The 71,721-nt window shown below is 35.9% G+C and overlaps 9 protein-coding genes across 14 annotated transcripts; 7 read left to right on the top strand and 2 right to left on the bottom strand.

The window, feature by feature from the left end:
- The first annotated feature begins 7,826 nt into the window (after positions 1 to 7,826).
- LOC146746106 (uncharacterized) lies at positions 7,827 to 13,315 on the top strand. Its single transcript, XM_085498975.1, has 6 exons — positions 7,827 to 8,039; positions 11,051 to 11,095; positions 11,192 to 11,295; positions 11,428 to 11,565; positions 12,207 to 13,256; positions 13,298 to 13,315. The coding sequence occupies exons 1-6, from the start codon at positions 7,913 to 7,915 to the stop codon at positions 13,313 to 13,315; spliced, it is 1,482 nt and encodes a 493-aa protein (XP_085355101.1). The 5' UTR covers positions 7,827 to 7,912.
- On the top strand, positions 13,306 to 15,416 carry LOC146746105 (uncharacterized). 3 transcript variants are annotated; one of them, XM_085499362.1, is made up of 6 exons: positions 13,307 to 13,647; positions 13,801 to 13,932; positions 14,103 to 14,261; positions 14,613 to 14,882; positions 14,999 to 15,133; positions 15,349 to 15,416. In XM_085499362.1, exons 1-4 carry the CDS (start codon positions 13,332 to 13,334, stop codon positions 14,630 to 14,632), a joined length of 627 nt encoding a protein of 208 aa, XP_085355488.1. In that variant the 5' UTR covers positions 13,307 to 13,331; the 3' UTR covers positions 14,633 to 14,882; positions 14,999 to 15,133; positions 15,349 to 15,416. The 3 variants fall into 3 exon arrangements, with proteins under 3 accessions (XP_085355487.1, XP_085355488.1, XP_085355489.1); XM_085499363.1 differs by lacking the exon at positions 15,349 to 15,416 and having other exon boundaries at positions 14,999 to 15,316; XM_085499361.1 differs by lacking the exons at positions 14,613 to 14,882; positions 14,999 to 15,133; positions 15,349 to 15,416 and having other exon boundaries at positions 13,306 to 13,647; positions 14,103 to 14,336.
- On the top strand, positions 14,756 to 22,381 carry LOC146746104 (uncharacterized). Its single transcript, XM_085498974.1, has 4 exons — positions 14,756 to 14,882; positions 14,999 to 15,133; positions 15,941 to 21,619; positions 21,735 to 22,381. Exons 1-4 carry the CDS (start codon positions 14,756 to 14,758, stop codon positions 22,379 to 22,381), a joined length of 6,588 nt encoding a protein of 2,195 aa, XP_085355100.1.
- Positions 22,382 to 29,329: 6,948 nt separating this feature from the next.
- On the bottom strand, positions 29,330 to 39,405 carry LOC100372611 (arylsulfatase B-like). The gene is made up of 7 exons (XM_085498972.1): positions 39,163 to 39,405; positions 36,570 to 36,756; positions 36,159 to 36,322; positions 33,383 to 33,596; positions 30,233 to 30,482; positions 29,909 to 30,075; positions 29,330 to 29,745 (listed from the first exon to the last, which is right to left on the bottom strand). Exons 1-7 carry the CDS (start codon positions 39,403 to 39,405, stop codon positions 29,411 to 29,413), a joined length of 1,560 nt encoding a protein of 519 aa, XP_085355098.1. The 3' UTR covers positions 29,330 to 29,410.
- A 6,850-nt stretch (positions 39,406 to 46,255) lies between these two features.
- LOC146746103 (uncharacterized) lies at positions 46,256 to 48,464 on the top strand. The gene is made up of 2 exons (XM_085498971.1): positions 46,256 to 46,348; positions 46,623 to 48,464. The coding sequence occupies exon 2, from the start codon at positions 46,831 to 46,833 to the stop codon at positions 48,376 to 48,378; it is 1,548 nt and encodes a 515-aa protein (XP_085355097.1). The 5' UTR covers positions 46,256 to 46,348; positions 46,623 to 46,830; the 3' UTR covers positions 48,379 to 48,464.
- A 64-nt stretch (positions 48,465 to 48,528) lies between these two features.
- On the top strand, positions 48,529 to 49,743 carry LOC146746102 (uncharacterized). The gene has a single exon (XM_085498970.1). The coding sequence runs from the start codon at positions 48,529 to 48,531 to the stop codon at positions 49,741 to 49,743; it is 1,215 nt and encodes a 404-aa protein (XP_085355096.1).
- A 214-nt stretch (positions 49,744 to 49,957) lies between these two features.
- LOC144354686 (uncharacterized) lies at positions 49,958 to 53,518 on the top strand. Its single transcript, XM_085499689.1, has 2 exons — positions 49,958 to 53,113; positions 53,388 to 53,518. The coding sequence occupies exon 1, from the start codon at positions 50,038 to 50,040 to the stop codon at positions 51,856 to 51,858; it is 1,821 nt and encodes a 606-aa protein (XP_085355815.1). The 5' UTR covers positions 49,958 to 50,037; the 3' UTR covers positions 51,859 to 53,113; positions 53,388 to 53,518.
- LOC146746101 (uncharacterized) lies at positions 51,890 to 52,714 on the top strand. The gene has a single exon (XM_085498969.1). It carries the CDS (start codon positions 51,890 to 51,892, stop codon positions 52,712 to 52,714), a length of 825 nt encoding a protein of 274 aa, XP_085355095.1.
- Positions 53,519 to 56,368: 2,850 nt separating the features above from the next.
- On the bottom strand, positions 56,369 to 70,456 carry LOC100367798 (folylpolyglutamate synthase, mitochondrial-like). Of its 4 annotated transcripts, XM_085499686.1 has the most exons (13): positions 70,378 to 70,456; positions 67,576 to 67,636; positions 67,222 to 67,335; positions 66,456 to 66,574; positions 66,179 to 66,353; positions 65,794 to 65,877; positions 65,023 to 65,187; positions 64,662 to 64,739; positions 64,174 to 64,318; positions 59,821 to 59,916; positions 58,800 to 58,950; positions 58,127 to 58,278; positions 56,369 to 57,615 (listed from the first exon to the last, which is right to left on the bottom strand). In XM_085499686.1, the coding sequence occupies exons 2-13, from the start codon at positions 67,594 to 67,596 to the stop codon at positions 57,245 to 57,247; spliced, it is 1,671 nt and encodes a 556-aa protein (XP_085355812.1). In that variant the 5' UTR covers positions 67,597 to 67,636; positions 70,378 to 70,456; the 3' UTR covers positions 56,369 to 57,244. The 4 variants fall into 4 exon arrangements, with proteins under 4 accessions (XP_085355812.1, XP_002730447.3, XP_085355813.1 ...); XM_002730401.3 differs by lacking the exon at positions 65,794 to 65,877; XM_085499687.1 differs by lacking the exon at positions 67,576 to 67,636 and having other exon boundaries at positions 70,378 to 70,391.
- Positions 70,457 to 71,721: the final 1,265 nt, after the last annotated feature.

Below are 71,721 nucleotides of genomic sequence, written 5' to 3'. Positions count from 1 at the left end.
GATCTTTGTAAACGCGAGAAATATCTAAAAGAGTTTTTACACATCTGCTGCTGTTTGTCTCCCGTTATTCGTGTTGCAATGTTTGTTGAAGGTGCGAGGTTTTTAAACCCAGGGACCTTGAAAGACTTTTTACTTAAGTCTACTGGGGATGTACGTGGAGTTACTCATGAGGAAGTTATCAGAGAGGAGCAAGTGAGAAAATGCTTCACCGAGCTGCAGAAGCTTTCTTTTACAACTGTCATGTATATAAACCATGATACAACATATGACCGGATGGGAGCTTTCACGCTTCACCACCTCTTGCAACAGGTGCTGTTTAGCAAACGTGTATGTCCTGGCGGCAAAGTCCGGGCCCTGAATAACGCTATTTGTATGCTCAAAAACATCTTTCCTAAAATAGAAGAAGTTAAAGCTGATTCAGGTTACCCCGATGATGTTATTCATGAAAGGCATTCTATTTTAGCTTTCCATGTACTAGCTCTTGTACGACAGATGGAATTTTTAAGGGAAGACGACATAATGAAAATCAACGAAATTACCGAACTCTTTACAGCCGTTGGCACGTATCTTCGCAGACTTGGTAGAGTGCAAGACGTTGAGGTTCTCTACAAGTCGATGGTCCATATACAAAGACTGCGTAGACCATGCCAAGAATTGCTCTTAGCTCTTGGTAAGACATTCATTTTATTTTTGCCATAGATTTATATATTTGATTATTTGTATGCAGGCATACATGATGATGATATGCAGCACTGAACGTAACAATAGCAGTGCAGTAGGTATTTTTGATTCTTTAAATTCCGGTATATATTTTTATTTCAGACTTAAGGAGTCTGGGAAAGGTTTACTATGATCTTGATAAATTAGCAGAAGCAGAGAAGGTATTTCATGAAAGTTTGACACTGTATAAAAAGTTATTACCTGATGATGACTTCAAGTGCTGAAAGGTATATAAATGTTACATTATATGAACTCGAAAATGTTGACGTCATAGGTTGTAAATTCCATGATCATTTGCATAATGGTATAGAATGTAATTTTCTAATTATTTTCCATTCGTATTATTATATTTTAACTGTATGAAGTTTTATATTTTTGGTAAATCTATGTCTTACAGCTATGCAGTGCTTAGCAAGAGTTCAGCAACACACACCAAAATACATGGATAATGTGGAAAAGCGAGAAGAAGTAAAACAATTGTTGATCGATATTCTTGAGAAGAAAAAAAAATATTTTGAGCGGATTGGTGATCGTAATAACTACAGTGTTGCATATGGTAGGTGTTTTGGACACTACAATTGTGAACAAATGTATCGATTATAGATTGTGAAATATAGACTCAAAAACCGTACATGGTTATTTGTAGGTGTAAACCACCCATTTTGTTTTCATATTTTGATTTAGTATGGTTACTTTTAGTATGGTTAGTTTTACCACCATATATCTAACTCTGTAAATAGCATTGACTTAATTACAATAATGGTTTACCTACATATTGGCGAACCAATAACTGAAATAGATTTTATTTCACCTCTCTCATGAATACAAGTGAATGAACAACAGGTTAAATTGTATTGTATGTGCAAACAAATGGTCAACTAACAGGATATTGAACACATTGTCTTTAACAGCATTCACTCAGCTTGGTCGATTCTATCAAGACACTAAACAATACAAAGAAGCACAGGATCCTTTTGCTCAATCATTGGAAATTCATGAGGCATATGCAAAGGAAAAGTATGACACAACGGAAACAATTAATATTGCTGTCACCATGACTGCTTTGGCACGAAACTATCTCCTACAATCTCTGGAATCCGATATGCAATATACAGAGGAACTTCTTGTACATGCTTTTCAGATCAAGGAAAAGCAAATACCTAAAGCAACAGACTCCTACCAAATTGGTTAGTTTTACTGACATTTCTTATACTGTCAACTCTGGGAATTATTAGTTTTGTAAATCCTTTTCATGTTTTCCTGTATATTTGTACCAAAGGTGTATACTACTTAGCCATGCTGTATCGTTATCACAAAAAAGACATAGCCAAGTATCAAACATATTTCAATAAATTGGAACCTGGGGATTATAAAGACCGCTTGAAAACTGGAACAAGTGATGACCACAATAAAAGTACTTTGTTCATGTAAATTAACTAAGGAGGAGAGTGATATACTGTTGTATTTTTTCATATATTACATGCCAGGAATACATTAACATGGGTCCCAAGTTGTATTTGAAAGTCTTATTCAACACTAATTTGAATTTTCATGTTTGTTTATTTTTTTAGATTATCCGTTGGAAAAAAATTAAGTGGCTGTAAAACACCGGAATTGTGGATCTTGATAGAGCACATTTGTCTATACATAGATCTTAGTATAAGTCAATTACACCTCAATGTATTGATATTTTTGTATAAAACTAAATAACATTGTAATTTTTTGATTCACTAAATGTCAGTGCATGAATGTGCATAGATAGTTTATTTGGTATTACAGTGCACTTAAAAATGAAACTATGAGTTTCACATCATGAAAAACATTACCCAGACTTATGTATCAATATTTCCTATATTACCAATTACGAAACACTCACCGTAAATAATTACGGGAGTGGCAAGTGATCTCTTAACACAATTTCCTAAGCCAAGCCAATTTGGGTCTATTGAATGTTCCGAAAATGATATGATCATCTCAATGTTCCTCTTCACTTTCAAAGCGTCACAGTCAATATATTAGACTGCCATATTTTCAGAACATCGTGGAGTAGCGGGTCCCGATTTCTACTCTATTATTTTCGATATGCAATGGCGCTCATTTTGCAATGTTTGGTAGCAATTTCTGTGAAAGTGCATGAATATGATCATACAATAAAGCTAGCGCTTAATTGGAGTGAACACAGAACACCAGAAAAAGATGTAGATGTAGGGTGTCCAAACCTTCCCCAGCTGAACTGCTGGAGCATTGTGCACCTAAATGATGCTCTGTCTTGGGGAAATGTGTAAGCACTTGAAATGTGTTTTTTAATCACAGGTTTTCCCAGTTGTCTGCCCACTGTCTCAAGGCCATACATACCGCGAGAAGTACCTGTCTCTCTATCTCTCGCTGATCAAGTTTGAATTTGCTGATCATTGAATGGCTGCAGCTGACCAAAATTTAGTTTGATAACCTTTTACAGTCAATAACCGACGTTGTCTGAGTTATTTTACATGTGTTGACCACCTCACTCTGGACACTATACTATCTGATCAGGTCCCTTTTCTTTTGTTGTTGTTATTAAAAATTCGTCCGTTTTTTAGTTTAATGTAAGCTGACCTGGAACAATTTTTAACAACAGGATTATTGATATGGCCCCGCCTATCATGGCAATGAAACTGACTACTACATTATACTCATGTGTGTTTTGAGGTTTTCATTTTAATGGTTCTGAAGTTCAATGATATATTTCAATGTTGTTATCAATATCAGTAAAGACACTTTTAATATCGTCTCAATGTTTTTGCACGTGGTTCTCTCACATATGTATGAAATTTCGGAATATTTACTGCAATTCGCACATATGTTATAATAATAGAAAACAACAATTATGCTTAGGAATTACTTCAGAGCGTTACTTTGATGTGAGCTTATAATTATATAGTTTTATTATTCATTAGTATTATATATATCTAATTCTATACTATATCATTTGTATTATATATGATTGTTTTGTGGATGCATACTGTCCTACGTGTTAGGATTTATTATTAACGAAGGGTGTTTATAACATTGAAATACTGTGTTTTTTTATAATTAATATTAGAACTTATTATATATGCACATAGGATATCAAACAAGTGATTCTTGCTATATGATTTACTAAACAATATTCATACTGTTTTCGTTTTATATTTGTGGTATTTAGTTGTGTTTACCATTTATTGTCATTGTATTTTAGATTATAGTTGTGGTCATAGTTTTATAGTCTACAAGACACGTTATTTTCGTTACTTATAAGGTGTTGCCGATTAATTGATTATTCTTCAGTGTCATCTGATATTATCAGTTTCAAAAACAAACATTAATACGTTTGGATATCAGCATAGAAATAACAATTTCCTTTCAGCATGTTGTTATTAAATAGTTTACTCAACTATACTGACGAAGATGATGATAGGGAAACTAGTGAATACTTCTTATTATATTCAACTTTTTGTTCAACATTTTTACCTGGAGTGATTTCAATTTACCACAATTCACCTACGTTTGTTCGTGTCGTGCTAATCTTTAATTTTGGTTACAATTGTTGTACGTGGATCCCGAAGAAACCAACCACGAAGTGAAGTCAGATGCAAGAGAGCAAATATATGATATTTGCAATATGAAAAAAGCATTTAAGCATTATTGTGTTTCCCTTATTTTCTATATATATTGAATATATCACAATCATAGATAAACTAATTTCATTGTGTCTTTTTTTTCAGAAACGCATTGTTCATGAAAATAATTTTCAATTGATATTTCATATAATGGTAATGGTATGATTTCCATTTTAACCCTCAGTAGATATGTATAATATGAGGTTATTAAGCGGATACCTCAAAATATGCACGAAGACAGTACTTTGAGGTATCCTCAGAACTTCTTTGTATGGAGTACGGTCAAACTTAGGCGGTAGCCATGTTTGTTTTTATTATTAGAGGACGCTCACGTACCTAATCATTCCATATTTTAAATTTGCATTTCCTTATATGATAGGATGAAAATACCCCGTAAAATACCGCGAAATTACGGCACGCTGTAACTTATGGCGTTCCGCTGATAGATGTATTATATGTATTATTTATATCTAATTGTTCACAATACGGCAATGCCAATAATATCTCCAATAAGCAAAAACGAGTATATGGCTGCTGTAAAGAGTGTGCCCTCATTAATATCGGAGTGTTTGGGGATGGGCATGATGTAAACCCCCAACTTCATAAACCCGCCGGCCAGGATTTCATTCTCAAATCTTGTGTATATCCCATTTGTCTAACAATAAATGGTTTCTGACCACATAAAAAAAGTAATATTTCATGGAAACACTGCGTATTCCCCCAAGTTATTGCTAATACTGGTATATACTACAACGATTTCTCCTCGGCAGGTCAGCTGTATGTTGTCACGAGAACACTCTTGGAAGCCTTGTTAGTCGGCAAACCTGTAATTAAGCCACAGCTAAATTACAAATATTGTTTTATCTGAATATAAATACCCTCTATTGTCATCACAGAAACCACAACCAGGAGCTATATGACATGAATGCGAAACTGACGGACAAAAAACATTTATATAAATGCTTTCAGTGTCAATGTGTTTCAATAGTTTTCAACGAAATAGAACCGTCCACGTAGACGTGTTAATGCCTTTAGTCGGGACATTCTTTTGTTGCGATACTGACTCGCATTGTATATGTAATCTACAGTACATAACAATATAAAGTGTGGCTCAGAATGGTAAGCCCAGGACACTGCATTTTAAATTAATACAGCCACGAAAAAAAGTACTGAAATTGCGTGAAAAAATTCCCTAAAGTAGTTGCTGGTAATTTCACAGCAAACGAAACCAACCTATCGAGTTACAGTTACCGGTATATCGGCGTGGAAGTTTATTGCGTCTATGTATGTTAGTACAGTTAGGACGGGTTATCATGATCAGTTTTCTCCCACTATATCATACTATTCCGCATCACGTGTTGCCTAACACTGCCCACAACATATTATTGCATCATTAAATTCAGCTTTTTGGGTGAATTGGTTTTTACCAATGAGAGTTCTTGACTTTACTGCTAGGTGGTCAATAATTTATTTATCTAACAATAATATGTGTGTACGGCAAAGACAAAACACTCCTATTGTTAAGTTGGGAATTCGCGTCCAAAAGGTGTACGAACTCTTGTTGTGTACTCAGCGTAGAGAATAAGACGGCAAACATAGAGGCGCATACAATACGGATATGTCGCATTAATCTGTCACTATGTGAGTGTTTCCCAGTCTAATTTAAATAAGATTCTATTTTTGGCTTTTTTTGGATATTTATTATATTATATTTTATTTTGATCTAGAATTTATTTTTTGAAGTTTTGGTAATTGTGAACGGCGGAATTAAAAAAAATCACAAAATCAATAGCCACAATAATTAAAGTCTGTACACTACATCAGATTTTGATCAGATAGAGTGTTTGCAAACTGAATGAAAAAGAAATGAATATCATGTGATGTTGATACTAGTGTAATAGCTTGTCCTGTTAATTTTTAATATTAAAGCGGTGGAATCGTCATCTGCGCATGCGTCAGATGGCCATAGCGTGTTATTGTTTACAAACAATACACATGAGCCTAAGTTTGCGACACTTACTAGTAAAAGGCACCCTTCAGTGTGCAGTGCGTGTTTTTGTAAATATATAATTATTTACCAAGCTGGCCGACTACGCAAGAAAACTAACAAAGAATTGTAAGTTGTTAAAATAAAATAAATTTATAATAAATATATAAAAAAAATTCCCGTCGAATATACGTTTTACCGAATAATTCATCTATCTGATTGCACTATAACACAAATCCTTGTATTCAGGGACAGCAAGCGATGGGAATTTGGAGATATTGTACTTATGAGTGACACTGTTTGCACAATGATGTACTCTGAGCTTTATATACTGTCAAATTTATCGTTTTCTCATCTATTTGTAAGTTGGCGAAAATATAAATGTGCATCTGTATTGTATTTTAATCAACACTCTTATAAGGATACAAACGCAATACAGATTATGTTATCACAAAGTCACGTGACATGTTGTTTCAACGAATCAGCGTATGCGTTATATCCAACTCACAGCCAAAGTCCTGGAAATAATTCGCTTACAACTTACAATATGGAACGTACTATCTATGACTGTGACAATAAACATTTAATACTGAAGACATTGATCTATAAATGGATTTACACATGTGATCGATGACGGCGCTATATAATATTATCTCAGGACGCCGCATGGATAGTTCACATATGTCATTTGAAATAATAATATATTTAATATACACAATGACTTATATTTAATTGGTTCCTGACATGTGCGCCAATAACGGGTAATGCTGGACCTTGCACTATTTCAAATCGCCCTTTTTACTTGCAAATGAAATAATTTTAGCTAAAAAAGTAACTTAAAGCCGAGATGATTATTTTATCACACAATTTGCCACGAACATGGTAGGTATATACGTGAGTTGATAACATTTTAACATCATCGCTGCTAAATATTGACTCGTGTCATAGTAATCACCTCTCAATAACTACACTTTTAACAAAGGTGTTATACAGCATTATCCATTTCCCCTTGTTACGCTTTGCGCATGTGCAGTGACTGTTTGGTGAGAACCAGTTGTTCTTAACTGCAGATAAAATGCCGGCGTTATTCACTGTTGTTGTTAATAAATAAACATCTTTGTGTTTCTGTTAATATGACAAGTTATGGCAAAGTTGATAGTGAGCTAGCGCTGATCAATGAGCAACATTGCTTAACAAACAATCGCATTATGGTTGGCAAATATGTAAACATGTGACGTCACAGTTGGACGGTCCATGCCGACATCAACGAGGTACACTGTTGCTTTCTAGGTATGTTTGATTGATGATAGTCATTGAAAAACTATTTATGATGTTTAATGTTGTAATAATATGTTCTGCCTACTCCATGTGGCCACTTTGCTTGCATGTACCAATCATACGACAGAAAATGATCACGTGGATAACTTATTATTCTGTATCACGTGACTCATTTTAGTTATATTGACTGAGACACACATCTCGAATTCATTAATGCTTCTTGTCCTGTTTTAGTCTTGCATGAAACGTTTGGCTTCTACCACTGCACTTTCAAGACCCAGGCGTGAAGATGAGCGACGAACAAGTTCAACACACAGGTGACGATAATAGACCAAAAAGTTTTGATAGCGGAACTCCGCTTCCTGTTCAGGAAACAAAGGAAGGTTCATTTCCCGAAAGTCGCGCACTATCCAGACGTGAGTTATTTTCATTATAGTATTGCTTAAACATTATGTCGTCACATTCATTATTGTTTTACGCCCAGAACAAATCATGAATAGAGAATATCGTCATTGGCAACGTACCTAGCTAAACGAGTTTTATGAACTGTAACTGACCTTTCACTAGGATTGAAAGTGCATATGCCTGTCAACACCTGGTGTACATTACGGTCATAACCTGTTCTACACTACCGAAGCTGTCTATGAATGATAGTTCCCATTAAATAGACATTTATTAACAAGTTATGATAGAGCACGTCTGCTATGTCTTCATTGTTTGCGTTTAACCAGAATAACTGCGAATTCAACAATCGGGGTGCATTAGTGTGAATCAATTGTCGTTAAGGGTCAACCGTGTTGCTGCCCAAGTCTCTGTTTACATAATTACTTGCAATTATATATGCCTTGCGTGGGAGTGCATAATACGGGACAGTTCAAATGACGTGTTTATTGGCAACAGGGACATAAATTACTAGTAAATTCTATAGGCAGTTGCAAGTAAGCCATTTATTTTCTTTAAATATTCCCTGACGAATGAGAGCGTTATAATTCTCTGCACACCCAAACATCCTTGGATAATTTAACGACACTAATTTGAACTCTCAGCTCACAATAATTCATTCACAGGAACAGTTGCATATTATACGCGCCGTGAGAAAATACAATCATACACTGCTTTAAAATACTGTACAGTATAGATTATTAAATTTATATTTTTTTATAAGTCTAACACACATTACTATTGTGCCTAGATAGGGGTCACTACCATTTCACCTAAAGGAGGTAACACTACCATTTTTAGCCAAAACGTTTTGGAGTCGATACTTTTTAACTTACAAACAACCCAACATATATTATTCTATAATTTGCACACATAACAATTTGTGAATTCCCAACATTACTAAGCTAAAATTATATCTGCATAAGATGTTTTGGCCATGCTACAAACTAAATAGTTATTGGGTAAAATCATTCATGAGTTACAAATGCTCCGACTTATAGCATTTTTTCTACAATGGTAGGCAATCCGCCTGATTGATCAACACTATTTTATTTCAAGGGTCGTCGCGCAACGCATTAGCGAGATACGAGTCTTATATAAACAAAGATGGCGACTTTGACTGTTCTGCAGATCAACGGATACAAACTGAGACATTGCCATGCCTTAAGTAGTTATCTTTAGGTAGTTTAGGAAGTATCGAAAAGGATCACCGGTGGTAATTAGTCGTCTTGTCGAAACTCGTACTTGTGATTTCGATTAGAAGAGCATTGGATTGTGGAAACATCAATGGTTATCATCACAAATGTCGCACATACGCGGCGCGATGACCACCTCCCTTTAAGCGAATATTACTGATTACTTATTAGTAATATTACTTGGTATGGTTTGTAACAAGTTGATACAAATTGTTATAGCAACAATCATATTAACCGCCATGACTGATTAAGAACAGAACATTGTGCTAACAATAACCATGACAAATCACTAATATATCACCATATAGAAGATTATCATCGTTGTTTTGAAGAAGGCATCCAACATAAACAGTAGATCTATTCAAATTATGCGGTCGTTTATTTAGGGTGAATCATCAGAAACTTTAAAGGATAGAGATTCTGTGCAAATTATTTTTTCACTTCACCTAGTTTTAAGATGCGTGTATATGTGGTTGTTAACTGCTGACATCTCAGGAGGTGCAAATTGAATTCAATACAACTGCTGATGTGTGGCAATAATGCTAGAACTGATAAGATTTTCTCTCAATTTCTACTCAATGTCAGTCCATATATTCATGAATACATAATTGCAAAGCCCGATATCTGCAAACGTTCTGATATCTTCCGGGAAATAATATATAGAGAACAATATACCACTAGAGGGAGCTGATCAATTGACACAAATGACCAACTACCCCAGAATAAAATTGTAACCAAAGTCATGATTATACTAAAAAATGCACACTCTTAGTGCATATCAATTGGACAAGAACCTGAATCACTATTCAGGATGGCTAAAGATGAACAATTGAAATGCCCAATAAAATGTTCAGGGCAGATTGGATACAAATCTAGCCGACCTACCTTATCCTAAAATATGGTATATGTTTCTATCAATAAAAATAAAGATGTGCAGAATGCGTCAAACAAGATCGTTAGCAGGTTGGTGCTGATATTTATAGGTGCAATACTATAGTATGACAGGCGTGACATTGCTATATAAATTGATTACACAGTGACGCCTCAACACCCGATTAAAGGGTTCAGTGAAGAGCCATATTCGGACCTTACTCCCCCTAATGCAACCCAACTACTAACTAGTTATCATGAAGCTGGCATTTGATACTACTGTACAACGTTGATTTTTTTGCTGCTTGTGATATGATAATATGTATATTATTTACAGAGATTCACATAGTTTTATTGTGGTGGATGATGCCCTTTATTTAGTTGGTTAATCTGTGATTTTCAACATGTCATGACAAACATCCAAGTAATATCTAAAATAGCCAACCATTAATGCCTTCACCCTGACTCCCCATAGCAGTCCGGAAAACGCACAACAGGTAGCGGACTTTCTGACAGTAATGTTATATGTTTATCATAACTGCAGCAGAAAAAAAATGTTAAATATTTAAAACAAAATATCGTATCCATACAGTATATCGAAACCTGGCTCAATCCCTATATGTCTTTTCATGTACATATATAAATCCACATAATTATTGCTTGATATGTTTGGACTTTTTCGGGAGGAAAATGTGACCGTTGAGTGACCAGTGGTAGTGCACGACTGGTTAACTATGCACATAATAAGATACACTCAAAGAGCAAGTCATGGTGCCAGCATAAATGTATTTTATTTATGACCTTTTGTTTGGTAACTTATTATAACTTATATATATATATATATGCAAAAACAAAAAAAGCAAAAAGGTGTATTTCACGAAATAACACCAACTTATTTTTGTTTATTTACCTTTCTCCAGAACCCCAGTTTGATCATACTTGTGAAGAAGGTCTGGGAAACATAAGTACGTATTTATTATTCTCTACCACTTACTAATGTATTATGCTCCTATACACATTGCTTATTACCATAATTCATATATTACGTAAACAATTTTTAGGTGGAATGCGGCAGCCGTCGGATTGGTTTACGGGAATGGATCATGAACAATGCCTGCAAAATTTAGGAAAACGTGATTCAAACGATACTGGTGTAAACATTGAGGTCAGTACATGCTCACATTGATATATGTTCAAATGCACAACACATACACTTTCACAACAATGTCAAAACATTTAGTAACTAACAAAATGATATTATCCCTAGAAATAATTGTATATTATTTTTTAAATTTAGTTGATTTATGGAATGGGAGGCTGTGGTAAAACAGAGATTGTGACCAATTTTGTGCTGCGATACCTAAAGAAGTATTCAAACATTTATTTTCTCAGTGGCCATTCAGCAAGCTTATTAGATTTTACTCTCAATAAAATGGTATGTAGAAAAAACAGTTCAATTTGTACTTGATGTGTAATTTATTATAAAAACATAGCTCATCAGTATACTTGGCTATATTTTTCCTTCTAAATGACACAATAATCAGTGATATAACGATGATTTATATATATATTGTACCTGTCGTTAACTACGGCTATATTTTATTTCAAGTTCCCCCAAGTCTTTGCTATGATAACTATGTGGAAATTATTTAATTTTCGACGCATTTACAACAGTATATTCAGTCCAGTCTATGAGGTATACCCTTCTCAGCCCGTTTGCTCTACAAGGCTATGTAGTACATATGCAGAGTTTTATTCACTTTGCTATGGAAATTCCGATACAAAAAATGCCAAATCTGATGCGTGTTATTCATTAAGCATCAATTGATTTTCTTGTATATAATCATCACTTAATGCATTATGTAAGTCAATAACTAATGTGATATGTTGGGTTTGAAACATATCTCAGACTATGGCTGAATATTCAGAATAGATATTTTTTTCTGACCCGAGCTTATCAAAACTGCAATATAACGTCCATTTAGAACCGTTGTCGCATACTGAGATGTATCAATAACGAAACAAATGGATTTCGTGTATGCTCAATAATATATAAACATTTTTCTTTTTGAAAAGGTGCAGCCATGGAATCCCAATGTAAGCATGCATCCGGAAAGTATTAGAAAAATAGCTCGCAAGTGGTTATGCGAAAACAATAATTGGTTATTAGTAATTGAAGATGCTGACAATCCCGAAATAGTCAAGCAGTTTATACCTGACTACTCAGAACTTGGATCTGGGCATATTCTCATAACATCTAGAATGAAAGATGACTGGGAATATCTGGGATGGAAATTGAAAAAACATGAAGTCAATCTACTCTCTGATGAAGATTCGGCATTGCTCTTATTGATGCGAATCAAATCTAGTTCAGTGGAAGATGCCAAACGTGAGCTTGATCGCTTGCACCATGAAAATTCTCCTGAGTATGAGGCACTCATGTGGCTTGTTGGCGAGGAAGCACTACATCGTTTACCATTAGCCTTAGTCCAGGCCAGTATGTATATAGTTGAATACAAAATAACTTTTCTTATTTATAAACAACGCTACCTTAAAGGAAGTTTCCATGCTTTAGACATTCCTGAGTCTGACCCACTAACATACTGGATGAAGGAAAATGATGTGAAGAAATGCTACACAGATGGATTGCGAAGGGCTATTGGCAATGACATGATCAAACTTAAAGAGCTTCCTCAAGAAACACTTACCAGTGACCTGGTAAACATGACGGGTGATGATTTGAAAAAATTCCAGTGCGCGCAAATGCAAACTCCAGTACACTACTTGGCACGATTGTCCGACTTTAGCAGAAGAAACGTGCAGACAACCTGGGATTTAGCTTATGATGAGCTTTGTACTCGTGAAAAATTTGTAAAAGAATTTTTACACCTCTGCTGCTGTATGGCTCCTGTAATTCATGTAGAAGTGCTTGTTGAAGGTGCAAAGTTTTTGAACCCGGGGTCCTTAAAAGACTTTTTACTTGAGTCTACTGGGGATGTACGCGGAGTTACTCATGGGGAGGTTATTAGGGAGGAGAAAGTGAGAAAATGCTTCAACGAGCTGCAGAAGTTTTCTTTCGCAACTGTCATGTTTATAAAGCATGAGACAACGTATGGCCGGATGGGAGCATTTGCGCTTCATCACCTCTTGCAACAGGTTGTGTTTAGCAAACGTGTATGTCCTAATAGCAAAGTCCGGGCCATGAATAATGCTCTTTGCATGCTCAAAAACATTTTTCCTAAAGTAGAAGAAGTTAAAGCTGATTTTGGTTATCCCGATGATGTTATTCATCAAAGGCATTCTATTTTAGCATTCCATGTACTAGCTCTTGCACGACAGATGGATTATTTGAAGAAAGACGACATAATGAAAATCAACGAAATTACCGAACTCTTTACAGCAGTTGGCACGTATCTTCGCAGACTTGGTAGAGTTGAAGACGTTGAGGTTCTCTATAAGTCGATGGTCCATATACAAAGACTGCGTAGACCATGCCAAGAATTGCTCTTAGCTCTTGGTAAGTCATTCATTTTATTTTTGCCATAGATTGATATATTTGATTATTTGTATGCAGGCATACATGATGATGACGTGCAGCACTGAACCGTGACAATAACAGTGCTGTAGATATTTTTGATTCTTTAAATTCCGGTATATATTTTTATTTCAGACTTAAGGAGTCTGGGAAAGGTTTACTATGATCTTGATAAATTAGCAGAAGCAGAGAAGGTATTTCATGAAAGTTTGACACTGTATAAAAAGTTATTACCTGATGCTGATGATGACATTCAAGTGCTGAAAGGTATATAAATGTTACACTATATGAACTCGAAAATGTTGTCGTCATAGGTTGTAAATTTCATGATCATTTGCATAATGGTATAGAATGTAATTTTCTAATTATTTTTCATTCGTATTATTAGACTTTAACTGTATGAAGTTTTATATTTTCGGTAAATGTATGTCTTACAGCTATGCAGTGCTTAGCAAGAGTTCAGCAACACACACCAAAATACATGGATAATGTGGAAAAGCGAGAAGAAGTAAAACAATTGTTGATCGATATTCTTGAGAAGAAAAAAAAATATTTTGAGCGGATTGGTGATCGTAATAACTACAGTGTTGCATATGGTAGGTGTTTTGGACACTACAATTGTGAACAAATGTATCGATTATAGATTGTGAAATATAGACTCAAAAACCGTATATGGTTATTTGTAGGTGCAAACCACCCATTCTGTTTTCATATTTGGATTTAGTATGGTTACTTTTAGTATGGTTAGTTTTACCACCATATGTCTAACTCTGTAAATAACATTGACTTATATATAATTACAATACCTACGTATTGACAGAGCAAAAACTGAAATAGATTTTCTCGCATTTCTCATAAATACAAGTGAATAAAAAACAGGTTAAATTGTATTGTATGTGCAAACAAATTGTCAACTAACAGGATATTGAACATATTGTCTTTAACAGCATTCACTCAGCTTGGTTGATTCTATCAAGACACTAAACAATACAAGAAAGCACAGGACCCTCTTGCTCAATCATTGAAAATTCATGAGGCATATGCAAAGGAAAAGTATGACACAACGAAAACAATCAATATTGCTGTCACCATGACTATTTTGGCAAGAAACCATCTCCTACAATCTCTGGATATGAGATATACAGAGGAACTTCTTGTACGTGCTTTTCAGATCAAGGAAAAGCAAATACCCCAAGCAACAGACTCCTACCAAATTGGTTAGTTTTTGGTTACTTTACATTTATATTTCCCCTATTTTGCTGACATTTCTTATACTGTCAACTCTAAAAATAATCAGGTTTGTTAATCCTTTTCATGTATATTTGTACCAAAGGTATATACTACTTAGCCATGCTGTATCGTTATCACATAAAAGACGAAGCCAAGTATCAAACATATTTGAATAGATTAGAACCTGGCGATTATGAAGACCGCTTGAAAACTGGAAAAAGTGATGACCACAATAAAGGTACTTTAACTTTAATGTTGTACGTATAAGATAACTATTGTGCTGTTTCTGGATGGTAATAAAATCATCTAATTTCTTTCCTTGCTCTAAGAGTAACAGCACCATACATTACGCTACTGACTATTGTGACGAATACAAAAACACAGGTCTAAAGTTGATAAAGAGATTCTTATTCAACACTAATTCAAATTTTCGTGTGTGTTTTTTTTATTTAGATTATCCGCTCGAAAAACTAAAGTGGCTGTAAAACATCGGGATTGTTGATCATATTAGAGCACAGTTGCCCATACATGTATGTAAGTTGTGCAAACCTCCCCTCTGATTGGTTATTGATTACATAGTTAGATTCCTTTGTTTCACCTGTTTGACCTGTGGTGAACTCTGGGCTAGGCAGGCTATTGTCTTCAGTTCAGCATGTGCTTCTGAAGAGTGAAGACGTCTCTGTGTCTGCTCTGAATTGCCCTGCCGCATTGGGTTTTCTGAAACTTGCTAGGTTTGCTAACATTTGTACACCGGTCCGGGAAGGTGCCACTAAACGAGAACTATGTAGGCATCACAAGCTCCCACAGGTATTACAGTCTCTTACGCCACCAACTAGAAACGCATATTCTGGAGATGTACTAACTTGTTTTGATTCCGTAACGATTGACCATATGGAATAAATATATGATATAACCAGAGTTATAATCATAGTTCTCGTTTAACCTTCACTGAAGATCATAATTTTGTGTTGCCTTCATACCTTGTACATACTGGTAATACTGCGGTCAGTCAAGTGAATATCGTGCTGTGAATGTCATATCCAAGATCATAAACCCATGCAAGACAGGGAAATGAGTCTGAATCAAGGATATTCGCAAAATAGGGACACGTTATTCGACCTGGACCGAGCCAGTATGCAACTTGATAAGATACATCGTTTGAAGAAATCAACAGCTTCATATGGCGGTCATCTTACCAGAGTCTACACTGAGATAGACAGTATGATGTCCACAAAGGCAGCATACCATGAAGTAAGCAAGAAAAGATGTGCTCTTGAGAAAATATTCAACTCGTATAAAAAAACTTGTCGTGAATATATGCAGTGTCTACCTCCAATGGCAAGAGGTGCTGTCGAAAGTGAATACGAGGTTGAGCTTGAAAGAAAGGAGTATTTTGATCAGAGACACAGAGAATGGGTATTCCAAACAATGGAGTCTCCTGGCCCAAAGGAAAGGATTGACGACCAAATGGAAGACGCATTGGAACATGGATTTCTCTTAGAAAGGAAAGTCCACATGCCAACTCTAACCACAGAGCCAAATGCCTCGGTAGATTTTCACACTTCATCTTGGCCTCAACTCCCACAAGAAAACAAGACAAATCCATGGGATACTGGCAAGAAAGAATTTTTGGATGTGGATATTGAGGATGGTAGAATAGGTTCTAACTCCAATACAAAGACAAGTCGTGTGTCTAGGGAAGCAAGGAGGAAACTCGCTTTAGCCCGGTGTGAGTTAGACCAACTCAAAGTTGGAAAACAGATAAAGCAACGCATAAAAGAGTTGCAGCTTCGAGAAGAAACAGAAAAACGTCTGCTTCAGATGCGTCAAGAGAGGGAGCAGCAGGAAGCAGAAATGGAAATTATGCAAGCTCAAAATCGGGTAAGACAAGCCAAGGTAGAAGTAGACTTTATAGATGAAGAAATTGAATCTGACCAGAAGTCTGATATACTCCCTGGTTTGCAGAGGCAGACCCAACAAGTAATGATGAGCAATTATTTCCAATCGTATATACCGTCGTGCAGTCCAGCCAATAGTCAATTCAGGACTACAGGGGCGTCAAGTCCACAACATAAAAGCTTTGTTGATAATGCACATGGTACCAGTGAACAATATCGTGATGACAGAGGAGGGCCTATAGGGAAGCAGATGACCACTAAGAAGTCAGGTAATGGTGCTGCTTTCTCTGAAACGTTCCAATTACAGAAACTGTTAGAAAGTCAACAGAAGACAATGGAATGCATTGTGCAGAATCAGCTGGAGACTACCAAAGCATTAGCCATTAACTTGAGTCTACCAAAACACGAGTTTCATACCTTCGATGGTGACCCAGTCGCATATCCAACCTTTATCAAAAACTTTGAGGTGAACATAGAACAATTAGTCAAGGATGATACTGTCAAACTATCATATCTTATCCAACACTGTACTGGAGCTGCTAAGGAAGCAATCAGAAGCTGTGTAATTCTCCCTCCAGAGCGAGGATATACAGAAGCCCGGAAGATCCTTTCTACAAGCTTTGGTCAGAAACACGTCATAGTGCATGCTACAATTGACAAAGTGGTGAAAGGCCCTCAGATAAAGGCATATGAAGTGGATAAGCTTCAGAAATTGGCTCGTGATATGAAGAATTGCCACCTCAGTTCTGAGCAAATGAATTTCCATGCTGACATCAATTCAATGGATACCCTGGAAAAGGTGGTTAGGCGGTTACCATCATACTTGCAATCAGATTGGGCCAAGCAAGCTGGCAAGTTGATCAGTGTGGGCACTGAACCTGAATTCCTGCACCTTACCCACTTTCTGGAGAACAGATCAGCAATTGCAAATACAAGATTTGGTAAATTGGTAGGATCTAAGCCTGATGGAGAAAAAGATTCAAATGCCAGATCAAGACAAAAGCCAAGTAAAGCTACTACATTGGCTACACATGTAGCTGACACGCCTCCCATAAATCGTCCTTCCAAGTTTGCCTCCAATGATGTTGGTGCTGATGATACTTCCATGATCGAAGTTAATGGCAGGAGAGGTTGTCTGTTTTGCAGTGGTAGCCATGCATTTGAACATTGTCGAAAATTTACGTTCAAACCGTTCCAAGAGAGAAAAGACTTCATCAGGGAACACAGGCTCTGTGACTGTTGCCTAGAAGCAAGACCTCGTCACTTGGCTAGGAATTGTAGAAGTGGCCGTATTTGCCCTATCGTAGGCTGTGGTAAAAGACATCATCCTTTGCTTCATCCTGCAACATCAGACTCAGCATATCAAACATCTGCAACTCCCAAGACATTCAGCAATAGTAATCTGAAAGCTCCCGCCACAACTCAAAATGAGAGACATAGTAATGTCATTGGAAGCAAGGCGCAATGTAGTGCTACACAAACCAATCAACCACGCATAAGTTTGCAGGTGATTCCTGTTCGTGTCAGTGGGGTAGATGGAGGCCAAGAGATTGAAACCTATGCATTTCTCGACAGTGGTTCTGATTCGTCTATCTGCCTTTACAGCCTTGCTGATAAATTAGGTATTACAGGTAAACCTGTCAATTATACATTGTCCACACTGAATGCAGAGAGGCAGATTAATGGTCATGAATTACAGATGGATGTAAGAGGTCTGAATTTGGTCAATGGTGTGCGACTGGATAAAGTTTGGACAACGGATAGATTACCGATAGCAGCTGACAGTATTCCGACCAAGTTGGATATAAAAGGATGGTCTCACCTGAATGATATAGAATTGCCAGAGATAGAAGTTAAAGACGTTACTCTCCTCATTGGGAACGATGTCCCCGAGGCACATTGGGTTCTTGAGGAGCGTCGTGGTGAAAGGAAGCAACCATATGGTATTCGAACACTACTTGGTTGGACATTCATTGGACCAATGGGCAGAAAGAAGCGTGGAGGTAACAGCATCAATTTTATTAATGTTGACCAAGTCTTGGACTCTGATTCCCCAATTCAGTGTCTCGAACCTATAACTTCTCAGCTTCATCGCATGTACAATGCAGATTTCACAGAGTCCTTGTTTGATACCAAGGCATGTATGTCGCTGGAAGATAGAAGAGCAAAGGCGATCATGGACAGTTCAGTTTGTCTAATTGAGGGTCACTACCAGCTGGCTCTTCCTTGGCGATATGATGATCCCTGCTTACCCAACAACAAATGGTCTGCTCTAAAGAGGTTGAAGCTACTGAAGAGGCGTCTATTGAAAGATCCTGCACTTATGAAGAAATATAAAGACACATTGGATGGTTACATCTCCCAGGGTCATGCAAGAAGAATGCCCAATGTGGATTCATCAGCAACGAAGTCTGGCTCTACTTGGTATTTACCTCATCATCCAGTAATCCACTCGAATAAACCAGAGAAGGTGAGAGTTGTTTTTGACTGCGCTGCCAAATACCAAAGCACATCTCTTAATGATCAGCTTCTGCAAGGTCCTGATCTAAATAATACCCTTGTGGGAGTACTTCTTCAATTTCGAAAAGAGCCAGTTGTCATTGTCGCTGACATCAAGCAAATGTTCCATCAAGTTAAGGTGAAGAAGGCGGACTGCGATGCACTAAGATTCTTATGGTGGCCGGAAGGAGATTTATCTAAAGATCCAGCCGATCATCAAATGTTGGTGCATCCATTTGGTGCCACATCTTCACCAAGCTGTGCAGCATATGCTCTGAAGAGAACTGCAGATGACAACAGAAGTAATTATGACACTCATATTGTGGATACTGTTTATAGAAATTTCTATGTCGATGATTGTCTGAAGTCTGTTGCTAGTGTTGAAGAAGCCAAGGAACTGGTGAAACTGTTGCCTGAAATGTTAGGTAAAGGAGGTTTTCATCTAACAAAATGGATATCCAACTGTCGGGAAATCTTAGCACTGATCCCAGAAGCTGAGCGTGCTTCTTCAGTGATGAATCTAGATATGGAGAACTTGCCGATTGACAGGGCTCTTGGCATCCAATGGGATGTTGAAAAGGATGCCTTTAACTTCAGAATTGGCGACAGACTGAAAGAAGAGACACGCAGGGAGATGTTATCATTCGTGGCTTCAGTCTACGACCCACTTGGATTCGCTGCCCCCTTTGTTTTACCGGCAAAACGAATCTTACAAGAATTATGTCGTGTTGGATATGGATGGGATGAAAAGGTACCAGAAGATCAACTGTCGAATTGGAGAGAATGGAGGAAAAAACTACCTACTTTGATGACACTAGCTATACCTAGATGCTACAAACCAACTGGTTTCAGTCAAATACAAACAGTGGAACTCCATAATTTCTCTGATGCCTCCTTAGGAGGTTATGGGGTTGCATCTTACCTGAGGCTGATAGATACAAATGGTACAATTCATTGCAGTTTGCTGATGGGAAAGTCCAGGGTCGCTCCGCTCAAAGCCATGACAGTACCGAGGCTTGAACTAACAGCAGCTACAGTTGCAGTTAAGGTCAGCAGACAAATTCAAGATGAAATTCAACTCCCAATCCAGAGAACCCTATTTTGGACAGATTCAACAATAGTCATCCAATATATTCGCAACATGGCAACACGATTCCAAACCTTTGTCTCTAACCGCCTCCAGATTATTCACGATGCTTCATCTCCATCACAATGGTACCACGTCAGTTCGGAGTTCAATCCAGCAGACCATGCATCACGAGGAATAAAATTGAATGGTTCTAATGAGGCAGCAATAACCACATGGTTCCATGGTGCGGCATTTCTATGGCAACCTGAATCAGAATGGCCAGGCCAACCTACTGACCTACCAGAAATTGATCGTGACGACAAAGAGCTGAGAAGGAAGGTCCAAGCAACAACCATTACCCAGTGCAATACAATGGGTACAGATGTTTGCAGTCGTTTGCTCCATCAATACTTCTCTTGGTATAAATTACAAGTGAGTGTTGCATGGCTCATCCGGTTTAAGATATTCTTGAGAAGATCTGCCTTATTGAAAATAGGCCCGTTAACAGTTCATGAACTTTCCATTGCTACCACTGACATTTGCAGAATTGTCCAACGAAGTTCATTTCCAAGAGAGTTTGCTTCACCGCAAATGATTCTGAGTGAGAAACCCGATTCTGAAGGTTATGTCAGTCCACTGCGAAAGTTAAACCCTAAATTAGAAAATGGAGTCCTACACGTCGGAGGACGACTAGTGAACGCACCCATTAGTCAGCAAGCTAGACATCCAATTATATTACCTCGCAATCATCATGTGACTGAGTTGATCGTTCAACATTACCATGAACAACAAGGACATGTTGGCCCAAACCAAGTGTTGTCAGAGATACGACAGAAGTTCTGGATTGTTCATGGACTAGCTACTGTAAAGCGTGTGATTGGTAGGTGTATTAAGTGTCGTCGATGGAATGCACAACCCGGGAATCAAAAAATGGCTCCACTTCCTGCAGCTAGAGTGACACCAGGTGAGCCACCATTCTCCCATGTCGGGATAGATTATTTTGGACCACTGTATGTTAAGTACAGAAGAGGTACCATTAAACGATATGGATGCGTGTTCACCTGCCTGGCCATTCGGGCTGTTCATATCGAAGTGGCCCATGATTTATCCACAGATTCCTTTATACAATCTGTGTGGAGATTTATTAGTCGGCGTGGACCACCTACACATCTCTACAGTGATAATGGTACCAATTTCCGGGGAGCCGAGACTGAGCTGAAACAGATGCTTGCTAAATGGAACCAAGCTTTTATTAACGGTAAACTTAGCAGAAGAAATATTCAATGGCATTTTAATCCACCAGCAGCAAGTCATGCAGGTGGAGTCTGGGAACGGATGATTCGTTCGATAAGAGATTCTTCGATCTTTATTAGGGAACAGGTTAGTGGATGATGAAACGCTACTCACTTTCACTACAGAAGTGGAGAAGATTCTTAATAATCGACCACTAACACATTTATCTGATGATCCAGATGATCTTGAACCACTCACACCAAACCATTTACTTTTGCTACGCCCAAATCCTTGTACGTCGGTGAGTGAAATCATAGAAGAAAATGGTCATCACAGAAGAAGAACCGAAACTCAACATCTTGCAACTGAGTTTTGGAAACGGTGGGTACGTGAGTACTTGCCAACTCTACAAGAAAGGCAGAAATGGTGCAGGCCGAAAAGGAACCTATCCATTGGTGATTTGGTACTTGTTGTCAATGAAAATATTCCTCGAGGTGAATGGCCTTTGGGAAAAGTCGAACAGACCTTTGCTGATCGATTTGGTACAACTCGTCATGTTCTTGTGAAGACTTCCACTGGATGTTTACGGAGAGATGTGCGCAAGCTCTGTTTATTGGAAGGCAACATGGATCACAAGACTGTGATGGAAAGACAAGATGGAGTAACTAGAGCAGCAGAGATCGGTGCAGAAGACACCAAGGAAATACATGAACAAGTAGATGGATGTGATCATTCGATGCCACGTCGTAGTAAAAGACTACATCACAAGAAGAAAATAGAACAATGAACCTTTGTTGAACAGAACAATGATTTTTTTCTTTTCATGTACATGATTCATTTAGTTGTCGGTTCTGCAACTTTAAATTTAGAAAGGCTCCTCGTGACGTGCGCCTTTCGGGGGCGGTGTGTAAGTTGTGCAAACCTCCCCTCTGATTGGTTATTGATTACATAGTTAGATTCCTTTGTTTCACCTGTTTGACCTGTGGTGAACTCTGGGCTAGGCAGGCTATTGTCTTCAGTTCAGCATGTGCTTCTGAAGAGTGAAGACGTCTCTGTGTCTGCTCTGAATTGCCCTGCCGCATTGGGTTTTCTGAAACTTGCTAGGTTTGCTAACATTTGTACACCGGTCCGGGAAGGTGCCACTAAACGAGAACTATGTAGGCATCACAAGCTCCCACAGGTATTACAGTCTCTTACGCCACCAACTAGAAACGCATATTCTGGAGATGTACTAACTTGTTTTGATTCCGTAACGATTGACCATATGGAATAAATATATGATATAACCAGAGTACGCGTTTCTAGTTGGTGGCGTAAGAGACTGTAATACCTGTGGGAGCTTGTGATGCCTACAATGTATTTTATTTCAAACTAATTACAACCTAATATTTAAGTATAACAGTAAATAACACTGTATATGATTCACTAATCGTAGAATGTTTTCATTTGGTATTACAGTGCACTGGCAAAAATGAAATTCTTAGTTGCACATACTGAGAACCATTATCCAGACCTAAATCACATAATTTCCTATACTACCAACTAAGTAAATATTTTAATATTATGAATAATTCCAGAATTGTTATTTAATATTACGGGAGATGCAATGCCCTCCCCAACAGCGTATTCTAATCCAACCACATGAAGGTATTATAGTTCTATCGAATATCTTTCGAAAATGCTACTGTTATCTCTATGTGGCAAATCGACTTTCTGTGCTTCAGAGTCAAGTTATTAGACTGTCATAGCCCCAGAGCATTTTTGGGTAACAGGTTCCTGCCTTTACTCTATTATTTTGGATAATATGTGAAGTGTCATTATAGAATGAAAATTCACGGGGGTAGTACCCTAATTAATTGGCAATTACCATTAACCAGTATTCCCTCCCTGCTAATTGATGGTAATTCCCAGGTGTGCCACTATTCATTCCATTTCGATGTCGCTTCTGTGTGCTCATCTACACATTCAATGTTTGCTTGTAATTTCTCCAGTATATATTCTACCCCTGAAGTATTTTTCATTAGGCATAAGTTTCACTTTCCACAATGACTCCTCGCTGTCAAAACGTCCCACTGAGAGAAGTTTGTGTTCTTCTCGCTGACAACTTTAAATTTGCCTACTCAATGAATAAGTCTATGAACACCTATTCGCGCTACGTTGACTGCACCTGACCAACGACGATTTGTTTGACGAGCTTTTAGAATTAGTAACCGCCATTGTCTTTTTTTTAAATAACTTTACTTGTCGACCGACCGCCTTACTCTAGACACTGTAGTATCAGTTTAGGGCCCCTTTCAGTTTGATGATAATACAAGTTTTAAAGTAAAGATCAGCTGTCCTGTAACAGTTTTTAACAACAGAAATATGTGTAAACATTATACTCATGTGTGTTGTGAGGTTTTCATGTTTGTCCTGAGACCTTTAAGTGCTGTTATTTTAGTCAGTATTTTAGTTAAACAATTTTACTATTTAATGACGCTCCAATGTTTATGCTTTAAAGCACGTGTGGTTCCCGTGATACATATAAATAAATCTCCACTGATTTTAAAGACATTATTGATAGACCTAAACTCCCTCTTGTGGTCAGGTCGGGAAATGAGATTAAGGAACAAACTGGTAACTTTCGTATGTTTTTATTGCCGGCTAAATCGAAAATATGGAATTATTCCAACGTTCCGAAATATTATTTACTTTGAATATGTGGAATTCTGCTTTATGTATAAAAGCTATCGCAAAGTTTTTTAAAATCTAATACAAGTGAGTTTGAGTTGGTGAATAATTACAAATAACTTTTGTAACCCATATTTAAGTAGCATATACTGAGTTAATTTAATTTGTTTTATGTAAAATAATCGAACGAATCTTAGAATATTCGGATATTTACTGTAATTTGCGCATTTATTAGAACTCATTTCTGTGCAAACTTGATTATTTGATGGCAAATATATGAGCTCATAATTATATATTGTTGTATTATTCATTATATATATATCTAATACTATATAATACTATATTTAACAAGTGAGCCGTGATTTATTGAACGAATTTACCAATATTCATATGGTCGAAGTCGTTGGCGACTTCATTAAATCTGATATACACGGGTCATACATACACATTGAAATTCATTACATGTATCCGTTTCTATGAATGTATACTAATTCCCCAAGTGTTTGTTATTGCGGCACACTTCTAAATGCTAAGATTATCTGAGAAGCTGTTATCATTTTATATTTGTGCTACTGTTTGTGATTTATCGCTATTGTATTTTATATTATTATTTAAAGACTAGTCACACGTGATTTTCGTTATTTAGGTTCTCCTATACATAGTCATTGATTTATGATGTTGTCGATAATCTGATTATTTTCACCCATATTTTCATATTTTACCCCGATTGATTTCAATTTACCACATATAATTTTGATCCAAGTTTGTTTAATAAACTGTAATTACTGTACGTAGATCTCGTAGAAATCAACGAAGATGTGATTTCAGATGTTTTGAAAAGAATGAGCACACTTAAAAATATGAAATAAAGCATTGATTTCATGGTAAGAGTGATGGGTTACACATGTTTTGTACAATTAATTTTTAGATAAAACTGGTTTTCAATGGATTTCTGTCTTTTTTTTTTATCAGAAACGCATTGTACACCAAAATACGTTTCATTTGATATTTTATATAATTGTATTAGTATGATTCTTTATTTTACCCTCAGTGAATATGTTTAATATGTAATATTTGCATGTAATGTTGCACATTAGGAGGGTATCAAGGTCTTTAGACGTCAGACAAATAAATAAAATATACCTTGTCATATTAAGAATTAGTCATTGTGTTTTTTAATATCTATGAAAAGCCTAGTGTTATTCGGTAATTAATGTTTGTATTTTATTACTTTCTGTGGTGGCTGGGAAGTTCTTGTGGAGAAGGAGAAGAACATATTTTTTCTAATATTGGTTGTATTATTGTTGAAAACATACTATATGATTCATAGTCTGTCACCGGGTGGTCGCAAATACCGCTGGTTTTCATTATTTTATGTCTTATTGATCAGTATATTACTATGAAGTATGATCATTGCCCTAATTGCTTTGGCCATCTTCTTTCTTTGGTGACTTCTATCTCATACTTAATCTCTTTAGTAACTTATCTGCTTCAAACTATCTGGGTTCCCTCTGCTGTATTTCTCATTTGCCATATGAGTATCCGAGTAATTGTGTATGTATATGTCGCGAAGAGAGACAGACTGGTTATCATTGATGCTGGATGACGTGTTAATACATCGTTTAATGACGTCATTACGTTTAATAGTCAATCGACGTCTATAGACCGGTGGGATAACTAATTGAACAGAAGCAAGATGGACAGTTATAAATTGATAAAATATTCCATAACAAAAGGCAGCGTTTGATTACACATTGAAGTATGGATGGACATAGGCACAACACTGCGCAATCATTATTACCAGTCAATCTATTAATTTGATGAATAATTCGGAACTTAGATGAATCATTACTAGTACTGAAACTGGGTTCGAAAAATGGCTTGACGGGTTTAGTTGGGTGCTAGTAGCTGTATGAACACATAACACATAGAGTTAGTTGTGGGGTAGTTCAAATGTAAGTATTTGTATGGGATGTAAGTAGAGCTTTGCACTGAAGTATAATAGCCTCTGATAAAGAGCCAACACTTTCTAATCCATCGTCAGCATATAAATCCATTAAGACAAAGTAAACTGCTTTGTGGTAATACTGAGGATTATTTTTGGCTATTTTAGCTATATGTTTACGTCCTTAGTTAGCACATCATGGAGTATGGCACCAAAGAGATGAACTTTATGGTTACACTTTGCTCATTATTAATATTTGCATCTTTCCGCCAAAGGAATCTAACATTATTTCTGTTTCTTTGTTCACTTTAAATCTGTGAAACATGCATTGAATATTGCACACGATGAAATGACATAGAAGACCAACGAGTGGTGAAACCCTGCAAATACATGATGAGGTATTTACCATTCACTCCTGTTCCCTTTCTTCTGTACCTTCACCCAATTCTGCTTCTTCTCTAGCAATACTAAATAACTAAAAATTGTCTTAGTCATCTAAATACTGTGGATTTGACCTAAACGTTTTTCAAGCGTTGGTCAGCCATCGATTTATTACCTGAAAGTGTTGGCTTGTCACGCATCGATAGCAGCAGCAAGATATCATTTCCCTTATGTATACGACTTTCTATGAATTCTAGGAAATTGTATATTTTCTTTGAGAAGGCTATATTCTCATCTTTGAGCTTTGAAATTCGATTCGAAAACCTGCATTATAGCAGAAGAATTCACAATTACAATTCTTCGCACTAGATTGAGGACATAGTTGGCTTGCAATTGTTCCTCGTGATGCTCTACGCCATATCTGTTCATATATAAATTTGTTTGTAAACAGTCTACTGTAACTTATAGGGTACTTATCATGAATACACAGTTGTAGACAACTGGACTTGTCACAGCAAATCCACGAACCTAAAGATTGAAATACCTTCTGAATTACGTAAGTCGTTCGCAACACTGTTATCAGCTTCTCTGCTGAATATTCCGCAACAGAGTTCCTAATATTGTGTTTACCAAGATCTGTTTGACTGGATAATCTCGACTGGAAACACTGAAAGAATCCTTGATGAATCAACTTTTATTGTTGACACATGTTCAATATCCAAACATTAGCCACCCTTTCTGATACATTCATGCCTCTCTGACATGGGTCTTGTTCGCTTTTTTGTTTCATAGGTTGTACGAGCTCATCTGATCACACGCAAGTCTGGTAGCTTTTGTAGCATCTTTCTGTTTCCCTGTACATCATTGAGGATTTTCATATCTGGCACGAATTTCGTGGCTATGATTTTCTATCCATGTTGCAATGGGTTTATTTTACTTCTAAATGCTCGTGTAAAGATTTCCGTATCTTTTCTCCAAAACCGAATTGGAATGTTCACTCTTAAAGAAAAAACATTCTGCTGTAGCTTCCCTCGCAGGAACATCCAAATAACTTTTAATTCTCTAATGTGTAAGTGTGCTTCTAGACTTAATCTATGTAGTGAATGTTGCAAATCAAATCAGGCTCTGGTGCAGGCACCATGGATAGTGCAATGTACTTCGTTGTTGCCTTGAGCTCACCCTCCTTCAGAGCAGAATGGGATTCATTGACCACAGAAAATGTATGCTCCTTGTACTTTGGTAATCATACTGGGGTGGGCTTGGATAAATAAAGAACACATACACGCCGAACCAAAGTTAAACAAATAATGAAATTAGGTATGTAATTAATAATACCACTTTTGAGTGCAATTTGTGTTGTAAATAATTACATATTAGCCTGTGTATGTACACCAGCAGTTTTATGACACGTTTATGTTATCCAAAATGATGTTGACATGTGCGTCATCCTGCCAATTGCTTGGAATACACATGTATGTTAATTGAGTATGAATTATGCAACTCCATATCTGTATACAGTATGTATGAAGCTAGGAATATGCTCCACCTAATTATTTAAGGTTTTTAATGTTATGTTTCTTTACTGTTAAAGGTAATACAAATTGGAACAAATGCCTTGGGCTTTCGGATGGCTAGAGAAATACCATAATAGTGCAGAAATTCGTAGTTTTATTTGCTGGATTTTGTTCCAATACCTTGCCGAAGTTCATGTTTTTATATGGCCCATTGTGAGGTACGGTTCTACCATGCTCAAAGAATGAGCCAAAAACGTACGCACATTATTCGAAAAAACATAACGTGTGCTATATGGCCAACATCTATTGGTCTGTTGGAGACATACAAGTCGGCGTTCTTTCAAAATATGATTGAAAATTAAGTTAAGTTGTAAAAAGAAGTACTAAGTTCCGTGTATAAACACTAGTGTAATAAGGAGGTGGAGCGCTATTTTAGCCAAAATAGGCTAGTAAGGCGTCGTATGAGACAGGTCTGGGCTGAGACAGCGCTTCCTGTGACGACACAACGCCTTATATTTACTATGAAGAGCTGGCTGAAAGTGTGGAACGTTTTTAAACAGGGCGCAGCTGTTTCTCTTACGCGCTAGCCACAATAACGATGCAGGCTGGCGTTCTCTCTACAACGGCGCAAGACGTATTTAAAAATTAGAGTTATTTCTGGCTGCAATGTTACAATAACTTATTTTAGTGAAAAAATCTTTTGTATTGTTCTGACCAACATTTCATATCTATAGAGCGACTGTGACTGGCCATGCAGTACATAATGTACAGTGCAAAGACAATAGGCGGCTGTCATGCATGATGGCGTGAATGAGTGATTTATTTAACATGCCACAATCAGGGAAATCTATCCCTAACACATCGAATACTGCCCATCTTGTATTCTTGTCTTGATAGTTTCATTCGTTTTAATTGTAAACGTCACAATACGCTATCTACAGTTGGGTATTTTATCTTGTGCGAAGTGTCGGAGCCGTGAACACTCACCATACAATTGTGACAATAAATAGAATACAGTGGATCGTCATCAATGTCATATTCTCAAAACAATATATTGCACACGGTTCACACATCATTTGACAGCCACTCTTAATGGCTGCTAGATTACTGTCATATCTGCATTAACAAGAGAATATAACTATGACTGAATACACATATATGGTGTATGTATAAGCAAGGTTGAATATACATGCACGTAAGTAGGAGCCATGTAGATACGAATTAGTTATGCTTGAATCACAGTTTATTGACTTTGTATTTATAATACAGGTATACTCTTTAGAATGTCAACTACATACGTAACACATTAAAATACTTTGTCTTTTATGTTTGGATTGTTTGGATTATTTGGGTTGCCTGGATAAGTATATGGTTCAGGCGACCATGGACGCCATATACCATCATTCAGAGATGGGTCAGAAAGGGGGTCGTTAGGAGGATATACAACGGGAACAGAGGTTAACAAATATTCGTCCAGTTTTATCAGTAATTCAATTACTTTATCTAAATTATCTTCACTCAAATCTGTTGTCTCAGTTGGGTCTTCAGCGATGTTAAATAACCATACGTGTTTTCCGGGTTTATCATTAGGTATAATTGGCTGATGTCCAGATTCAGGAGGTGGTATCCATGACCCTTTACCTGAAACAATTAAATATTATCTTGTACTATTGTTGTTACCGTTGTCTGTATTATATTTTTGTAATAAAATAATAAAGTGAATAGCGTGTGTGTTCCACGCTCTGAAAATAATGGGGTGACAATGTCGCGTTCGTTTGTCATTTATGGCTGTGTATCATATTACCTGGATCTCCAGTTAATAATTTCCAATCGCCAACCCGGATGGCGCCACACATTGAGGTATTGTAGGTTCCATTCCAACCATGCACAAAATGTTCCATATCTGACGGTGGGGGTACCAGTGGGTCGATATTGATGAGAATTTCAGTTCTTGGAGATTCTGCTCCTTGACTTTAAAAGGAAAATATAATTTACAAAGTGGGTTAGCATACCAGATGCTATATATTGTTGGTATCTGCTCAACTAATCAATCTGACAGATACATAATCGGATACCACAGTCCGACATAACACGAAATGTGACTAGTAAATAAGTTGATTTTGTTTACCTAATTGTTTGCCATTGGTCAAAACCATCTAATGGCTTCGTTCCATTCAAACTGCCTCCGGCTAAGTTTACTATTGTGGGAAACCAGTCACTGACATGAATCATTTCTGTATTCACTGTTCCTCTCATTTCTTTTGCAATAGCAGAACTATAAACGAATCCAAGACCATGGATGGCTCCTTCCCAGTACGTTCCCTTACCACCACGCAACGGCCAATTATTGCCACCATGATTCGGATTTCCGCCATTATCTAACATGAATATGTATGTATACATATATATAAACACGATATAGCGTTTGTCATTAGATAACAAGCTAACATCCCAATAGGCTGAATCTTTTAAAATTATTTGTATCACAAATATTGATAAACATATGAAATTAAAGCTGAATGTATGGCATACTGAATGTATGGCTACTTTCACTGTAAATAAAGAAAAAAAAAACATTTCATGAAGTTTTTAACAACCGGAATAAATCAATTATAGTACAAAAAGAATTGGTAATTATAAATAAAATCATGTTTAAAGTCACCTATAACAAAAACTATTATTGGAGAATGGTTCTGAATTGTGAGAGAATGTTTCAACAGAATAGTTCCTGAAAATAATGCAGTGAATGGCATTACAATACAAACATTTATACCATCAGGTTGAAAGAAAATTTAGCATCGTTCACGATTCACAAAAGAACAATGTTTGTATTACGTGGGGTTGTGTCTATGTCGCACCCAAAATCACTTGTTTTGTCTATAAACAAAAACACACGTTATTCGTTTTTTGAAATAGATACCTGGCTTTTACATTTCAAGTAAATGAAAAAACGCATAGTTACTCAAATTACAAAAGGGAATACGTGGCCCCTTCGCTTCTGAACGTCATGGATCTACCCATTTGAAAAAAAAATGTTTGGCATCGAATTAGAATTGAAATGCAGTACAATCAAAGATTGTCACCAAATCATCGGATTCACATTGGGGTATATTTTGTTTACTGCTTCGCTTCTGTTGAGCATCGGATTCACCAAAACGACAAGAATTCTTAATAATTTAACAAGCTAGGAATTCGAAATTGCATTAGCAATAGTTTGCTACATTGTTAATGTGAATTATATGAACATTTCTCCGATTTTAGACAGACGGTCTGGCATTCTTTCTATCCTATTGACCGTTATATGTGAGTAGGTGTTGTACAATCAAATCATCCCATTCATACTATCCATTTTTTTCAACTATTTCTTTATTGTTATAGTTCTTAAAATTCAGTATAGTAGCGAGCATTTTGCTTCTAAATTAACCTACATTTCCAAGAGTTACCCACAACAACAACATAGTGTTCGCTGACTTCACTGGTGTACTGTGATAAATTTGTTAACGCGTATCTGTTAATCGACTTATTTAGCTGATTACTAGCGAATGACTGTGTTATGTCTGTCATCGTTTAGGCTTATGCGAGGTCCTGGATTGGCAGTTACTTATATTGTGAACGATTAATCAAAAGATATGACGTGTGAAATGAGAGTGTGATGCGCTTATATGCGTATTGTTTGACAACGCAAGCTTTTGTTCATGATTGACAGGATTATATGTAACTTAGTAGTGTCTATCGTTTTAGCCTTTTCCCGTCTTTTTGCCAGAGGAGTAATGCATTACGAAAGCGACTTTGTCTTTGCATTCCGTTCCACTTCGTATGACTTTTGTTTAGATTAACGACTTGTGAGTTTAGTTTGAAGTTTATAAGCGTATGTGACAGGACTTTGATTAATAGATTGTTATTCATTGTTTATTAGTTACCGCTTGCAATGCTTTAACCGAGAGACGCATACCTGGTAATCACGTGATCATGATGTCGACTGCAGCGATTGGCTGGTCGCTTGGTTACAGCGCCACGCCTTAGTTTTTTTGACCTTTTGATATAGAGTTTGTAACATTAGTAACGAAAGACAGTGCAGCGAAAGGTTACCTCAGCGAACTGTTTTGAGAAAAGCAAGTCGATTGGTTGCCTTTCCCTTGGTTTTTGAATTATAACCATTGTATTTAGAATTATAATCATTGTATTTAATCAGTGTGTTTTACTCTTTTGATTTATACTTTTTATTAGTATTGTATTTAACCTGTATGACGATGAGTAGATGACGGTATCTTTGATTTATGAACGTGCAGGAGGCAAAGCTCAGTTTGGGTGAAGGGATGTGTGATAAATTTGTTTTTGCGTATCTGTTAATCGACTTATTTAGCTGATTACTAGCGAATGACTGTGTTATGTCTGTCATCGTTTAGGCTCATGCGAGGTCCTGGATGGAACTCGACTCAGTGATTTGGAACTAATTACGATATAACCATCGCTATCCAGACTACTATTTCTGACAGTTGGTATTCACAGTTACTAATATAGTGAACGATTAATCAAAAGATATGACGTGTTTAGTACTTAGTGTGATTGGCTTTATGATTGAAGGTTACGCCTTATAGTCTTTATACTGTTTTGTAATTGGTTAAGGTTTTGAAAATGAATAAAGTTGTTTTTAGTTGGTCTTGGCGAGAACACCACGACAGATGCAGTTTTGGGGCAGTCTTGGGAGGGTCTTTGGTCAGCCTTGCGATAGTCTTGGGGACTTTTCCCCAGGGCGTTGTGTCTTATAGAGTGCTCGACTGGCCGACTAAAGACGAGAGTTGAAACGTAATTCGATGTGTGTGTCTATTTGACTGTAAAGCTTTCGCACAAAAAGTGAATCCGATGCTAAACAGTTACATGTTGATATTTTATTTATATGTTTTACAATAACAACGTGAGACTGCAATATTATTGTTTGCCTTAATTTGTACATGTTCTATAAACATTGGTTTGTTGACTGTACAAAAAAATAGCATCACTAAAAATGATCAGGTAAAATGTCTTCTAAGCTTGTTTTCTAACGAATAAGAGCTCCCAATACTCTTACCCAATAAAATGTGTTGAACAAGTGGGAGTATTAACCTATAATTTATTGTTCTTTTTGGCACAACAGCAGTATTTTGCATATTTTATGTGTTTATTTTGGTATATATGTTACACGTATTTGCAAAGTGTGAATGCAGCTTTAAAGATGATGCGTTTAAATAAATTGTTCAGCTATACAGTTTATCGTAGTGCCCATTAGTCGAAAACTTACCTGATGAGAAAATAATAATTGTGTTATTCCAGAGTTCTGTTTCTTTCAATGTCCGCGTAATGTTTCCTATACCTTCATCCATACAAGTAACCATTCCTGCCACTATACGTCGATCCTCGTCATCTATTACTCCATTATACATATTAGAATAATGCTCAGGGACTTGTAAATAGTTAGCATGAACTGACTGGTAGGACATGTATAAAAACAGAGGCTGCGAAAAAGAATGAAACCTTTAAGAATTGTAATGTTTAAATGATATTGCAATGCGGGTCATAGCTTCCTCCAGTGTGGATAGCCAATCAGTGTGAGTGTGGAGTTGAATCAAGATTAGGTTAGACGTAATTTCCAATTTGGAGTTCACTGCCGTACATCGTACATATTACTTTTTCATGTGCTAACGCGGCTGCTTTAACTTTTGTTTCTAATATCGTCTATCATCAGTGAAATGTGTTGATTCAACTGAGTTATTATGCTACCTTTATTGTTTGTCGAGATTCAAGTCAATCAGCTGGACGAGTACTTATTTTAATGGAAATTCTCCCGCCTTCGCTATAATGCTCAATTCGAATGTTGTTGTTTTCTTTCTTGACTGCCGCAATTGGAATAACTTTGTTCGATTCTGCATTTACGATTGCCTCACACTGTAATTTAGATTTGTTATGACCAATCCCCAACCACATAGTAATTATACGGCATATATCATACCTATTTTCGGTTTATCTCTACCATTTTGTGCGATTGTTTGCAAATTTGTGGGGGACGTGTGTGTATTTGGGGTGTCCATTTCTATCCAGCAAATGACCAGCGCTTCCAAATTTGTAAATGGATAATTCTACTATCCCATCAATTTAGAATGTTTTTCAAAGTGTTTACACACACGATATAATTTCGGCAACCCAGAAAGTGTTTACACAGACACAATAAACCACATTGGGTTTTCTCTTCTGTGCGTTCAGGACTCAGTACAAAACGCAAACAATTTGGTGGGTTATAATGAATGGACCAATCCCATTTGGTTAGAGTGTGAGAATCTGGTGGTTCTAGAATTTCACAAATGTAGTGAAAGATGGTTTAAAACGTCATGATGATGTTTCTGCTGATTAACAAGTCTAAGTAATGATGAAAGTAACTATGGGCAGTTTCGACGGCGCAGAAACGTATGAATTAGTTGGATGCTTTTTATTGTCACAGCTACATCATATTTGCGGAAAAATGATCGGCCTGTGCAGAGATGATGGCTTAGCCGCTGTAGACAACACACCCAAAGAAACTGAAAGAATAAAAAAGCCATCTGTCGTATTTTCAAATTACACGGTCTGAAAGTCACAATCGAAGCTAATAAAAATATTGTCAACTTCCTGGACGTCACATTCAAACTCACTGACAGCTTTTACAATCCATATATTAAACCCAACAGCCACCCACTATACGTACATAGAGAGAGCAACCACCCACCCTCCATCACAAAGAATATACCGGCAGAAATCAACAAACGATTGTCATATTTTTCATCAGACGAAAAACACTTTGATCTAGCCGCGCCACCCTATCAAACAGCTCTAAATCAAAGTGGATATGATTATCACCTCAAATGCGAACCCCCCACGGAAAGAAGAAGAACAAACAGACCTCGTAACAACATCCTCTGTTTTAACCCCCCTTCAGTAAAAATGTCACTAACAGCGTCGGGAGAAGATTCCTCACCCTGGTTGATAAGTGTTTCCAACAGGGAAACAAACTCAGGAAAATGTTCAGCCGTAACACCATCAAATTGAGCTACAGTTGTACGAATAATCTGCAATCAAAACAAACAACAACTTACAGCGGCCAACACCAATACACCCAGTACCGAGATCAACAGATTATGTAACTGCCGTAAGAAATCTGAATGCCCCTTAGACGGAAATTGTTTACAATCGGCCTTGGTTTACCAAGCTAATATCAGACGGCAAGACAACAACAAGTGTGAAACATATGTGGGACTAACAGGAAATGAATTTAAAACCCGCTACAGAAACCACACAGCATCGCTACGCAACCAATCATTGAGAAACGCAACAGAGCTCAGTAAATACGCTTGGTCATTAAAAGACAATATAACATCGATTACGACATCAAAATGGGGAGTGTTATCGCGTGCTGCACCATACAATACTTCAAGCAAACGTTGCATCTTATGTATTAGAGAGAAATATATTATAATTTTCCAACCAAATTACTGTAGTTTAAATAAAAGAAATTAGCTTTTTTCTTCCTGTAGACACAGAGCCAGTTACAAATTACAACCAAGGCCACTACTGAATGAAATCAGTAGGATAAAGTTTCGTCACGTCTCAGGGTCAAGCTGTTTTTACATTTACCCGACCAATCAGTTGACGACTCCTGAAGTGCGAATGTGCATTTTTAAACAGTAAAGTAACAGTAAAGTAGCAGTTCACTTGAAAACAATAATAAAACGAATTCCGTGCGTTGCATAAGGAAGTGAGAATTAGAAACTGTGACATATATTATATAACATGTGGTTTATCATATTTCACAAAAAAAGCTTATTTATTTGTTACACGAGCTATGTTTTGATATTTTAGGAAGTGATTATTTGTTGATGCCCCAATTACAAATTGCAGATTTTCTGCTCACGGTAAATAATCTTGAAAAAATATTGCATTGCGTTAGTCACTACTACTGCATTGTACTTGTGATACAAATATATATATTGTATAACATTTCAGCTAAGAAATACACTAGTACAGGAAATTCCAATGATAATACTCACTGTGCTTGGATCGTGTGTCTTTATAATGTTCTGTGCTTCACTTGTAAACACGTGGGTTGAGTAATCACCCTGGTATTGTTTAGAAACATCTGTTTCCTGTCGTTTTAGATCGTATCCACCCTTATGGATGTGTTTATAATAATCTTCCTGCCCAATCAGATACCCTGTAATATAACATAAATAAATACTAAGATTTTTCTCATTCTACAACATATTTGTTTTGATTTAGATTACAAATCAATGTCTGAATTGTGTTATTTTAAAACAGTCAAAGCATTTACAATTCAATCATTCAAACTCATCATACATCATATTAAACCATATATGATAGGACAGCTCGACAACACTGCTTTGTATTAAATCTGACGCCTCACAATCACATAAATGGTCTATCAAATACCTTGTACATACCAAAAAAAGAATCAAATCCACGTCGCGTTGGAAGACACGATGGTGTGTAGTAACCCAAATGCCATTTACCAACCAAATTAGTGGAATATCCAGCTTCTTTAAGTTTTTCTGCTAGTGTCACTTCATCCAGTGGCAGACAATTTGGTTGGTCATATCGAATAACATCGTGTTGTAAACCAGTGTGGATCTATGAAATGCAAAGTAAACCTCATCTGTACACCTCGAACCGAATTAAACACTTTTCTCCTATCTTTAAAGACAAATGCATACAATAGTTTTTTTTTTCATTTGGAGGTAAGTGTAAATGTTTTTCTGTTGGTGCTCGTGAATGTGAACACCCCATCCACATTATTTCCAAAGAGTAAAATAACTCATAGGGTTTACTAGGATTCACTTAAGTGAATAATTATCAGAAACTATATACGAATCATATGTGCATACACATTCTAACATGAGCAGACCAGTTTTAAATACAATGTGCATAATGTAATTTTGTGCATGATCTTCGTTGAATACAAGATAGTATCATTTTAGAAATACTTGGGAGGAAAATAACATGTTTCAATTGCATGTAGGCTTTAGTTGTCGGAATGTGGCTGTTGTAATGTAGATGGTATTTATTAGCGTTTATAAAGGTTTATTGATATTTTAGAGGGTGTGAGTGTTATTAATACAGAATAATATGTACGGTAAAATTTCAAAACTCTACCAATATGATTTAATAAATCAAAATAGTTGTAGGGAATAACAATAATCTTTATAATAATAATGATAATAATAATGTTTATTAATAATATTAATGTTAGTAATACCTAACTAGCAATACATAACTAGTTGTGAAAGATATAGATATTAGAATGAACAACTACAAATACCAAAAAAAAACAAGAAAAAAAAACAATTTGGATAAAAGAAATCTGAAAATAGCTTAAACAGCTAATCTAATCCGTTTGACTAGTACCAGTAAAAAAAATTGTATATAGCTCTAAACTAATGGGCAATACACCTTTTAATGACAGGTAAATAAATAACAAACACATAAACGTAATGAAATGAAATGCAAAAGTACTATGCTAGGAAGAAAGGTCAAGGTGATTTATTTTGAGTTTATTTTTGAAATTGTTATTTTTTTTTCTGTTCATAAATATTTTGCAAGATTATTCGAAGGCATAGGGCCGACATACGTTATTTCAAATTCCCCATGGATGTGTTCATTTAAGGTACAGCAAGGCCACCCATTTATTCTTTCCAGTATTGAAATTACGTTGGATAAGTGTAGAGTTTTCCCATGGATAAGGTCATAATTGAAGCTAGATAGGAAGAATCGATGAAGCTTAAAGATGTCACGGATTTTGAGTTATTTAAAAATCGGTGCAGAGGGCGAGGTGAAATCGGAGAATGTTAGAATTTTGGCGATAATTTTTTGTGTAGTTACAATACTTTTCAAATGTGAACAACATGTATTTTCCCAGATTTCTAAACCGTATGTGTGGAGATGCTAGATCAGTGTATTATACAGAAGTAAGAGATTGTGCCTGGTGACAAAGAGCTGCAACCTTAACAAAATACCGATTTGTCTCCTGAGTAACTTGTTTATTTACGTGATTAGTCCTAGTGAGATGTTTGTCAATTTCAACGCCAACAAATGTAACCGATTCAGCACCGTTCACATGAATAGAGTTGATGGAGAGAAAGCCTTCTACCTCTACCTCTTATTATAATCTGGTTAGTTGTAGAACAATTTATCATTAAGCGATTGGCATCACACCAGCATGCTATGTTTCAAATGTTTACTCACTGCTGTAAGATCAATATCAACGCCTGATGAAAATAATTGAAACAAATTCGAATCATCTGAAGACAACCTAAATTTGAAGAAATCAGTTGAATTTGGAAGGTGATTGATATATAAGAGAAATAGAGATGGGCCTAGAACAGAACTTTTGGGGACACAATTTATTTGTGGGTTGCTGAGAAGAAATAAATTCAAGGCATTTTTATCCATAGGTTGGGAATCTCCCGAATACCATAAGGATCTAATTTATACATGGGTATGGAGTTGTTAAATGTGTCAAAGGCCTTGGTAAAATAAATAAATACCCCCTCCCAATGTTTGTCTACCCTTGTCAATTTCTAGTAATAAATTATTTACAAGATTAATTAGGGAACATTATATACTGTAGTATAATGAATGCCATATTGATATTCAAACAAAATGTTTCGTTTCTGAAGGTAAAGTTGTAATTGATGATTGTCAATTATTTCAAAAAATATACTACCGAAATGGGCTTATTATTCTCCAGGGCATCACATCACCCCTTTTATAGATGGAAGTGACTTTTGCAATTTCGGATTGTCTGAGAACTTTCGAGAAAGATAAATTAAAAATACAAGTGCGTGGATTTGAAATAAAAAAATAAAAAAGATTACATCATCTAAAACAGAATACGAACTCGCAATCTCTGCATGAGTCTCACAGACGAGCTACCTACCAGTGAACCAATCTATTATCATTTAATTTATATATGAACATTTTTCATTGGAACTTGAAATAATGTATAATTTCAATTACATATAAATAATACATACGTACTTGGTAACGTCCGCTCATTAATTGACTTCTACTTGGTGTACACATGGGTTGAATATAATAGTTGTCCAACCTTACCCCATCATTACACAATGCGTCGATGTTTGGGGAATGAATAATATGGCTATGGTACCCTATATCATTCCACCCATGGTCATCAGAGAGGATAAATATAATGTTTGGTTGGCTTCCAACACTGACCGTTATATGAAAGCAAAGTAGTATCTCAAGTAATGCAAAAATCATTGTGTGACACTGTACGAATTAATAAACCCAGTCTGGTTTTGTCTTCACAGTACTGCTAGTATGCCTAGTAGATTGTGTCCGTCTGTTATCATAAACTATGTGATTAGTTGCTAATATACAGGTGCGTGGCTGATAAAAACAAAGATTGTTTCTTAAACAATGCAAACACATAAATCATTATGAAGGTTATCAAGCGCCAGCAGTGTTTATCGTGTACCTATATATACGACAAAATAATTAAACAATTAATTCAAGTTATAGTTGGTTCATTTTTGCTCTCCTTGAAAGCATTGAAAATGTGCACATAATAATTGACCAACCAATTGTTATAGAAACTGGAATTTTAGTCATTTTCACAATGTCTGCACGTTCCATCACTCACATATTAACATATCCTTTACACTGACCCAGCGCTGCACTATTAAAGCTGAACAAAGTATTTACTTCATTCAATAAACAACACAGGGAACCTGATAAACCCGCAACAGGTGTTGTCTGATTATGCCCATGACACGTATTTGACATACTCGCAACTAAGACTGTTTGAGTAAAAGGAATAGTGCGAAGAACAATGAACATTAAACGCAGCGACTGAATGTCATACATAATAAATACAACATCGTGCAAAATCATATTTTCTAGACAATATTAATAATTTAATAATTTAAACCGCAGATATAATGTTATTAAATTGCCGCTTCCCCTTCAAACTGAACACCAGCAAAGGCCACAATAACCACACAAGTGCTGACCAATTGGCTGTTTATGAACACACCATTTTCTTTACAAATATGCTATCATACGACATTGATTATATTATGCCGAACGGCATTTCATATTTCCAAACAAAATCTATAACCACCAAACAAGGTCACAATTACTAAAAACTAATCTAATCAAATACATTTTCCGTATGAATCTATTTCTATAAACTTTAGTAATATAAACTTTGGCAATTCTTTGCTAAACAAGCATTCTCAAATATCACCAGTAAACTGAGTGGATCCACTTACGCTTCAAAATTTTGCAAGTAATCATTTGTAACACTATAAAGTTAAATACTAGTTCGTATGTAGCTCGATGGCTGCCTAATACGGATAGTGAAAATATTGCTTTATTGACAAGGACTCAATCAAACACAGATTTTATTTTTTTCGAAATCATGAGTATCGTTTATTACCAAGCAGAAGATGAATTTTCTTCAAATCCATGAATGTCGATGAAGTTTAGATAATTCCAGTGGTTAAAGTATTCATTGCCATGCAGAATAGTAGAATATGCAACAAGCAAATATGAGATAAAATAATGCGAATATTAAGTAAATTAATGCGATTATGAGATAAAATAATGCGAATATGAAGTAAAATAATGCGAATATGAGATAAAATAATGCGAATATGAAGTAAAATAATGTGCCTATGAGATAAAATAATGCGAATATGAAGTAAAATAATGTGACAATGAGATAAAATAATGCGAATATGAAGTAAAATAATGCGGATATGAGGTAAAATAATGCGAATATGAAGTAAAATAATGCGAATATGAAGTAAAATAATGCGAATATGTGGTAAAATAATGCGAATATGAAGTAAAATAATGCGAATATGAAGTAAAAAATGCGAATATGAGATAAAATAATGCGAATATGAAGTAAAATAATGTGACTATGAGATAAAATAATGCGAATATGAAGTAAAATAATGTGACTATGAGATAAAATAATGCGAATATGAAGTAAAATAATGTGACTATGAGATAAATTAATGCGAATATGAAGTAAAATAATGCGGATATGTGGTAAAATAATGCGAATATGAAGTAAAATAATGCGAATATGAAGTAAAATAATGCGAATATGAAGTAAAATAATGTGACTATGAGATAAAATAATGCGAATATGTGGTAAAATAATGCGGATATGAGATAAAATAATGCGAATAGGAGGTAAAATAATGCGAATACGAGATAAAATAATGCGAATATGAAGCAAAATAATGCGAATATGAGATAAAATAATGCTGAAATAATGGGAATATGTAGTCAAATAATGCGAATATCAAGTAAATTAATGCGAATATGAGACTAAATAATGCGAATACAATTATGCAAGGCAATCCGGTGATGAAACATGTAAAGAAATACGAACAAGCACGAAAATAATAGAAACATACAATTAAATAAGCAAATAATGCTTGGTTCACGGACTGATCACGTTGTACTACTAAAATTAAAGATGATGTGATTCGAGTATAATGCATAAAGAATTATTTAAACACTATTAGTTAAACGCTCTTTTTTTAAATTTATATTAATGATATGTATTTTAGGCTTTACGCCGACGACTCTAACCTGTTTTATTCTGTACATGAAACTAACACAATATATTTTCATCAAACACATTCAGGATTTGAGAAGGTAATCTAGTGGTGTGATGTCAACAAATTGACAATACATGCAGATAAGACAAACTATATGCTAATTGGGGTAATTAAAATATCACAGTTGAGGGCACTCTAGCTCTTAAGGGTATTACATTAAATGTAATACATTAAATGAAACTTTATTTTATTCAGATTCTGACAACTAACTGAGATGGAAAAAACATTATGATGGGGTCAGGAAAAAAATATGTAAATTAACTGGCATTTTTTATATATTGAGAATATTTATGGCACTATTGCGTCGAACGCTGTTGATTTTGGTGAGAGTTGGAAAGATTATTATAAGTCGCCATTCAACTTTCAGCTTTGTGCAATATATTATTACTTTCTTAGTATTAGAGTGTGGTATATTTAGTCATGTTATATAATTGACTTAAGGTAGAGATGCAGTTTATTTGTGAATTTCAATCAAAAATAGTTGTTTTCATTTTTTATATAGATTTTTATCTAATGAACATTCTGTGAAAATTTGACCAATGAATTCTTATTGGAACACCATTAAAATTGTTGTTTATTATCTGGTTAAAAATAAAAAAAAACACTCACACGTGGCAATGTTTATGTCCAATTGCCTAATTTGCATGAGTAAGCAAATAACAGGACCTTTGATTGACAATATGCATATCAAGATTGTACGGGTCATAGTTCATTCAATTCACGCGCATGTGCAATTATTCTCGAATCAGTTATCGTTCGCTAGCAAACCAAACATTATATTTCCTCAGTGTTTTTTCCTAATTTTTATCATTACATTATGCGTGGTGTGAAAAGAAAGAGAGGTAGAAAGAAGATTCAGATAATTTCTATGTCGGAAGAGGCAAAAGCTACACTGAAGGCATAAGCCTGCCGAACGAAAAACAAAATCGATGTGAGCGTCCAAACGTGACTTTCCCTGAAGGCGTGAATCCGAGTTTCTGATTGACTGAGAGATTTTATTTTTAAATAATTATTCTCAAAAAATAAACTGAGCATGTGAAGAATAATTTAACATTGTTTACAGTGGTAACAGCTCATTGACGAAACGCAGCTTACCCATTCACGCTAGTCGCAATAAACATCATACTCTTGAATAGGCGTCAATGACTACGGTAAAACTTAGACTCTATATTAGGCATCAGGAATGATTGAAATGTCCGAAAATGACGCCAAAATACACCTTAAAAGTCCTATTTTATTTTTTTCTAAATCCCATCCCGAATTTACGGCAGAATCTGGTCCCTCAAATAAGGGACACGTGAGCTTTGATTCTAACCGGATATATTGCACTGGGTCGGGAGATACAAACGTTCGTGTATCTTTTGTCCAATGCTAGGTGCTAGGTGGTGCGAGACAGCTTTGTTTGCAACCGGACGAACTCCGTTTAATTCAATGAAGCAAACAACTGACAATGCTAAAATAAATTGCAGAGGTACGCTAAAATTAATTGAAAACAAGCAAATAATTTCAATGAAAAATAAATCACAGAGAGAGGTAACTTGATACATTAACAGCTCTTTTGACGCGCTGACCGCTTCTCCGCGTCTGATGTTTTGTTTTCCTTGTCATAATACTTACTGATTGATGATTTTGTTTTGATTTTTGAATTTTTTAGCCTGAAACTCGGCCACGACCTTTGCTTTTTCCGTGAAAAATGAGGAAGTTTACGTCAATTTTTTTAAAACTAACGAGCACACTGTTTAGCACTCCTATTTTTTCATTTGCTGATTTCTATTCAGAAAAAATCGACCGCTCGAAAATGCACCTTAATTTTGCACTCATGTCATGTCAGATTTCCAACACTAATTATTTAAAATCGGTCGATATTTTAAAACTTTTACGCTAGGAGCTGGAGCTCACCCCTTGCAGCGACCGTCGCCGGTAGTACAACAGCATGTTTTGTGCTAGTACGTACATCCGTGCGCTGATTGTCTGCGACTGTCTTAGAAAATCCCTGAATAAGGCGTTACCAAAATCGGAAAAAATAAAAAAATGCCTCCTTAAAAACCGAACAGAATTCAAATATTTCTTTTAACAAATATATTGCAGTGGGAAAATGGGATTGGAAACGCTTCCTGGAGTTGGTTCTAAATACTACATAAAAATCATCAAGGATAATTAATTTAATATCCCACTTTGTACTCTTCACGGTAAACCATAGGCTCTGAAATACTCGTAGATTTTTTATTGAAAATACATCGAAGAGAAGCCATGATGTTTTGATCGTGATAAAAACTCACCTTCCTAGGACCGCCCCCTGTTTAATAATTCATGAGATGACGTCATGTTTACTGGGCATTGCCACGTGTTTTACCGACCCCATCAAAACACTGGTATGAATGACGTGTTTCTGATTTATATATTCAAGAGCAGTTGTTCTGGTCCAACAATTTTACATAAAATGTCTATGTCTATACGTTAACTTTCAATTTCAATAATCTAGAAAGTATGACAAAGTATGACAAAGCAGTAATTCCTGGTTTAACGCGCAAATATGCAAATTAGCCTTTTTCTCGTCTTCTATTTTTGATGAATTCTTGAGTTTTAAATTAAAATAGCTGATAGACGCTTTGGCCATTTGCCTCGAAATTTTCACACTTTATTGACAAGGTGTTCCCCCTTCCAAATGCGTCCGGACAGTTTATTACTGCGAGTGGAACAAAAATAACAAGTCCGCAATTAACATGGATATATAAATTATGCAAAAATAGAAAAGAGTGAAATTTGAGGTCATGCTGTGCGACTTTGAAAGCCGTTAGAGAGATGAGTAGACGCATTTGAATTAGTAGTATACCACGGTATCAAGTGATGTAATTTTACCCACAAACGGACTTGAAGTTTTTGAGCTATTTTTTTTAAACCACTTTTGTCCAAAAAAGCATATTTTTGACCCAAAATCAAAAACTCATTCTGGATATTTAAAATAAAGACAAGTTTTACAAAGTTTATATAAAAAGCTTTCAGAAAATATATAACATGCTGGATATATAATACCATCTTCATTGTCTAATTACTCAATTAAAAAGCAAGCCAAATAAACTGCATCTCTACCTTAAGGTATAAATGTATGTTCGTGGGCAGTCGGAGTAAATTTTTTTTTGCTTTTCTTACCCTAACAGTCTTGGCTAGATAGTGTTGAAATTTCGGAGCATTGTCAATGCTGGAACATGCCCAAAAATGGATTTTAAAATATAGGGAATCGAGACACGCGTATGTGATTAAAAGTCCCGAAAGTTTGTTAACGTTGCTCTTTGATTGACAAGTCACTGTTGATGTTATATGCAAATGAGTTACCTCAAGCGCTATCAACTAGTCTTGCAAACTACAAAAAAAGACAAGACGTAGACGCTTCCAGCATGCAAGCAGAATACAAAAAACATACAGTTGTAAATGATAAGTAAACTTTTTCACTCTTATCTCGCAACATGTCGACAACTTCTAGCCGAGCAGCGCCCAGTGGAGTACTGTTAAATATTTTTTTTCACGCATTTGTTTCTCAGAAGGCATTATAAAACTGACTAATTATACATTTGTCGTTTCGCTGTAACGATCACCGTGCTGATAGCCTTGCGATGTAGTAGAGGATAAACACCATTCAGACCATTGCTGTGCTGTCATCGATAACTAACTTTTCAGTGGCAAAATAAACAAACGTGAAATGCTCGGTTACATAAAAATAAAAAATACCCCGAAAATTACAGAAACATCGGCAACGAGATGCTGTTTTTAAACACCGCGGAAAAATCACGCACTCTGCGATGCCATCTCGGTTACCCTAATCGGAACCCCCCTTGTCAGCTAGCATGCATATGCAGCAATGTCGCAAAGTGCGTTGTACGGCCGTGCTCGGCGACCTCTGGTACTATGACACTATGACACTATGACACTCTATGAATGAGGTATTTCCAGAGGTCAGGGTTCGTTTTAATTTGTATCGACCCGTCTCGTCTGCTCGTAGTTGAATGAAACCTGTTTCGATTTACAATAGTTATCTTCCATTTCGACTTTTTCTCACCGGTGTTTGAGCGATTGAGTACAAAAACTGTGAATAGCTGTTGTGTTGTAAAATATTACGGCCCATTTCAACCTAGCCGTCTAACTTCGCACGGTCCATTTCACCAGAGAGTATTTGTTAAAGGTTCGAAGAAAGGTAAATTTAGACTCAACCCACCCAATGGCGATCGCTATGTTTATATAACTGTATGAATATCTCATCGGCTTTACGTAATCCATTGTGCCCCTCCCTAAGTGGAAAAGATAACACGAAGCCATAACAGTTTAGTTTTCACGCAAGGTTTTGCCTCCGCGGACGATTTTACGTCCGTTTCCCTAGTGTAACTCCTGCGGAGTGATGTCTATTCGTTTTGCGCTTTGGCGCTGTTTAAGTGCTGTTTTACCTTCTGGTGCATAGCGCCCTCTGGGGTTGAAGGTCTCCAGCAAAGATTAAATAGTTATGACGCAGTTGTAATGTACGTCCACTTTCTCTAGTTTTTCATGACTATTAGCTGTGACCCGGAAACGAGGTATGATTTTATAGTTTTTTGAACATACACCGATTTCAGTCGATATGATTTTGTGTAATTTTGAAGTCTTTTGCAAGAGAAATCGAGAGTTTTCTGATCGTGAACCCGAGTGGTATAAAATGGCCGTGTCGTGTTGTGTTGGTCTGACCTATGACCCCAATTCGTTCGCACTTGTATTAGCTGTTGATGGCGTTTTACCGCACTATCTCATTCAAAATAATATGTTATTGTATTTGTGTACTTAAGATTGTTATTGTTTTATTTTGCTTCACAGTTTTACGTGATTGTGATTGTGATTGCCAATGTGAACTGTGATTAAGGACCACATGACTGATTTATCGTGATTCATGTGAATAAGTTGAACACAGTGAAGAGTGAATAAAACGATATATTGGTGATATAGAACTGAGTGACTTGTCAATATCTTAATCGACACTCATCATATAACACAGTAAAACTCGCCCGTTGGACTATTGAAAGTCATGGCAAGTGGAAAAGACACGCAATATGTGAGTACATTTGGTAGGCCCGTAAGGATGACAGAGAAGGGCTTCCAGTATGAATCCCAACAGAAACAGAAATTATACGAGACATCTTATAACCAGCTACACCTTAAGATGGATGAAATTTATAGGATGCTGAATGCTAAAGAGAATGCCAGGTTGGTACATAGGCATTATAAGAAGTGGTTACTACTGTCAGAATGGTTCAGTCTCTCTGAACAGAAATACATAGAGTTGTTAAGTGAGAATGAATTGCCTCAACATGATCAATTATTTTCTGAGCAAAGACAAAATATGGAGATGTTTAAAACTGCTGTACAAGAATACCTGGCCGCATTTGAAGAAGTTAGTTCCTTCACAGAGGATGATGAAAAGTGCGACTCGCTTTCTCAGACAAGCAGGTGTGGTAGTCTCTCATCCTTGCAGTCTAACACCAGTCTAATGAGACTAAAAGAAGAACAACGTAAAGCTGAGTTAGCCGCAAGAATGGCGGCATCACAAGAAAGACACAAGTTAGATATAGAAAATCAAAGATTGGCAAATGAAACTGAATTATCTCGATTGGAGTTAAAGCGGCTAGAAGAAGAGTTAAGATTAAAGGCAGAAATAGCTGTAAGTGATGCGAGAGCAAAGGTCATAGACGACTTTGAACAGTATGAATATGGGTCAGAGGTCAAGTTTAAACCTGACATTAAAACAAATGTAAGCACCCCTCTTAATGATGTTCTCACTGATATTAATGCTGTTAAACACGAGTGTATATACACCCAGCCACAGCGTGAGTTCAACACCTTATTAACTCCAAATAAATCATCATGTCAACAACCACTTGCATCCCCTAATCATGGAAATGGTAAGGTTGAAGTTGATGTTTTATCAAAACTTGCTGATTTGTTAGCTAGTAGACAAGATGATCTTCCTAGGAAGGAACCAGAAGTTTTTAGTGGCAACATATATGATTACCCAGCGTGGATACGATCCTTTGAGATCCTGATTGAAGATAGGAAACCGTTGGCCACAGATAGGTTGTATTACCTCGGAAAGTATACAAGTGGTGAGGCTAAGACAGCAGTACAAGGTCTACTGACTTTAGACACCACTGAGGCCTACATTAAGGCAAAACAAATCCTAGCTGAGCGCTATGGTAATCCACTGATGGTCGCTGACACCTACAGAAAGAAAATAAATGACTGGCCATACATCAAGTATGGTAACAGTACTGAATTAAGGCGATTTTCTGATTTTCTTCAGCATTGTCAGTCTGCAATGAATACAGTTAACTACCTTGTGGTTCTGAATGATCCCGAAGAGCATAGAAAAATACTTCGAAAGCTACCAAAGTCAATAGGTGAAAAGTGGTTAAGAATTGTTGATGGCTGTTTGACCGATCCTCTAAACCAGTCATATCCTTCCTTCTCTCAGCTTTGTAGTTTCATTAGCAAAGAAGCACGTATAGCTTGCAGTCCATTGAATGTGAATTATGATGACAGCAAGACAGAAACAAAGACGAGAAGTGGTAAGAAATGAACAGCTACTAAGAGTTTGGCAACAGCAACAGGAGAAACAAAGAATACTCAAGGAGACTCAGCCACTCAGACTGGCTTCACTGGTAACCTGAAACGATGTGTATTGTGTAAAGAAACACATGATTTGGTGTACTGTAAGCAATTCCAAAGAATGACATTGAAAGATAGATACGCCACAGTGATAAAACATGGTTTATGTTTAGCCTGTTTTAAATGGGGACACAGAAGATGTGATTGCCAAAATAAGAAGATGTGTGATATCTGCAAGCGATTACACCCAACCCTTCTACATGACTACTCTTATAATGCCACCAGAGATCCAATAAATACTGAAGATGTCTCTGTTGATATGAGTCCTAGGTTGGAATGTGCCACTTCACACAGAGTCGAGATAGATCACCAGAGGGATTCCTCTTTACCATGTTCCCATTCTCTTATAATTCCTGTTTTCCTGCACCATAAGAGCGTACCTAACCAACAAGCCACTGTTTATGCTCTGTTGGATCCTCAGTCTGACTCTTGTTTTATTACAAAATCTATGATGGAGAAGATAGGCGTAAATGGTCCAAACATTCAAATAAAGTTATCAACGATGCTGGCCGAAAAGGTAATTGAGTGTAACAAGATAGATGGACTAGTTGTTATGAATATGGACCGTTCCATAAATATTGCCTTACCAGCAGTCTTCTCTCGAGAATGTATACCTGCCAGTCACAGCCAAATTGCAAGGCCTGATACAGTCAGCAGATGGCCACATCTTATGCAAGTTTCCAAGTATTTACCTCCTTTCAGAAAGGATATTGAGATTGGTCTTCTGATTGGTATGAATTGTCCTCGTGCTTTGAAACCCAGGGAGGTCATACCTGGCGATGATGACGATCCCTATGCAGTTAGAACCAATCTTGGCTGGGGCGTCATTGGTGTAATGAATAGTCCAGATTATGATCTGAGTAGCTACTGTCAAGTGATAAACACTGAAGGTAAAATATGTCACTTCACCTACCGAACCCAAGTCAAGAAGATTAGCCCCTTACAGGTCAATAAAATGTTTGAGCAAGATTTCAACGAAAGGAAGTCTGAAGACAAGATATCTCTGGCGGATAGACAATTCCTACAAATTGTTACAGATGGAATTCACCAAAGAGAAGATGGCCATTTTGAAATGCCCCTCCCATTCAGAGAACCTGAAATCAGTCTCCCTAATAACAGAGCTCAAGCAGAGAAACGTTTACAAAGGTTGAAGTACAGGTTACTAAAGGATGACCAGTTGAAGACAGACTATGTTGAATTCATGAGTAATATTATAGATAGTGGTTATGCTGAAGCAGCCCCTCATGATAAAGAACATGATAACGATTTGAAATGATACATCCCCCACCATGGTGTTTACAATCCCAACAAGCCAGGGAAGGTCCGAGTTGTGTTCGATTGTAGTGTTGAATATCAAGGACAAGTGCTTAATCATCACCTACTTCAGGGCCCAGACCTCTTAAATAACCTGACTGGTGTTCTGTGCCGTTTCCGAAAGGAACCTGTGGCAATTATATGTGACATTGAAGCCATGTTCATGCAGGTCGGTGTTGATATTAAGGATCGCAATTATTTGGGGTTTCTTTGGTGGAAAGATGGTGACCTAACCCAAGAACCTTCAGAATACAGAATGACTGTTCACTTGTTCGGTGCGACATCATCCCCAGCATGTGCAAACTTTGCATTGAAAACTACTGCAGATGTTAATGGTGATGAATCTAATCTAGAAGCAGCAGATTTTGTGAGGAATGACTTTTACATGGATGATGGACTCAAGTCAGTTCTTGATCCCACCCAAGCTATCAATCTGATCGAAAGTTGCTCACAGTTGTGTGCCAAGGGAGGATTTAAGCTCCACAAATTTGCTAGTAATGATAAACGAGTTGTCGAGAATATCCCTGTTGATCTGAGAGCCAAGGATATTCAGAGCTTTGATATTTGTCATGATAATCTTCCAGTGGAAAGAGCACTTGGTGTGTATTGGTGTTTAGAGTCTGATACTTTTCAGTTTCGAATCAAGATAAAGGATAAACCCTTCACCCGCAGGGGTATATTGTCTACTGTTAGCTCGATTTTTGATCCCCTTGGTTTGGTCTCTCCAGTTTTGCTTATGGGGAAAAGGATTTTGCAAAGATTAACCAAGGATGGAATGGATTGGGATGATCCAGTCCCGGAAGATACAAGATCGCAATGGGAAAGGTGGAGGCATGAGTTGTCTCTTTTGGCTTGTCTCAAGGTGCCTAGGTGTTACAAAGGTGATGATATTGTTGAGCTTAGTACAGTTGAGATGCATCATTTTTCTGATGCTAGTCTTCTCGGCTATGGTCAGTGCAGTTACCTGAGGCTACAAGATAATCAGGGTAATGTTTCTTGTTCTTTAGTGATGGCCAAGTCTCGAGTAGTTCCTGTGAAACCAATCACCATACCAAGGTTAGAGCTTACAGCAGCAGTCACTTCTGTGTTGGTGAGTGAGTTCTTAAATAAGGAACTGAAGTATGATGGTATTTCTCATTTCTTTTGGTCAGACAGCAAGGTTGTATTAGGGTACATTGCAAATAAGTCTACCCGCTTTCACATATTTGTAGCCAATAGGGTACAGAAAATTCAAGATCATACACAGCCAAGTCAGTGGAGATATATTGAATCAAAGAAGAACCCAGCGGATATTGCTTCAAGAGGTTCCAGTGCAGATGATTTAATCCATAATTCTATCTGGTGGAAAGGTCCAGTACTTCTATCCACAGTAGAATCTCAGAGCTCTACATCGAAGACAGAGCCATTTATGCTTGATAATGCAGACCCAGAGATTAAGAAGACGGTATCAGTTCTGCATACAAGCACCATACCAGATGAATATGAAGATATGCTGAGTAGAGTAGAGTACTTTTCTGACTGGCATCGATTAAAGAGAGCCATAGCAGTTTGTCTAAGATTTAAACAGAGGTTAATGAACCACAAGATTTCAAAACCGAAAGTACACTTGATGAATTCAGCAACGATTAAACAAAACTACATTCCCGTGAATGTGGATGAGATGCAACAGGCTGAAAAGCCGATTATCAAAATGGTACAGAGCAGAGACTTTGCCGATGAGTTACAGACGTTGAGACAGAGTTCAAGAATTACAAGTCCTGCCAGGGAGAATTCTAGATCAGTACCAACTGTGAAGAAGACAAGCTCATTATTCCGACTAGATCCCTACCTAGATGAGGAGGGAATTATACGTGTAGGAGGAAGGATTCGTAGAGCTAACCTTCCAAAGGATGTTGCCCACCCTATTCTACTTCCTAAGAAGGGGCATGTTACAAAGGTCTTAATATTACATTACCATGAGAAAATCGGTCATTCAGGCACTGGAATGACGCTTAATGAGATACGAGCTTATGGTTATTGGATAGTAGCGTCTAGGGCAAGCGTAGGAAGTGTTGTTTGGAAATGTTTTACTTTGTAGAAAGTTGCGTGGGTTGTTGTCGGGTCAGAAAATGTCTGACTTGCCAGTTGATAGGCTAGAGACTGTCGCCCCCTTTACATATAGCGCTGTTGATTGCTTCGGCCCATTCTTTGTTAAAGATGGTAGACATGAGTTGAAACGTTATGGAGTATTGTTCACTTGTTTAAATTCACGAGCAGTTCATATAGAGGTAGCAAATTCTCTTAGTACTGATTCCTTTTTGAACGCACTTTGTCGTTTTGTTGGTCGCCGAGGTCCAGTGCGTCAACTCAGAAGTGATCAAGGCACCAATTTTGTTGGAGCTAAAGGTGCCCTGGCTGCAGCGTTAGGAGAGATGGATGACAGTAAGATCAGTAGAGAGTTGTTAAAGGACAACTGTGACTGGATAGCCTTCAAAATGAATTCCCCACATTCGAGTCACATGGGAGGAGTGTGGGAAAGGATGATTCGGTCTGCTCGGAATGCATTATCCGCACTTCTATCTGTTCATGGTCATCAATTGGATGATGAGTTGTTGAGAACATTAATGGTAGAAGCCGAGGCTATTATGAATAGCCGTCGCCTCAGTTATGACGATATGACCAAGACAAGTTCTCTACAACCCCTTTCTCCTAGTCAGATACTAACGCTGAAATCGAAGGTTGTTTCACCTCCCCCTGGAGTTTTCCAGAAAGCAGAACTTTTCTGTAGACAGCGTTGGAGATGTGTCCAGTATCTATCTAATGAGTTCTGGAGACGATGGAGAGTCGAATTTCTACCAACCCTACAACAGAGATCTAAATGGATGAAGTCCCAACCAAACCTACAAGAAGGTGATATCGTCCTGATGTTGGATGAGAGTTTACCAAGATATTAATGGCCAATGGCCAGAGTAATTGAGACGTTCGTGGGACAAGACGGACTTGTTCGAAGAGTTAGGCTGATTGCTAAAGGTTCTGTGTACGATAGACCTGTACACAAGTTAATATTGTTACTAAAAGGGGAAATCCCCGTCGAGAAGCCATAGTTATATTTAATTAGATATCATTGGATAAATGGTAAATTGTTACCAATTTAGGGGAGCCATGTAACTCCTGCGGAGTGATGTCTATTCGTTTTGCGCTTTGGCGCTGTTTAAGTGCTGTTTTACCTTCTGGTGCATAGCGCCCTCTGGGGTTGAAGGTCTCCAGCGAAGATTAAATAGTTATGACGCAGTTGTAATGTGCGTCCACTTTCTCTAGTTTTTCATGACTATTAGCTGTGACCCGGAAACGAGGTATGATTTTATAGTTTTTTGAACATACACCGATTTCAGTCGATATGATTTTGTGTAATTTTGAAGTCTTTTGCAAGAGAAATCGAGAGTTTTCTGATCGTGAACCCGAGTGGTATAAAATGGTCGTGTCGTGTTGTGTTGGTCTGACCTATGACCCCAATTCGTTCGCACTTGTATTAGCTGTTGATGGCGTTTTACCGCACTATCTCATTCAAAATAATATGTTATTGTATTTGTGTACTTAAGATTGTTATTGTTTTATTTTGCTTCACAGTTTTACGTGATTGTGATTGTGATTGCCAATGTGAACTGTGATTAAGGACCACATGACTGATTTATCGTGATTCATGTGAATAAGTTGAACACAGTGAAGAGTGAATAAAACGATATATTGGTGATATAGAACTGAGTGACTTGTCAATATCTTAATCGACACTCATCATATAACACACCTAGTATTGTAAATATTTTTATTTATTTTTTATTTGACGATTGAACATCAGCAAGCGTCGGTATATGATGGATTTTGGCATGTTGTCGTGATGCAATAGCCATTTTTGTGGACGATTAACGTCACTTTCATAAAACGGCCATTATCTCCGTTCGTGTTTTCTGGTTGGTCAGAGAGATTGAAAATGAATTAGCTCCCACAGTTTTTGTCAGTTTGACTTGACATTTTCACACTATTTTGACAACGATTTAATTTTTCGTCCGTTTTCCTCGAATTGTAAATATTTTTATTTTATTTTTTTAACTGACGATTCAACATCAGCTAATTACGGTGTATGGTGTATTTCTAGGAGTTTCTGTTACACATATGAAGCGAATGATTCGTTTTAAAACTTTTTTTTTACAAAATGGCGATTATCTCAGTTTCATTTTTTGCTCAAAATTTCAACTTTAAAACTATTTAACTTCAAGAGTTTTAAATAAGTGTTTTTAAAATAAAATCAGGGTATGCATTCAAAAGTTAAATAGTTTTAAGTGCACTTTCACCTAAAGTGCATAATTTTAACCCCAAATCAACACCACTTAATATGGTATTTTAGTACGTTATTGTAAACCATAAAACTCGAAAGTTTAAATTAAACTCTTTCAAATGATATATAACTTGATGGGTAAAAAATATATTTTACTCATGTAATTACAGTAATTAGAGCCAATTAGAAATATAGTCTCCCAACCTGCATCTCTACCTTAAGTTTATAGCTTTGTGGTTAATAGAATTGTTCTATTTTATATATACTATCACTAATGCATTGTGGTGTATTGACATGGTAACCACTATCATGAAGGATATCATTTCAGTTGCCCTTAACAATGAGTTTCAGCATTCAAAACAATAATTATACTATGCATTTGTATTACACTTTTCGTGATGAATCTAAGAAAATATTATCACAAGATATTTTATTTCTAAAATTATATCTTTGTTTCATGCTTATACGGCGATTTTGGTAATTTTATTGTGAAACGATGCATAAATGCTGCACATATTGTTGCATTTACTCAAACATATTAGAATCACCACTTTGACTGATGTATTACTGATGTAACAATATTACTAAAAAGTTCTCGATAATATATTCATTTACATATCTTTATTTAACTTCAACAGACGTGAATGATTGTATGGCTGTATAACGACGACGATTTGGATAAAAGACTGATGGATCAATCTATGATGTGATCAAATCAGATTATACATGAGATCTGTCAATGTTAGCCTAATTGTGTTTGGATAGGTATTACTTCAAGTTTTGCAATGTTGTTGAATGAGGCTGCAATATATAAATAAACGCAACTGGTCCAATTTGGAATACAGGTTATATTTATATATATGAATGCGCTATTCAACGAGTTTCAAGAAGGCAAATTGTGAACAATGATTTGCAATCCAGTTTAGTAATTTGTATGCAACAAGGGTAGCTTTTGTGAGTAATTGCGATTGAAGAACAGAATTTAATCGAATTAATTGCGTAAAATATAAACACATGACAGGCAAGGCCACCGACCGGCTTTTGTAAACAGTAAGCTGACTCGTACTCGTACATACATTTGCTGCTCAAACTATTATGATTTTATGTATTATATTCACACAATTAGTGTGTATTTGCATTACTAATATTGCGAAGACAATAATACAGATTTCAACTTTACAGATACCAACGTTGTTATTGTCCTCGGAAAAAAAATATATTAATATTTAATGCAACTTACAGATCCGCCTGCACGTTTCCTTTTTAAAATATATCAATCTTTGTCCTGACAAACTGAAGTCTAGTCCCAGTTGAAATAAAACTCGTTATTTCTGATTGCAAATTGTTAAACATGAATTTCGGTCATAAAAGCCCCATGGAATTTGCATCCATGTTTTAATTAGATGCTGCACTAGGTAAACTGAGAATATTTTTCAAGAAAGCAAAAATGATGTTTTAAAATTATTATTCTTCACCATAGTCCATAAAAGGACTTTGAAAGAAAACAACTTGTGCAATGCATTTGGTACCTTAATTCAGTGTATTAGTCAACTACGTGTCAGCCTATCAACTTGACAGGTAACATTTCATTAGACTAGTGATTCTCATGTCGTTCTGTCACGGTGCAATAATCAACTAAGACTAAGCTTTTTGAGCAGTAATTTATTGCATTAAATCATATTGATTTTTTGAGCAAAGCCGTTTTATTCTTAATTTACGCTTTTTAATTCTTATATCAAATGAAATTGACGCATATTTGGCGCTTACGTATCGATTTCATTACAATTCTGTAATATGTTTTTCAATTATTTTGCTATATATATGTATCAAGCAATGCAAATTAGTTGCTTAAATAATTCATTTCCAAATAGGTACATATTGCTGTTATTCAGTATAATATTTGATTTTACCTTGAATTATCTTTGGCTTACAAACTTGGACTGTATTGTCAATATCACTTTTGAGTTACCACAACAGTACTGGGAAAAATGCATTGTGAAAATAAAAGTCAGTATAGTGGATTCATGTGTAAATGTCCTAATTGCACACAACGCGCACATGTTTTTTCTTCGAATTTTGACAATATAATACGACAATCGTTGGTGCTGTTATTTAGCAGTAAATATTGACAGAGTTTTTGTTACGTAAGTTTACATATAAAGGTAACTTATATGATGGTTGGATGGTTAGAACAAAAGATTTGTTTAGGGAGTTCAAACTGTCTGAAACATTAGTTACATACTACAAAAAGAGTACAATTAAAGCAACAGGCAAACACAGTATTGTTTTTTTTATTCACTACGATTTTGACAAATTAAACTTCCTAATTCAATTCCTTTCGAGATTGTTGTACCACTTTATTATGTGATTGTGGTTTATCGCTACCACATGTTAGAATAACGTTCAACTTCATAATGCCCTTCATTTGTTATTCAAATATTTCAGTAATTAAAAAAAATTGTATTATAAGAATCAAATAATACTGACTACAATGACGGTCGATTATTATAACCTCGCAATAGTGAATAATATGATAAAAAACAACATCCTTTCAATCAAATCAACGTTAAATAACCTAAATGGATCTAATTAAATTTATATAAAGTACATGATGCAGTAACATTCAAAAGCAAAACTAATACCGTTAAATTTCCAACCATATAAAACCACGAACACGTCACGCAATTTATGTTTATTTCGATACCGAATCAGATTAGCATATGTAATAACATTTTCTTATGGTCATTGTTTATCCGAATTCTTTGTGAAAATTGATAAAAAATTGTTTGCTAATGGCCAACTTCCCATTAGTGAATTTGTATTATGTTAGTAGCTTATCAATTGTAAGAAATGAAATTATCGTCTTTAATGTCAAATAACCTTATAACTAATACCGAGTTGCATTAACAACTAACTTGTATAATAACATAAATAATAAATATATTTAACTTCTTTTCGTGTGGCTCTTATATACTTTCAATTAAAACTGAGATAACAAACTATATCCAATAAAGTACTTCCGATAAAGACCATGCTAATTCAAAAACTTTGTAACAAATGATAATAATATTCTAAAATAATTTTGAAATAAACCGTTCTAAAATGCAATATATTTCACATTGCGTAATTGAGCTCAACATATATGTGTATCTCAATTTTGCTGAACTTTATTTGTCATAATATCAGGATCAAGTATTTGGATAACACAACCAATTAAATATAGACTACCGGTGACCAGAACTTGTACATGGTCTGCTTCCATGACAGGTTGCGGTGGTGTTGGGTCTTCTGATCTGGGTTTTGGCAAATACGAATCCTTACCGCATGATAGCCACTGCAGAGCGTGTTTTACGCATTCAAATCTAACATATTTTGAAGAATCTTGATCTGACTCAGTTCTAGAGGAAGATTCTGGTGATATAGAGTCACGTTCCACCTCCTCTTGTAAACTTTGCCAGGCTTGTCTGTTTTCCTCGCATACGTCATGTTCAGCTTGTATAGGTATCTCAAGAAATGATCTATCTATAATATGACATAATAAAACATATCAAGACGATTGGCTGGCACATATGAGCAGTGTGGTGATATAATAAATTTAAAAACGGAAGATCAAATCTTGTCAATCATAGAAAAATTTATGCAAATAACATTTAACAAAACTCGAGTAGGGAAATTTGCACTGACCGACCACATGCGATTTCCAGGCAATCTTTTAGAGGGGAATATGACGTTTGGTTTGATTCACTTACTTTATCAAAATTGAACATCCACAAATGTGATATAGCACATTATTAAACGTGGAAATACGCCACAAATACTTGTTTGAATTCCACGCTCAGTTGTATATATCAATATAAGTTGTATATGCGAAATAAGCTGAAAAATTATTTGATTTTTATGTTACTAACTTTTAGAAGCTAATATGTTACGTTCATCAAACTTTTATCATAACATCAAATAATGTTGATGCATTGATTCGAGTTGATTGGCAAATGTAGACTGATTTTAGGTAAATAATTCAGAGGTTGCTTACCGATTCCAATTACTGGCTCTCCAGAAACAATCTCTGTGACATTTGGACAGAAGCCAGCAGCAGCAAAATTACAAGGAATAAGATCTACCATTAACTCTTTGGGATCACGTTCGTGGGTAACATTGAACAACAGAACTTTCACACAACGTTTTCTGCAATGAAACATTGTAAAAATAATGTGTTAATGATTTAACAGTACAGTTGAAGTTGCCAAGAATGCTCTGTGTTTATAATGACGCTTGATAATAGACTCACATTTTAAAATGAATTACATGAGTTCATTGAAAACATTGTTTGAAATGTTTGATCTTATATATATATTGCTATATCATAGAGATTTATTCCACAATAAAATCCTAGTGACATGAGACAATGTCACCTAAGAAAGAATGTTCAAACAAACCATTCTACTGGATAATGGCTCTAGATAATAGATACTAGTTACATAACATACATTATTCGTGTTGCCATAATTATGACAATAATAAGTCATGATTGATTATTCAAAGCCTGTTACTTACATGTCCCTTGTATTTTCTAATGCCAGAAATATGACAATAATGAATCCACCGCTATATGGTTGAGGTAATGCTAATTTATACATACAAACTGTCTATAGTCTACTGAGTGTATGGTTAGTGCGCTGACTGTGACTGTTTGTCCCTTTACATACCCCAGCTGTAATTCTTCTTCAGATGCTGCTTGTAGAAACCATTTAACACACGCCTTGATACTCATTTCTGTATGAGCTCCATCCATATAGTACGTCACATTCTCACGTTTTATGATCTGTGTACGTGCTGGCCAGAAACAGTTGCGAAGTCCTGTGAAAATAGTATTTAAAGATAACATAAGGAAACAAGGAATATACTATATATAAGGTGCATTATAAAACATTCATTTTCTCTGTAATATACCAAACCTTTGTATGTATTTACTTATTTCCTGGTATTAATTCGGATCATTCTTGTATTATTAAGGAGCGGAAAATGCAAACAGGGTATCAAATATTAGCTTTATACAATATAAATGAAGTGATATAAAACATTTGATATAATAATACATAATGGATAATATTCTTCTACTCAAATTCATTTCTATTTACCATGCCTTATCATAATATCAGGACAGACAAATCACAATTCTATTTATTGTTACATTAGCAAGTACTCATTCATTTATCCGGTGTCCTTATGAATTATGGAACGGTTTTAAATCATTCCAGACGGAACTAAGTTTTACAGCGGATAAAAAGTCTAATTTTATTGTCAAAAATATTAATACCGTGTATTATTTTATTTCAAGGTAGTCATAGGGGGGAAACAAATTAAATATCAATCTGTATGCATCTTTTGAAGGCTTATAATTCAGAGAATTGAATATGGCATTGCAAATATATGGGATGTGCATCGTAACGCACTAGGCTGTTCTTTAGCTGCCTTGATTTCTACCTGCGACCAAATAACGACATATGTGTTATCGATATTTCATCAACTTAAGGTATAGATAGCAAAATCAAGACGCCGGTTTCTTGTTCATTGTCAAAAACGTGTGCTCATACAAAATATAGAACAAAGCAAATATAAAGCAAAGGATGACATTAACTTTAGATTTGTAAGACATGCAAATTTGGCCATCAAGTAAATCCTCAGTCAATCACAATCTACAATCAAATTAATATAATCATTGCTTACCGTTTATAAATGCGTCTGTCAACTTGAATGCCGGAGCTATCGGACCACTGCATCTCACGTTGGCTTTGATGTGTATATCTTCAAAACTAGCGAGATCTAACATAATGAAAATTATAATGCGGAATATGTACTATGCGGAAACACTGTATATAATAAAGCATATGTTCTACTGGATCACATATGCTTAGTTTATGTTGGCAATATAACATCAAAAAGTAAAAGAGAGTCTAAACTTGGCAGAAATCTTCCCTATTTCACCTACAGGACAGATAGCTATTTTGTCGACAAAAGATCAATCTCACAGCATGTGTTTCACACAAGAAAAATTACCAATGCCGTCGAAATAGATATTAGTCTTTTCTGTGCAATTCACGAGATTATGCGAAATTGTGAGGCCAAACATCAAAGTCACAGTATAGGTATATAAATGTTTGCTTTACAATTGCAGGGGTAATAGTGAATACTTTCAAACTAGGAACACATTTCTATGCAACTGACAGGTTCAGGGGTCATTTGTGTGTGTGTTCAACGTTGAACTACAAGAGAAAATAGGTAGCAGAATTTCAACACACAAGCTTTGTGTGCAATTTGTATGAACCAGTTATATTTTCGAGTCCAATGTCACATGGTTTCTAAACACGTATTCGGTCATAACTACGTAATCATAATGCCTAAATGCTTAATGATCGGAGTGTTGATAAATTTTGGAGATCTCTAGTGCAAGTTTGCATCTTACCTCAAAGTTGTCTTTGTATAAGTGTGTGACAATGATACATGGAAATAAATGTATCCAAATGTCGTCCTCTGTGATTTGTATATTTTATTTCCTATGAAAATATCGGCAGCCGACGATATTCCAGAAATAGCCAACAGTTTACAAGGATAATCCATCTCTATGATTCAGAAAATCGAAAAGCAGAACACCCAGGCTTTGTTCCGGGACAAGGGCGTTGTTATGCATTATCTCAGCAAGTAACCAGAGCATATCCCCAATATCAAACTGTTTCTGATTGAAACAGCTAGAAAATCCTACTTGAATTAAAAACAGTAATCAGCTAGTTCATGATCAATGAACAGCTAGTTCGTGATCATAATCAAGAATAACAATCTAATGAATATATGGAGAATATCGGTGAGTGGGCTTCATTTGGTGTAGTCTCATTAAATTTTAGATAAGGAATGTGTATATGGGCAATTAAATGTCTGAGTCACATTTACAAGAGGCTTAGCCACTTCATCGAGGTTCGTTATAGTTGCAATGCTCTTCCAGTAGTCTCAATGGAAATAGTGAAGACAAAATAAACCCTGCAACAATCTAAATGATTCTTAAAGCACCCACTGTCTGTGGCTAACTACGAGTATAGTTGGAGCATAGCTTATGCATAGCTCCACCAATCATCATACTTGGCATAGAGCCTTACAACGCTATACAGCAGGTTGTTGTGCTGATTTTAGTCAGCTGCTACCACAATCGTGATGCCTGGACTATAAGGCTACTTATGCGTCTGGCCCGCACATCATTGAGAAAAAAATGTATTTTAGAGTAAGAACCCAGTTGCTTGGTTTTGCGTGTTCGCTTTAGAAAGTATTAGTAGTTATTGATGACCTATATCAAGGGCTTGTTTTGAAAAAGCTTGTAAGAGCCCTGTAGACAATCCTGGAGCTACTCTCCCGGGTCTATAATATAGGCATCAAAATGTGTACATATTCCGTTTTCCTATTGGCAAGTTTGAATGTACCACATTGTCAGGCAAACGGCCATAATATAGTGCAAGATGCTGAGGTAGGAAACCTCAAGCATATGTGTTTCAACAGCCAATAGTCGAGTAGGAATCCTTTGGGTATGACGAATTCACTAGTGGGTTTTCTACTGTTAAGTTTTCTGGAATGTGAGCGCTCTCGGATGCATGTCTGCCACAGCCATGCAGACGGTCAGTGGTTCTGAGATCAAGCCACAGTACAACACGTTAATGAGATATTCTTTAAGGAACACGTTTGCAAGATGCATATGACCATTGCCACTTCAGATTGTGACTGACTGCCAGTAAATACATTTCTTTGAATTTTTCCATTGCTATATAGTCCATAGCTGCAAATCTGGCTAGGAACATCCACAATCCTAATTTCCTAAAATGTGGGTTGAGCAATACCTAGGATTCCCTGGCAGAACCAGCAGCAGGTCCGCAATGGGCATTTGGATAAATTATATTCATTCTGCTGGTCGGGTATTTGAAGTTAATGATACAGTATGTGTAAATATCTTGTTAAATATATGTTGATCTTGCAGTGGTGCACAATGTGGTCGCAGAGATTTGTGAGGCGGCGTATATACTGGTTGTGCATCTTAATGACCATTCTCATCTCCATTGTTGCCCTGACCAAATGACTTGGACCAGAGCAACGTTGCCATTGCCCTCTCCAGTATACAGCAGTAGTAATTTCATCATTACTGCCACCAATGCCTTGCAGTGGACATTCTTTTTTGTTTAGTGGTGGTAGATGTCAGAGTCATCGATCGACATGACATCATGTCCACTGTTTTGCGTGACCTTTTGTATGGAACATACAGAATCTCTGTCATCATAATGTTGGACGTTTCTCTGCTTATATATACAGCAGAAATTGGCTTTGATAATTGTGTATAAGAAGCTGATTAAATAATAGACTTTGCTATGAAGCGGCTTTTGATATTTCAGCACCAGACTAGAAAATATGCCGAGGCAGACATTAGCACAACTGGCCAGGGTCGGCCATGCAAAGTTTCCCGAAAAATTCTATTTTTTATTCTACTGCCAAAAGAAGGCAAACACCACTCTGTCGAGCAAATTGTCCTTGGCATCAATCTCACAAACACGTGTATTGACAAACATTTGCTTGGGACAAGACAATCAAATGTTGGGGTTCGCTGGTTAGGCCTGTGTGAAAAACATTGTGTAACCCTTCTAGGAATCATTTGCTTTATTGTTTCTTAGTTCTTGAAGTTGCTATCAGCAACAGCAAGCTCGCTTCAAGCTTATTGACCTTACTATTTGTCGCGACAAAAAAAAATTGTTTATCTTTATGTGAATATACCAATTGTGCCAGAACCTGAAAGTTCCAGTCACTTGGGGGTACAATATCATTGTTGACAAATAGGTTTGATCCCTTCTCCTTTGGATCCTGTAGAGGTGGTTTTAATATTGGTTTATGGTTGTATTGACACCAAATGTTGCAGTGGAAATGATTATTCCATTGTTGTAGCTAGTCACATTGCAAATGATACCTAGCGAACCACGTGAAAGAGAAACATTTTGTTCAGGGTTCTGTTACTGTTTTGAGATCATGGTCAAACACACCAAACCATGATATTGCACATCAAACAGCGAAGTTCAAAGGAAAGTGCTATCATCTTTCAAATGACTCGTATCAGCCTTTGAAAATGTTCACACTATTCTGCCTGAGCAGGTAGGTTTCGCATGTGCAAATAGAACTATATCGCGTCCGTCCGTAATTCGCTATTCTGGAATGGTAGTGTTGTTCTATTGAAAGGCAGTGATGCATTCAAATTATAAAATGCACAGTTAAAAGATCCGTTTTCTTCTCTTCACAGATTGGTAGGCAATAGAGCCTTTAAAGCCATTAGACATTAAAAACATTGGCTAAAATGACGGAACTTGACCGAGCATGAGTTGATTTGCGTTTGTGAAGTATAACAGACCAGAATTTTAAAAAATACAAAACGTCCTATGCCACGTACAGAATGCCATTATCTGGGGCCTCAGTAAAATATGATTGAAAATTAGTGGCAGCTGTACATGTGTTGCGTTGGGCCTAAGATTGGTAGGACAGACCCTAGTGGCATATCTAGATTTGCGGTTGTGTATATTCTTGGTGCTCAGCCAATAAATTGTTAGAGCGTTATTTTCACATATACAAGCGACGTGATTATTTGAATATTGTGAGCCAAACACTCATCTATTCCAGTTGTATTTGTTACTAATTTCTGTAATGATCAATTATTTATTTCAAGGGGATTTATAGAAACACATGTGTCCTACAACAAGTGTCACGACAAATAACGCCCACCATTGATTAACATTTATCCTGTACCGATATCTCTAAACACGATGTAATACGATAGTGTGGTTCTTGAATAGTGATGTCTTCACGGACCAAATAAATGCAAACACTTTCAAGCCTCAATTGTATGGCCAGCCAAGGAACACAAAATGAGATTACCACACCTAGCCATCATGGCAATTAGACGGACAAAAACCACCATGCCAGTGTGCAGAGACAAAGGATCATCTTGACTTCAGGTGAATGCGGCAATTTACAAATCACAGCACAGTTTGCACTTACAAGAGTACTTACTTGATTTATGCTCTTCAATCCATGATCTACATAACTGTATTGCTAAAGAAGCATTGCGTTTCTGATGTTCCCCTGATATACCAAGTTTCATAGGTTGACCCTGCCAATCATAGTCATCCAATTCAGGGACAAGATGAATCGGTGCCTGTGAAGTATGAAATACCAAAATGACCTCTTGACACTGACAAATCTTATTAAATGGCAATGTTTAGTAATACATTGTAATTTGGACACATCAGAATATTGAGGATGTCGATGTCGATGAACTTATGAAATAAATGACAACAAAAATAAGTTTTCCATTTATCTCACATCAGCTGTATTTTCTATTAATTTATATGTAAACAACACAAGCAAAAAATATGCTTGAATATTTCAAACTTAAGGCCATCAATGAAATTTTAGGAGAAATACCCAGATTTTAATTAATATCATTGTGTCTGCAACAAGTCTGTATTAGGTACTGTGATTGTTAATAATACACCTACGTTTAGTTCTTTCGCTCTAGCTAGTATAGTATCAACGGCCTCCTCAGATTGTGGGACTGTGAATGCCGGTCGACCAGGCTGAGAGATGACAAATTATTCTAGAGATTAATATACTTGTTCAATGTTTGTAATGATGGTAATACATAGTTTTTCAATAGTGGTTTGAAAAGATGGAAATTCTCGCCTGCAGAATTTTTCGATAGTTTATACAGAAATATTTATCAAAGAATAACATAATAACATAAACAAATAGAATGTATATCATTGTTGCTTACAAATATAATTATTCTAAAAATTGCTCAAACTATCATTCGACGTTAATGTCAGCTGTACGTCTCGATTCTATAATTTGTGTACCAACCTTGCAAATACCAGCTTTATGCCATGCTATTTTAGCTAGAGTGTCTCCCAAAAATTGCATATGATCGAAGTCAATGAGGTTTATGCCTGTGACTGTGGGCCTTCGGATAACGTTAGTGGAATCATATGTCCCACCTCTGCCTACTTCCATAATGAAAACATCCACCTATAAAGTAAATTTAAAACACAAATTTAATTTATCAGTAAATAGTACTACTAATGTCAGTATAAAATCACGTAAATGGTGTTTATTAAATACAAGTTTGTTACACCTAAGGAGCAAAGAAATGATTTTACATAATTGTACAATACAAAAAGAAAAAAAACAGCCAACCACTCAATTAAAATGGTTTCAAGCATTCTGGTACTATTATAAGCATTACACAAACCGAAACAATGGATTGTTCAGCCCAGGCGATATTATAATGGCACAACGTATTGCTTGACTAACTCATTTCTCGCTGAACCAATTACAACTATGTTGTTTGAACACCATTCAATGCTTGGTATATATGTTTCAGGGGCTCAGACTCACACTTCTAATTGCCACAACGTGTTCATCAGTTTATATCCATATTTAATCATAGGTTATATTGTTCTGAAAGGGGACTAAGGATGGTTCTAGTAGGGACCCATGATCAACTGCTTTACTAACTCCCCGACTAATCATAAAATTGACGGTTCTGTCCGCATTACCACAGTAAGGATTACAAAAAAGTGACTTCAATGATTAGCATAGCATAAGTTAACACACACAAACACACGCACATACATTTGGAAGTGACATCATAATGATCATCTGTAGAATTAATACCAGTAATGGATATGCGATTATTTGTTTAACTGTGTCAGATTCCTCAAAGATAAAAATATGTTACAAACCAGGATAACATGGATTCACACGTACAGTCACACATGATGTTAAAGTTAAAGGTTTAATGAATAATACCGGGATTAAATATCAATTCACCAAAGCTTCCAAGTTAAACAAAATATAAAACATTTCGATGTGGCAAATTAAACGGGGTTTGATTGTCAACATTGTTGGTACATAATATCATTGCACCTGACCAAAACCTAGTGTTTTCAAAATTGTTTTTAAATAAAAAAAAACATTCAAATCAATATTTATTCAAGTATCAGGCAAAAAAACTTACTTTTTCTTGTATGAAAGCATGAAGTGCCACGAGCGTCAGGAATCTGAAAATTCCCATACTTTCTAAACCGCCAACTTTCTTGTAGACATCAAAGAAATATTTTGTGAAATCATCTCTTGTCAGTGGTAAACCATTGATCCGGATTCGCTCACGAATTTCTATTAAATGTGGTGAGCTATGAAGTAATAATTTATAAGAAATCCGTATATGCGTTCACATAATCATATAACATAGTCTCTGATCCACAGGATTATGAAGATCGAAATTCAATGCTTACCTAAAAAATCCAGTTTTCAATCCATGTGCTCGCATTATACTTTCACAGAAAGCAGACACGGATCCCTTGCCCTTTGTGCCACTTATATGAATGATATTCAAACTATCTATATCATCTAGCTGATAAAAATAGCCAATAAATACATTGAAACGAAATGTGTGTTACCACAAATCACAATGTTGGATTGTGTTGTTGAGCGATTTATAGTTTTTGTCCAACAAAATCTCATCATCGTCATTTTTTAAGTTCCGACATTTACAAAATTGTTAGTCTGAATAAATACTCATGCGACATTTTCTTTTCAAATATTTATCATTAAATTATCATTGATATTGATAATATGAAATGCATGTGTGAGAAAGTATTGCAGTATATTTAATACGAATAAAACAAATGATAATCACATATTCGGGTTATTTAGGAAACGACCATAACCAATAAGTTGTAAAATAAAACTACTATATATTAATTTCACCAATAATATGTACAACATATGTCAAATTCAAATATATGTATTCATCACTGGTGCGAGTCAATGACAAGAATGCTGGTTAAAGAAATCCACGTAAGTTCCTGGCCAATTTGCAATAATAAAAACATTTATAATTGGCAGATTATAATGATACTTCCATCTGACTCTAGTAAGAATTGTAAGGAAACGTTTGTTGTTGTTGGCAGTAAATTAAATGTGGACAGCAATGTACTTTTTACCAATATATGAAAATAGTAATAATGGTATATGTTTAAGATAATCAATTAAACTCACATTTAGTTCCGCCCTTTCTAAATGGCCTCTGAATTCTGTGAGACTTCTATTCACTAACCATTCGTTATAGTCGTTTACCTTCTGAAATGGTGTATTGCACAGCCTGATAGCATCCTGTTAAGCAAAGTATCATCAAAAGTTGTACTTCGATTATGTGTCCTCACCAAGTTTGTATCATCTTTCGACTAAAGCATTTCAGAGAATTGAATTGCATTTAACTCATAAGTCCGCCATGGAATACATATATATATATATATCATGTTTCCATTATATAATACCTTGATGGACAAAACGACAAACTTTAAAAGATTTCACAAGAAAATTAAAATTTGAATGACACAAGCTTAACCTTACCATATATGTTTCCCCCAACATGTTTATATGTTACGTATTGCCTTATCCTTCCAGAGAATGTCTACAAAATACAGAGATATTGACGTGGTTTGCATTCAACAACATTCATGCTGTAAATGCTGCAGAAAACATTCAACATGCATTGATGTAATTTAGGTAGTTTATTGCTATGCGAACACATGTAAACACATGACGAGCACAACGCACTGCTCTCCAGCCCATGTATATTTATTTGCTTACCAACATGATCGATATTCATTGTCGTTACCTTGTAAAATTAAATTTGTTATAAAAAACACACATGCTATCATTGATACATCGATATTATACGTATAATGCCATATGTATATACAACCATGCTAGGTATATTTTGTAGCTCGGGTTGGAAATCGTTTTTGAAATCATACATTATTATTATAATGCCATTGTAATCCTTTTTTTAATAAAAACAAAGCACAGTATGTATAATTTTGATATGTGTATAACTTAACTGACCACGTTGCACCGTCCACTTATTGTAAAGTTGTAAATATGTATACCAAAAACGGTGGTCTGAAAATTATTTCATTGTTATCTCATGTTTCTTTAAGTTAGCCATATGTTACATAATACCCTTACCAATGACATTACGTTACTGTCCAAGATAATACTTTGTTCTAAAAATTCTTTTCAAATGCAAGAAAAAGCTAAATTGGTCATTCTGAGATAATCACCAATAAATTAGCATCTAGATTATAGAATAAATTCAATATAATTGCAAAATAATTGTATTAATATTTATTTTTTGTTTTTCTTATTATATGAGAGAAATATCCGATTCCGTAAAACTGAATACCTACTGATGTCTAAGTTATAATTTGTTCTTTTAGTGAAATGTATCTTATCCTACAAGTATTTTATTTTACAAATAGCGAATGCGTACAACATGTATTTAGATTTATAAAGGAAGAATAAAAGCATAAATCAGCAAAAGAGCAATATCGTCACACATTTGTTGGCCATTGGAATATTTAGGATTGAAAAAAAGTGTGCTACTACATACGTTTCGTGTGTTTTGATTGGCCTTGGTTGCCTGGGATAAAATATTCTATTTAGAGCAACACTCTGGCTTGACTTACTGGCTCGAAAATGAATATAAGTATCTTTTTTTCAAATTCCATGTGTGCGATTCCCTTATTTCGTTTTTGGATTGATGACTCGTCATGATGCCTTCACAATTTGTTTAATTTTTTTGTTTTGTTTTATCCGTAGTGACAAAATTGACTAAAATAAAATGTACTTTCTTACAGTGCGTTAATACCATCAGATCGTTCTTTGCGTTTCAAAAATACCCATTTAACAACGATGCTTGTCAAACAAGCGGAGCTGGGAGAAGAGACATAAAAGCGAAGAAATCATTGTACCCTCCACATGATGTCTTCAAAGCAGAAGGGTCGTCACCTGCACGCGCGCGGGAATTGAGTCCCAAGCGACGATAACAACACACGCTAAAAATGAAAAGACTCGTGGGTGAACAATGACACGCTATGGCCATTTGACGCATGCGCAGGTGACGACTCTAATGACAGTCCACACATACACATTTGGAATGGCTGGTGAATGGTCTGAAACAAAATAATTGCAATCACTATATGTTGACAAATATCTAAAATGGGGGTATCCAACAAGGACGTGGCACTGACGAAACAAACGTCAGTTTTTTTAAATATGAAAATCAAAATAAATCAACACATATATAATACACAATTTAAATTAGAAACATCACATTACCGCTACATTGTGCAGCCCGAGAAAATCTGGTATAAAACACAGCCACCAATGTGCGCTACAGTGAATATGCAATAAATTTACTCGGCTTAAGGTATTGATCTTCTCAAAAATGGAGATACCCACGTGACTGAAATAGGTTTTCGGAGGTTAATAATGTTCATGCCTAATATTATTCTAATTAAAAATAATATTAATTTTAACATTTTACAAACTGCATGGCGAACGTGATTCAAATATTTGTTGGTAAATTAATAATGTTTTGTATTGTTAGATTTTAAGCAACACATTTTTATATGTTATGATTTCAAAGAAAACAATTATTGTTATGTTTATGGAGGCAACAGTTATAAATCAGTAGATTTAGTATTTTTCTTAAATTAAAAGCGAATTCACCATGACATGGTAGGGTAAACTTCCGTACGTATTGTTTGGTCTTGGTTTGCCTGGGATAAAATATTTTATTTCAAGCAACATTCTGACTCGACTTACTGCCTTGAAAATGAAGACGAATACAAGTATAATTCGTGCGATTTCTTGGTTTTCTTTCTGGATTGATGACTCGTCATGATGTCTTTACAATTTGTATTGTTTTGTTTAACCCGTAGTAGCAAAATTGACTGAAATAAAATGTTCTCGCTTACGCTTGAATGAATTATCAATACCATTAGATCAGTTCTTTGCGTTTAAAAAATAACCGTTTAACAATGATGTGGGTCGAATAAGCGGAACCTAGTCGCTTTAGACATGCATGTTTCCCTAAACGGAGCTGGGAGAATAAATAAAGAAGCAAAGAGATCTCTGTTACCTCCACTCGATGTCTTTAAGCTATGCCTTCAAGTGTATGTGACTGAAATATACATTTTTTTAGTGACAGCACAAACACATTTTGAATGGCCGATGAATGGTCTGAAACAAAATAATTGCAAGCACCATATGCTGACAAACATCAATCTAGAACGGGGGTAACAAGCAAGTATTACTGTTACATTGTTCAGCCCCACAAATTGAAATCAATAAACAGAGAATACTCACGCTTCAGAGTCTAGTATGAAACACAGCTACCAATATGCTCTATATTGAATAAATAGCAATATACTCGGCTTAAGTAATTGATCCTCTCAAAAATGGCGATACTCACGCACGTGACTGAAATAGGTTTTCGCAGATTAATAATGTTCCTACGTAGTATTATTCTAGTTAAATATAATATTAAATTTATCATTTTACAAAGTTTGTAAGTTTGTTACATAATAGATGTTTCAATTCATTTTCATAAAGCAGCAGGGCACACCTGATGCAAATATTTCTTAGTATATTAAAATATATATTGTATGGTTGGTTTTAAAGAAACACATTTCTATATATTATGATTTTAAAGAAAACAATATTATTGTTATGTTTATGGAAGCGACAGTTATAAATCAGTAAATTTAGTATTTCCCCTAAAATACAGTATAATATATTGTATTGTGACGATTAACATTTATTGATGACGTAGCAATGTGACAAATACGTGAGACAGTGCTAATTTGCTCATCATTTTTCTAAAACGGGATACGTATGTTACCCATGACGAAGTTTGATGATTCACAAGACTTTAACTCAAATGTTTAATGTACAGAGGAGGTAAACATATAAATACTAATTAGAGATTTGTTTAAAAGGTCATGTTTGAAAAGTTCTATCTGAATCGGTTACACTGTGCACTAACAGTGAGTATTTAACACGTCATTGTGTTTTTAATTAAATATTTTGCGTGTGAGACCTTGGGTGTAACTCTTGGATTTGTTTATTGCATACGTACATCTTCAATTCTCTCTTCTAGGAAAATATTTGTGTCATGTTTTTGATATGTTTGACTCTATCCTAAAAGACTACCAGGTCTATTGTCTTGGTACTTAGTATGTAGGATCCAATTGTTGAGTCCTTATTGAGATTTGTAACAAGACACTAATAGCTATGACAACAACAACCATAACTACCATAGTCGTGATAGAACAAGAACATGTGGGAACAATAATAACCAAGGCAAATAGTTAATGGCCCATCTTACAGAACACTATCAACTTTGTTTTGGGGAAGACAATCTAGAAAGACGGTGGAGATATTTCGACCGTTATGTCGCTTGTTATAATTTACAATGAAGTATTAATTTAGTCTATCTTTTGGTACATTAACTTACATGTCGTTTGTAGAGGCGTCACACGATTCAATGTAATGGGCGAAAATTGCATCTCTCATGATCCAACTTGTACTCTTAATGTAATTTTACCATATATCAGAATTTCATTCCTGAATCAAGCCTGAGACACCATTTACACCTCCGTATTGTTGTGTACATTTGCCCTGAGGCAGCCGTGTTTTTTTATTATTGGA

This window comes from Saccoglossus kowalevskii, chromosome 5, assembly GCF_978046115.1.
Source record: "Saccoglossus kowalevskii chromosome 5, keSacKowa6.1, whole genome shotgun sequence".
Classification (NCBI taxonomy): Eukaryota; Metazoa; Hemichordata; class Enteropneusta; family Harrimaniidae; genus Saccoglossus; species Saccoglossus kowalevskii.
This window is presented reverse-complemented; position numbering and strand designations above follow the sequence as displayed.

Excerpts from the sequence above, each read along its gene's own strand:
- LOC146746105 (XM_085499361.1), top strand. The coding sequence starts at position 13,332 with ATGAATAATGCTCTTTGCATGCTCAAAAACATTTTTCCTAAAGTAGAA. Across the intron at positions 13,648-13,800 it reads AGAATTGCTCTTAGCTCTTG|ACTTAAGGAGTCTGGGAAAG; the intron begins GTAAGTCATTCA and ends TTTTTATTTCAG. Across the intron at positions 13,933-14,102 it reads TGACATTCAAGTGCTGAAAG|CTATGCAGTGCTTAGCAAGA; the intron begins GTATATAAATGT and ends TATGTCTTACAG.
- LOC146746104 (XM_085498974.1), top strand. The coding sequence starts at position 14,756 with ATGACTATTTTGGCAAGAAACCATCTCCTACAATCTCTGGATATGAGA. Across the intron at positions 14,883-14,998 it reads AACAGACTCCTACCAAATTG|GTATATACTACTTAGCCATG; the intron begins GTTAGTTTTTGG and ends TTTGTACCAAAG. Across the intron at positions 15,134-15,940 it reads AAGTGATGACCACAATAAAG|ATCATAAACCCATGCAAGAC; the intron begins GTACTTTAACTT and ends GTCATATCCAAG.
- LOC146746101 (XM_085498969.1), top strand. The coding sequence starts at position 51,890 with ATGTCTGACTTGCCAGTTGATAGGCTAGAGACTGTCGCCCCCTTTACA.
- LOC100372611 (XM_085498972.1), bottom strand. The coding sequence starts at position 39,405 with ATGATTTTTGCATTACTTGAGATACTACTTTGCTTTCATATAACGGTC. Across the intron at positions 36,757-39,162 it reads TAATGAGCGGACGTTACCAA|ATCCACACTGGTTTACAACA; the intron begins GTACGTATGTAT and ends TGCATTTCATAG. Across the intron at positions 33,597-36,158 it reads AGACACACGATCCAAGCACA|CCTCTGTTTTTATACATGTC; the intron begins GTGAGTATTATC and ends TCTTTTTCGCAG.
- LOC146746103 (XM_085498971.1), top strand. The coding sequence starts at position 46,831 with ATGGCAAGTGGAAAAGACACGCAATATGTGAGTACATTTGGTAGGCCC.
- LOC146746106 (XM_085498975.1), top strand. The coding sequence starts at position 7,913 with ATGAGCGACGAACAAGTTCAACACACAGGTGACGATAATAGACCAAAA. Across the intron at positions 8,040-11,050 it reads AAGTCGCGCACTATCCAGAC|AACCCCAGTTTGATCATACT; the intron begins GTGAGTTATTTT and ends ACCTTTCTCCAG. Across the intron at positions 11,566-12,206 it reads ATTTTACTCTCAATAAAATG|GTGCAGCCATGGAATCCCAA; the intron begins GTATGTAGAAAA and ends CTTTTTGAAAAG.
- LOC100367798 (XM_085499686.1), bottom strand. The coding sequence starts at position 67,596 with ATGTTGGGGGAAACATATATG. Across the intron at positions 67,336-67,575 it reads TGTTGGGGGAAACATATATG|GATGCTATCAGGCTGTGCAA; the intron begins GTAAGGTTAAGC and ends TTTGCTTAACAG. Across the intron at positions 64,319-64,661 it reads CTAGAGCGAAAGAACTAAAC|GCACCGATTCATCTTGTCCC; the intron begins GTAGGTGTATTA and ends CATACTTCACAG.
- LOC146746102 (XM_085498970.1), top strand. The coding sequence starts at position 48,529 with ATGACATTGAAAGATAGATACGCCACAGTGATAAAACATGGTTTATGT.
- LOC144354686 (XM_085499689.1), top strand. The coding sequence starts at position 50,038 with ATGACTGTTCACTTGTTCGGTGCGACATCATCCCCAGCATGTGCAAAC.